Source organism: Notechis scutatus, chromosome 5 (genome assembly GCF_049901735.1).
Source record: "Notechis scutatus isolate UNSWTSFEM ecotype Mainland chromosome 5, rNotScu1.2, whole genome shotgun sequence".
In the NCBI taxonomy this organism is placed as follows: Eukaryota; Metazoa; Chordata; class Lepidosauria; order Squamata; family Elapidae; genus Notechis; species Notechis scutatus.
Window position 1 is genome coordinate 44,707,320 of NC_142013.1, and position 72,089 is coordinate 44,779,408.

General features: G+C 35.8%; 1 pseudogene; it reads left to right on the forward strand.

The window, feature by feature from the left end:
- The first annotated feature begins 50,857 nt into the window (after positions 1–50,857).
- Positions 50,858–52,832, forward strand: LOC148130464 (uncharacterized; annotated as a pseudogene).
- The last annotated feature ends 19,257 nt before the right edge of the window (positions 52,833–72,089 follow it).

Genomic DNA, 72,089 nt, shown 5'->3' on the forward strand with positions numbered 1-72,089 from the left:
CTAATTGCATTAGAGCAGACAGATCAGATGCCTAGGGGTCCTAAACATTAAACCTTAGTCTACCTGCAGGTGCTGAAGCAGGTGTGTTTTGGTGATGATGAACTTCAAGAATAGCCAACGACAGGTGACGCTAATTCAGGAACTCCTGGGAATAGAAAGGTGTTAGCATTTGATTGTCAATGGTGGCGAGTTAGTGAAAAACCAGACTGAGTGCTGGTCTGGATGGCTAAGAATATAACAGATTACAGAAATGAATTTCAACACTGCCACTTATCAGCACAAATTTTAAATTACATTATGCCACATATAATAGGATACTTTTAGTACTAAAATTGAAAATCCTTTTATGAATGTACTTATTACTATTAATTTGTGTTACCAGTTTAGTAGCTCATCTTATTTGTTCAGCTGACAAAAGGGATGGCAAGTTAGCATGAGTCCACCTTCAAGTGCTTTTAAATTTTCTCTTAACAGTTGTATGGAAATTGCTCAGATTCAAATGTCCTCTGCCTTCATTATCTACAATCATATGAAAAATTTATCAGTAACAACATTAAAAGTAATAAAGTTGAATCATAAGTACTTGCACAATTGGCAATTTAGCACATAATGATAAATAATATGCCTAAATTTATAATATTGAATTGTATTTATGCAATAATATTTCTCAATTATTGGCCTCTAAAATTTAAGATGCTGGAAAAATATTGATTAGATTATAGATATTACATCAAGCAACATATTATGGATTTAATGTATCCAGCATACCTCCCTCCCTCCCTCCCTCCCTCCCTCCCTCCGTGTATGTGTGTGTGTGTGTGTGTGTGTGTGTGTGAGAGAGAGAGAGAGAGAGAGAGAGAGAGAGAGATACAGACAGACAGACAGAAAAAGAGAGAGAGAGACAGAGAGAGATTAACCAAAGTTTACTGGATAAATTATCATAGTCTAGAATATGTATGTATGTAGTATGTATGTATGTATGTATGTATGTATGTATGTATGTATGTATGTACCCTGTTTCTCACAAAATAAGGCCGGGCCTTATTTTTTTTTTTTTGAGCCCTGAAAAAATGGCTAGGACGTCTTTTCGGGGGTGAATTAATTTCTTCACCCACGTGCACCAGCGCTGTCTCCAACAACAGCATCTGAGTCGCTCCCGCTTTTACCCCGTCCCCGTAACAACAGGAAAAAAAATATTTTGAGGTACCTGGGAGCTCCGCGCGCTGCATTTTGGTTTAATCCTGAGCAGTTGTGTGGGCGTGAGAAGAGCCAAGCGAGCGTCTCTGTTGCTGCTACCCTTGGTGCTCCAGCCTTGGGCTCTGCAAGTTTCCAAAAGTCCCGGTGCGCAGCCCGTTCCTGCATTCCAAGCGCACCCAGGCCGAGCTTCAGCTGTCCCTCTCTTGCCAGCGCCATCACCAATAACAGTGGCAGCTGTGGTGGGAACCATGGAAGTTATGGAGGAGGCTCCCCCACCCGAGAAGTGGCTGAAATGCTTCCACCGTTCCCACTGCTGCTGCTGTTATTGGAGATGGCGCTGGCGAGAGAGGGACAGCTGCAGCTCGGCCTGGATGCTTGGAATGCAGGAACAGGCTGCGCACCGGGACTTTTGCAAACTTGCAGCGCCCGAGGCTGGAGCACCAAGGGTAGCAGCAACAGAGACGCTCGCTCAGCTTTTCTCGCGCTTTTCTCAGCTTTTCTCTTTCCACCATGATTGGCTGTTAGGAGCAGCTGATGGTGAAGCGTAGCTCCCGCGGGGCACTCCTAATGGCAAGTTCCCCCTGCCTTCCCTCCCCCAATTTAGCATGTTTAAAACTAGGCCTAGATTTGGGGGAGGGGCTTAATTTCATTTTATGCCTAGAAAACGTGCTGGGTCTTCCTATTTGGGGGGGCATATTGTTGGAGAAACACAGTACATATGTATGTATGTATGTATGTACGTGTATCCCTAAACTATGTCACCTGATCTTACTCTAAGATATTTATTCATATTAATATTCCCATAAAGCTTTAATTAAAAAAAACATATATCATTTACTGTTATAGTAGTTTCATAATGTTATTGATACAGATATTGATGGACACACACACACACACACAAACACACATATCACCACCAGATGAATTTGCAGCTGGCTGTCAAACTATACTCAACGAGTAGTCCTTAATGGATTCACATGGAGAGAAGTAAGTAGTGGGGTACCACAAGGCTCCATCTTAGGCTCAGTACTCTTCATTATTTTCATAAATGACTTAGATCAGGGAATAGAAGGGTAACAAATCAAATTTGCAGATGACACTAAACTGGCAGGAATAGCCAACACCCCAGAAGACAAATTCAGGATCCAAAAATCTTGACAAACTTGAACAACAGATCCTATCCAACAAAATGAATTTTAATGTGGAGAAAAGATTTAGATTTAGGTAGGAAAAAATCAAAGGTATAAGTACATATTAGGCAAGACCTGGCTCAAAAAGAGTAACTGAGAGAGGGACCTTGGAGTCCTAGTGAATGATCACTTGAATATGAGCCAGCAGTGTGCAGCCTCCACCAAAAAAAGCTAATACAATCCTGGGTTGTATAAACAGAAGCATAGAATCAAGATCATGTGAAGTATTAGTACCACTTTATAAAACCTAGTAAGACCACACCTGGAATACTGCAACCAATTTTGGTCACCATACTACAAAAAAGATGCTGAGACTTTGTAAAAAGTTCAGAGAAGAGCAACTAAGATGATCATTTGCCTGGAGACTAAAACATACGAAGAACATCTGCAGGATTTGGGTTTGGCTAGACTAAGGAGGAGAATTAGGGATAACATAATATTCCAGTATTTGAGAGGCTGCCACAAAGAAGATAGGGTCAAATTATTCTCCAAAGCACCAGAGGGCAGAACAAGAAACAATAATTGGAAACTAATCAAAGAGAAAATCAACCTGGAATTAAGGAGAAACTTCCTAACAGTGAGGACAATTAACCAGTGGAACAGCTTGCCTTCATAAATTGTGGGTGCTCCATCACTGGATATTTTAAAGAAAAGACTAGACAATCACTTATCTGAAATGGTATAGGTTCTCCTGCTTGAGAAGGTGGCTGGACTAAAAGACTTCCAAGTTCCATTCCATTCTATTCTGACAGAAACAAGCCTATACCATTAACTATGTAGTGACTGAACTTTGATTACAGTAATTTAACTGAAAGTTACTTCATGATAATAAATATGTGAAGCATTGCAAGTACCTATTATCATATATTACTTGTGATCTATCAAAATCATAAAGGATAGCAAACTGCAGACCTGTTTAATGTTCTGAAAACTAGAGATTATCCTATAGTTGCTAATTTCATTTTTTTTAAAGTCAAACATTTACTAGAAAATAATCCAGTGGATTAACTGGGAATGAAATATCCTTGAGTGGGACAATGACAAGAAATATATATTTTTAAGAGTACATTTCCTTCCCCCACTCTTTATTTTTTTCTGGCCTTTCAATAAAAGATTAAACCAGTACCTAATGAAGCACAGACTAATCTATGAAAGGCAAATTGGTTCACTCCCTGGAAAGCAAACTAATGACATAAATTTAGAACAGTGATACTTACACACACACACACACACACACACACACACACGGGGGGGTGGTGGGGGAGAGAAACAAGAGAACGAATAATAGAGGAGAGAATTGGATACTTGACACTTCAGCATCTCTGATTTAATTTATAATTTTAAATAGTCATGACATTTAATGAACTGAAATGCATAACTTTTGTTTATTCTACATCTAGAATATAAATAAAGAACTCTATGAATGTATGGATTTAACGGAGGGTGGGGTACATAAATTTTTCCATGTAATTTTATACTGATTTATACTGACCACTTCTTTGGGAACCCTTTAACTGGAGTTATACTATAGAATACCCTTGAAATCAGAAAGCTTTTGGGAGCACAGTTCTTGGATAGAACATTTAAAATCATAAGATTTCATGAGTTAACAGCTCACTTCTTCAGATGCACAGTGTCAAACTGATTCTTGATTTCCTTTAAATCCTACATTAATTAATCAGAAATAGTGCTACCAGCTTCTGATTTATTTTGCCTAACAGTTCTCCTGCTACAATATGATAGTATGAGAAGAAATTTGTATTCATGTTTTTAGCATCCATAAATTAAATAATTGATTAAATAATTTGTTTAAATATTTTGTTAATTATCCTTTATTTGTGTGTTTGCATATTTGAACAAAGGTTCAGTTTGATTTTCAATTTCCATCATATCAGTACATCATAACTTGCAAATAATAAAAGTGTAGAAAATAGTTTTGTCCAGTATTTGCACCAAGAAATCAAACCTATTGCTAAAATGGTTTGATAACTGCAGTTTTATGCAGTTATTGATCCATTTTGGCAATAGCTTTGGTTTCTTAAGAATTATTGGACAAAACAATTGCTTTAATATATTTATCATGACTGTGTTATATTCTGAGACAAAAATATCCATGGAAGTCAGAAACAATACCACCAACATTTTCTTTTTGTTTCTAATATTGAAACAATTCCTATATTTACTTTATGGTCATTAGTTCCATGTGAGCTGTTCAGAAGCTGGTAAGAGATTTACCAGGAACCAGATTAAGGTTGTAATCAAATCCACTTACTTGGGAATGATCCTGTTGAACACAATGGGACTATCTTCTGAATATGCACCTAAATTTTATTATAAATTCTATTTTCTTAGTATAGGTGAAAATAATCAGAAATTGATGAAAAGAGTTATCATACTATATATACAGGATTAACAATGGCCTCGGGTTAAAAATAGAAGTTCTGTCCAGTTCTGCTTTCCTTTATAATGAAATTATTTATGTTTTTGTAGGCAAAAGCACGTTCTACAGTCACAATTAGAAAACAATTGGACTTTACAAAAGTCCATTTAAAAAGTGATAAGAGAGATTTTGAGGAATGGGGATTATCATTTTGGGGGACAAGAAACTGGTGATGGGCATGGGGTGCTATAGGAATCAGAGGGAAGGCCATTACAGGGGAAGAAGTCCTCAATGTGTAGTATCAGTGGCATGTTCCATCCCCCTGAGCTCATTCCCAGTTCCTAAACCATATATCCTCAGAGACCCTGAGCTTTGGTTGCTGTGGGTGAATGCCAGGTTGATCCCCTTATTTAAGAACTTATTGAGGAGGAGCAAGCTGGCTTGGCATGCATTACTGAGACCAGGCTGATTCTTGAAAAGGAAGATTACCCTCTCAGAGATATGCCCAGCTGTATTTAGGGTTGGCATCAACCGAGACCCCAGGGTAGGGGAAGTGAGGGGGCAGTGCTCATCCAAGAATGTCTTTTAGCACTTTTTGCACCCCTGATTTCTGGTTGTATGACTCTATTTCTGAAGCTGGGATCATGGCATCAGTTGGGAATGTTGCTACTGTACCAGCCTCTCTGCTACATAGCAACCTTTCTACCTGAGCCATCTCAGGACTGGCAGAGTTCCCCAGACTTATGATTTTGAAGGATTTCACCCTGTCATCCCTCTGTGTGGCTTCAGGAGTTGCTCAGAAGTTCATGGGCACAATAGTGGCCTATCCCAGATCATATCACGCCCAACTTGGGATAGTGGTCACATAGCAGGTATGATTTTCTTGTTGGAACAATGGCAATGTGATCTGGCAGGATATCTAATATTATCCCCCCACCCTGTCATGGTCCGATCATGCCCTGGTTCATCCCTACTTAAAAAACATCACTTCATTCCACCTGCTTGGATAATATTTGGCCAGTTACCCACCTTCCCTTTTTAGAGGAGGTGATAGAAAAGATGTTGCTTAGTAGCTTCAGTAGGTCCTAGATAAAATGGATTATTTTATCAGTCACATTTCAGGTCCAGTTATGGAATGGAAACTACACTGGCTGAATTTTTGATGGTCCCTGGTGAAAGTGGAATTAGAAATTGCAATAATCCTTGCTCTCAGCAGCTTTTGATACCATTGACCATGTATCATTTGGGATCAGCTGCAGGATTTGGGGTTGTGAAGCTCACTTGTGCATTGGGTGTGGCTCCTTTCTCCAAGGCCTGTCTCAATTGGTGTTGATAGGGAGTGAGAGTGAGGGCTACTCCTTTGTGGCATGTTACAGGATTCGGTACTCTCCATTCCTTTTTAATATCTACATGAAGCTGCTGGGTGAGATCATTCACCACTAGGGGTTGAGGTATCATCAGTATGCTGATGATAACTTTATATGTATCTCCATCCCTGGTGATCTAAGTGATGCTGTTGCTAACCTCTCATGGTGCCTGAAGGCTGTGAAGGCCTGGATGGGGGACAACAGGCTTTGGCTGAACCTCAGCAAGACCTAAGGGCTTGGGTGCATGAAGTTTCAAGATCTTGGACTTTAACCAACTTAGCTCTGGATGAGGTTGCACTACCTTAGATAGATCCAGTGTGCAACTTGGGGATTCTTCTAGACTCACAATTCCTTCTCAAAGAGCAGGTGGCAGTTGCAGCTAGGAGAGCCTTACCCTAACCCTAACTTCAGCTGATACACCAGTTGTGGCCTTTCCTTGATCAGGTTTCCATGCACTAATTCATTCAAGCCCTTGTTATATCATGCCCATCTGTAGTGCAGCAGAGAGAAGCAGCCAGAGTCAACCCTAGCTCCGCATATGCTAAATCGGCCCCCTGCAAACTGTTGTCTCTATAGCTGAAGGGGCATGGGAAACTTTGGCCGAGCTCTCGACAAGAGTGACTCCAGCTGCTTCTCTCATCTCTCTCAAGGAGCGCCCAATAGCTTGGCTGGAGGGGGAACCTCTCTCATCCCTCCACAGGCTCTGCGAGACAGGTGGCAGGGAAGTGGCACTTGAGAGGAGCAGATCAGCCACTGCCAGGCTCTGGGGTAGGTTTCTCTCCCACTGAGGGTGCAGCCATCAGTGGGCAGGAAACAGCGCCGGCTCCACTCCAGTAAAAGCAGCGGATGGAGGGCTGGTGGAGGAAAGCAACACTCCTCTTGGGGGGGTGAAAGTGTCAACCTCCCCCCCTTTCCTTGCCTGCTTCCAGGTGAGGCTGGAAGAGCCCTGGCATCCCTGTCCTAGAGCCCCTATTTTCTCTCCCTCCACTCCCTCCAATTAATCACTGAGGGAAGCAGTTCTTCTGCAGGCAGCTGCCTGCTGAGAAGCCCCTGAAGGGGGGTGTATACACACACACACACACACACACACACACACACACACACAATTGTTTTAATATTAAATTTATATTTAATAAAAAAATTAAAAAAATTATATTAAATATATTGTCCTTTTTTAAAAATTCATATTAGTGGTCCTTGGGATTTAAAATTATGAGTTTGGTGGTTCCTGAGGTCCAAAAGGTTGGTGACACCTGGACGACATCATTTGCTATAAAAATAAAGCAATATATCTCCTAGTAGACTTGGCAGGTGAGATTCTGGTTTTGTGAAGTTTTTTTCCCTCACAATATCATAGCAAAGGGCTAAAATGTACCTGGTTTAACACCCTTGAAAGTAGAAACCATAGTAGAAAGTTGACCTTAGTCATGAGCCTTATCTGGATATAGATATTATAGGGCAACTTTTTAATTATGCCAGAAAGTTTCTACCAATGAATGAAGGCACCAATTTGTTACACAATAATTTTCTAGAAACAGGGTCAAAAGTTGTTTTGAATGCCCTAAGAGTTATTCCATGGACTGACAAGTATTTGTATAAATATTCATTTATTAATTCAGATTTTTTTTAAAAAAATGTCTTTAATTCAAGGTAGCTACATATCTAATATTCCTTCCTCTTATTTTGCTCACAACAATAGCCTTGTGAGGAGAGATGGGCTGTGAGAGAATGACTGGTCTAAATCCTCCAGTCAACTTTCATATGGAAAGCGGGACTAGAACTACCAGTTTCTAGCCCGGTGCCTTAACCACTAGCTCAAACTAGTTCTGTAGACCAAACTGGCTTTCTGATATTAGAAATTAGATATTAGAGAGGTAATGTATTCTAAAACCAAGCATTGATCTATGGTTGTTTCTTTATATTAAACGAGTTTGACCTTCAGCAGTATATTTTCCTGTGTTTTTTTTCATATCACTAATTTCCAAAATAAATATTTAGCATACAAGTTACTAACAGTCAACAAACGGATTGGGTGATAATCAGTTCTGCCTTCTTCTAAAATAGAGGAACAACATAGAGGTATTTAATCTGAGAGGGTATATCAGGGTGTAGTCCTTAAAAATGAGTCAAAGAGTACTTAAAAGTTTTAATTACTGAAACATGAATTATAATGTTCAACAGTTTGGATCAGGAATGGAGTAAATCCAAGTTTTAATACAAAGTTTCTTACAAATTATTTTTAGAATTGCAAATCTATTAAAAAACAAACCATTTCATTGTTTCAAATATTCAGTATTAGGCAAATTGGTGCCTCATTCCACAAAACAGTGTTTATTTTCTATACAGACAGATTGTGTCCAGATAGATTTTTGCAACACATATTCCCTTGTTCAATACAGAGACCTTTGAACTAAAGTAAAATCATCTTTCTAAATGGAATACTAATTTTTGCTAAGCTGTTTTTTGAAGACTGGGCTCCTTTTAAAAAACCAAAGCTCTCTATACAAAGGATAGCTGAGAAAGAAGAAGGAGACTGTGGCTGATGAAATGTAAATGAGGCTTTGCTCAGACAGCTGGCTGCTTTGGGATGACATGTGTGATGAATGGCTCTTAAAACATGAGCAGGCATCAGGCTTCAATTCAGTGTCAGACTGGCAAAAACAGCAATATTACTTGATGCTTCCTTTAATTAATGCAACATTTCTGCATTAGTCCGGACACTGCGGATAAATGGGAAAGAACTGGTATCAGCGGTAATATCAGAAATCTTTCAACCTTGAAGCTGGGCTGCAATAGTCAAAAGCTGCAGTATCATAAAAGGTTTAATTGTATTTGTAATGTACCATTGCACCATGACAAAAATTGAAGATAATGCACGAAGAGCCAGCAAGCCAATGATAAATGAGTGTGAGTGATTATAAAGCAAGAGGACTGTGGAAACAGACAAAAGACAAGCAAAAGGGAAAAGGTGGGGGACTGAGGATATCAACAGTACTCAGTGTGTGAAGTAGGTGAAGAAAGAAATCTGGTTATGGTTTCCTGTGGGAATGAAGCTGAAAGCAGCTTAACATAAATCTCTCTTCCTAAAGGGATTTCATTGACAAAAATTAGATTTAGCACCAAAACTTCTTGTGCTGAACTCTGTCATAAACAGTCGTGAGCTACAAAGCATTTCAGCTCAGTAAATCAAACACTGTCCTCAAGGTTTTCTACTAATTACAGATCACAGCAACAGGTTCTATGGAAACACACATTATTCATCCATTTAAACTCTGCAAGGTCATTTTTTTCATCCTGTAGCACTAAGTTGTTAGACAAGGTTGCACTGTAACATTTTGAGAGTTCACTGAGTATAATCCAGTTAACTTCTTCTGAAAGTGAAGGTACAGTACATGTGCAGATTCTTTACATGGTGTTTAGTAACTTGGAAAGTCTTTTACCTCTTTTGAAAAAAAGCAAATTGAATGTAATGCATAGACTGGGTGAAATAAGCATATAAATAGTAAAGATCTCTGTTTTCATTCTGGGGCCATCTTTATACATAAATATATAATACAATATGATTTTAAAAAATCTGCCTTGAGGGAAAAATCTAACCAATATTCATAATCATGTGAAAGTTGTTGTTTTACAAATGTAGAGCAGAACTTTCTGTCTCCAAAATAGCCAGTAGTTGACTGTCCATATGTAGAGGTCTAACTAATTTTACTTCCTCTGTCTCCTCTCACAAAATATTCACTCAGAGACATAGAATATGATCAAATGGTAACTTCAACCATTTGTCTCCCACCTAGTCCAGCAATCTAAAAACTATCACACTGGCAATTCAAGTCTGAATATGTTAAAATGGTGATCTATGGTGATCAAGGAAACTTGTGAACATTTACATTCTTATGCTGTTCTGTAAAGATAGAATCCCAATACAAATATTTTTGTTTTAGCTCTCTTTTAAAAGAAATTTTAAAAGTAATTAGTTTATTTGGGGGAAGAATTTGAAATGCAGTTTATATTCCACTATAATTATTTGCTGTTGGCTATTCTTTCAAACCATCTTTGAGCATTCAGCTAAACAGATTGACTGTGAAAAGAGGAATATAATATCTACTTTCTAATATGTTATTTTTAGGACAGGAGATAATTGTCCCCTGTACAATTAGAACTATAGTGCACACAAATCCTAAATCAACCCCAGTGATTTCCCATGAATGTCTGTGTGGAACCAGTATTTATAACTAGTGAAATCTAGATATGAAGAAGAAGCTGTAAATTATGCCGGCTAAACTGACCTAAAGGAATGTGCCAAATGTTGTCAGAGTCTCTAATGAAAATTCCATGGTAAACACAAAATTGTATTTAGTAGGCAACAAACAAACAACTATTAAGGATTAGGTGGAATTCATCCAGCCATAAAGCTACACACAGATGTCTCAATTTTCCCTGTAGGACACTGAACAGACTCCCCTCTGGTCTATCATGGTAGACCATCATATAAACAACATTATAATTATGTGGTTAATATTTTGCAAATGAGAAAAAAAAGTTACTAGAATATAAAAATCAAACAAAAAACAAAACAAAAGGCAGTGCAATGTATCTATTTAAAAAGCAGATTTTTTTTAGAATTAAAAAATAGAATGTTGCATATATTCTCAATTTTACAGTGTGGAAAGAAAAAGAAAAAAACTTTAAAAGTTTTTTTAACCTGATATCCCAAAGTCTCTGAGACATACTGAAGGCTGTGAAATAACCTCTGTAACCCAGAGTTTACTGTAAGATATAAACTTGACAACTTAAAATCCAGTATGGGATATTTCCAGCTATAGTAAAATGAGGTATTTACATTGTGAAAAGGTGAGAAAGGAATCAAAAGGCTACTTGAAAAATATGAAATGTGTTACAGTAAGGTGAAGGAATGCATAATTGCCTGAACTATGGACTTAAATTTAATATCTATATTACAAGATTACAATTGTGATAAATGTTACATGTTCTGCAAGCAGACCTATATATTAGCTTGTTAATACCATAATCTTTTCCTAAGAAATGTACTGCTTTTAAGTATACAGAAAGAGAAAACTATATAAATATATGAAAATGTTATATGAACAATATATGAAGCTTCTTTAGGTTTTCAAGACTCTTGCTATGAATAGTTAGCAACAATATGAACATCAACAAACCATCTATTGGACTCAATATCTTTATTACTTTTATGTTTATAACATGTACAATAAATAAAACTGGTGATAATGATGATTATAATAAACAACATTTTTCATGTGTTGGATTTTGTTTATATTTGTAAAATAGTATCACTAAACACAGTAAAATTTACTCTCTAGGATTATGGTGATAGAGGTTTTTAATATTAAGAGTTTTTATTTAGAAGAATTAGAACAGCTGGAAGCAGGGGTGGGCTTCAAATTTTTAGCAAGGGGCTCTCTGCTAAATGACTGGGTGGCTGGGCGTGGCTGGGTGGTCATGTGGCTGGGTGGGTGTGGCTAGGTGGTCATGTGATTGGGTCAGTGGTGGTATTCAAATTTTTTTACTACCAGTTCCGTGGGTGTGGCTTGGTGGGCGTGGCAAGGGATGGATACTATAAAATCTCCTGTCAGAGGTGGTATTTGCAGATTCTCCGAACTACTCAAAATTTCCTCTACCAGTTCTCCAGAACTGTTCAGAACCTGCTGAATACCACCTCTGGATTGGGTGGATGTGGCTAGATGGTTATGTGACTGGGTGGGTGTGGCCAACTCAACATCACTCCCACTCAGTCACATGACCCCTCTAGCCACACTTACCTAGGTTTCATGGCTCTAGGTGTATTCTGTGGAAATGGGTCTCTCTCTCTCTCTCTCTCTCTCTCTCTCTCTCCCTCTCTCTCTCCCTCCCTCCCTCCCCCCCATTTCTGTTTTTCCTCTTTTTCCTCCCTCTCTCTTTTCTTCCCTCCTTCCTTCCTTTCCTTCCTTCCTTCCTTCCTTTCCTTCCCTTTCCCTCTTTCTTTTTCTTTCTTTCTCATTGAATATGATAGCAAATCCAAAATAAAGTTATTAATTGTGGGAAATTGCTTCTCTGTAATCTTTTCATAGTGAGCTCTAAGTTGATAAAGCTAGCAAGATTGTACTAACAGCAATGGCATATATTTTGATTTCTTTTGAGTTTGACAATATAATACATTATCCAAAATAATAAATAATCTTTTTTTCAGATGCATTTTTTTTTGCCACCTCTGTTATTTCCTTTAAAAAAAATCAGACTTGCTTCCAATTTGTGCCTTCTGGCAAACTGCAGTTTTCTTGGCAAGAGATTTAGTTTGCTATTGCTTTCATCATAGGTGTGATGACCCAGGGCATGGCACAAAGGCAACACAGTCAAATAAGCAAGAAGAACCCCTTTAATACCTCCAACTTTGTCCCCAATGTCCAGGTTACCTTTGGCTGGAGAAAAACTCTCCCAAGAACAATCTTTAAGTGGAGGAAATTCAATCCAAAAATGAAGTACATACAAACTGTAAATAAAAATCCACAAAAAAACAACGCTGAAGCAATCAACTTGATAGGGCAGGATAAGAAATTGCAGACTTGAAAGGCCAACAAAACACACACAGTTGGAAAGATGCCAGGAACCCAGATAAACCTCAACAATAACAGATAACTCACAATTTGCTTCCAACAACTTTGCTGTGCGTAGCTTCCCTTTTTAAACACTGTGTTCCCAGCTGCAGCTAATGAAGGGAATCAGGGCCCTTTCTTCCCCTGTAAGCCATGCAACTCACATTGCTCCCTTCTCCCTTCCTCCCTGCGTGCTCTAGGATGAAGAGGGGGTGGCCTTGAGTCTTCCTCTGAATTCCCTTTGCCTTGCTCTACCTCTCCCCTGTTCTGCCCAGCCAGACTTTGTCCTTCCCCAGTGTCTTCCACAGCCAATGGAGTCACACTCCCAGTCCCTGTCAGCTGCTCAGCCTCCCCCTCAGAATCAGATCCCAACAGGGGCATGACAATAGGTCTGAGAGAATTTTCTTTCTTTCTTTCTTTCTTTCTTTCTTTCTTTCTTTCTTTCTTTCTTTCTTTCTTTCTTTCTTTCTTTCTTTCTTTCTTTCTTTCTTTCTTTCTTTCTTTCTTTCTTCCTTCCTTCCTTCCTTCCTTCCTTCCTTCCTTCCTTCCTTCCTTCCTCTCCGTTTCTTTTTACTTTCTCTTCCTTTCTCTCCTCTTGTCACTCTTATTTGTTTCCCTCTCATTCCCTCTCTCATTCTCTCCCTCCATCATTTTCTCATTTCTTTCTTTTTTTTTCTCCCCTTTTCTTGCTCTCATCTCTTTCTTGTGCACACGGGTGCGCACGCGCATGCACACATGCACACAAGCAAAATAGCCTCCTGTCCTGGGCCAGGATCATGGTGGCAGCAGGGACAGTGACTCCTCCTCCCACTGCCGCCACTGCACAGTGAGATGAGTAGCTGGCTGCGCAGGAGAGCCACGCTGTGCAGGAAACTCCTGTGCAGTGCAAAAGAGCCATGCAATGCAGGAGCTCTTCCCTCCCTTGACCTGGCAATGGCAGCTGTTGCTCCTCCCCATTCTTCTTCCTGAGCCAACACAAAGGCGACTGTGGCTGGCAAAGGCTATCTAAAAGGTGGGGCAGGGCAGGGTTAGGCAGAGTGGGGTGGGGCCAGCCAGGAGTGGGATTTGGGAGCTTGCCGAGCCCTGCAGAGTCTTAACTAGGGTATCTTCTGAGCCCTGTAAGCCCCCAACAGCACACCCCTGGCTGGGAGTATACTTCAGTAACATTGGCAATTTTCAATTTAGAAACTTCTAAGTAGAAAGTTTTATGACTTGTAACAATAAATATGCAATTATGTAAATGTTAATTTATTGATGTTTACACTATCAAATTAATGTTGACTCTTAGTGATCACATAGATAGATTTTCTCCATGACAATCTGACCCTATCCTATTCCTTCAGTCTAAGCCAATTTACTTTTTCTTCTCTTTACTTCCACTTATCCAAGCATTATAGCATTTTCTAAAGTGCTAAGTCCTACCTAATGCATTTGAAGTTGGATAACTTGGTTCTTGTCTCAGTTGATCTGTTGATGCAAATATTAGGTTTATGTAAATGGAAAATTCAGAAATATATTTAAGCAACTGGGTGAAACAGGCCTTGTTTTTATATAAGAATCTCAAGAATTCTCTTGAGCTCTTTGCACTTAGCAGTTATGAAGGTAAAATGCTCCACCTTCAAAATTGTATTGATGTAAGAAAAATAGCAGGAATATACATTTGAAAAATGAATGAACATTAATTTTCCTGAAGGCTAGAACAAGTTACTTGTTTCAAAAGGAAAAAATGAGGTCTGTCCTCCAATATGCAACAGCAATTCAGAAGAATTTTAAATTCTCAGTTGTTAGTTCTAGCTACCATTACCTTCAAATAGATATTTATAAATTTTGGTGAAGGATAGTTACCTGGTGAAACTGTCAGGACATTTTAAAAAGGTAGGTGGCTATAGATTTTACTACACTGTGAATTAATGAAGGTAATATGCAAGTATTATATTCTACATCATACTCTAACAACAATGAATGCAAACTGCATTTTCAGACCATTTATGGGCGAAATATAAAATATATGTTAGAAACCTCTTTGCTGTCTCTGCAATCAGCTGGTTTTATTTGGATCAGTATGATTCAAATCTTAAGACACAACTGTTTCATCTATAAATTATCTTTTGTTAAAGACAAAAAGGAAGATGGATAATATCTAATTTGGCTTGTGGAAGAAACATGGATTTACCTCTGAATTCTGTAAACTTAAATTTTATTCATACTATATTAATTTTTATGGATTCAGTTGTAGGTCTACATGGATATGATGATTGTGGCCATGTCTCTGAGCCTAGAATTTAAGAACAAGAAGCCAGCTCTATCCCTCTGTGCTTTTTGAAAATTAATTTAATTTTCCAAAATCAAAACATGGCTGACATAATTATTTTAAAAAGAGAAAGGAATGAAGTGAAAAATATGTGATGCCATACTGAATCAGAATTCATAAAGCATTTGACCCCTAAGTAGAATTAAACATTCCAGCATTAGCAGCACCCCAAAGGTTGCTGAATAAGAATATTAGGAAGGATATAGGAATTTATAGGAGTTGGCTTGTTCATAATCTAATGGATCCCAAGGAGACTGTATCTCATCTACAAAAGGATGCCATCTGTTGAAGAGGGTGCTGCCAGTGTCTGAATTCACTCTGAGTGAAGCAGTTTTTCACTCTGTCTTTTTTTTTTTTTTTTTTTTTTTTTTTTAATTTTTTTTTTTTTTTTTTTTTTTTTTTTTTTTTTTTTTTTTTTTATTTTTTTAAAATTTTTTTTTTTTAAATATTTTTTTTTAATTTTTTTTTTTTTTTTTTTTTTCTTTTTTTTTTTCTTCTTAATATTTTTTTTTTTTTTTTTTTTTTTTTTTTTCTTTTTTTTTTTTTTTTTTTTTTTTTTTTTTTTCTTTTCCTCTTTTTTTTTTTTTTTTTTTTTTTTTTTTTTTTTTTTTTTTTCTTTTCTTTTTTTTTTTTTTTTTTCCTATAGTGTTCTTCAAAATATCTTCAATCTAGTTTAATATTAAATATCTATCAATTCTCAAGCTAAAAGTTCCTATAAACTGGATCGTGTTGAAGACTGTAAAATGTGTGTGTGTGTGTGTGTGTGTGTGTGTGTGTGTTAGAGCACATTTTTACCATATGGCAATATTTCATTATTTATATAAATCAAAAGAAATATACACATGTTTAAAAAAATAGAATTCTGGGAAATATTCATGTTGACCACAGTGTCATTTATACAGTACATATTTGTTAAGTTTTTAATAAAGGAATATAAGAATTAACAGAGAAGGGAAGGAAGGAAGGAAGGAAGGAAGGAAGGAAGGAAGGAAGGAAGGAAGGAAGGAAGGAAGGAAGGAAGGAAGGAAGGAAGGAAGGAAGGAAGGAAAAGACAAAGCTAGACATGCAGGGAAAAAGCTTTTCATTTTCTTTACAGCAGTTATAAGTATAAATTAGCTTCTTACTCTATAGTTACAGTATAAGTTTCTTTTTTTCTATCATCTACTTTTTTAAATCAACAAAGCCATGTTACATATGTTCATTTTTTTCTGTTTCACACAAAAAGTCTACAAGGGTTGTTTAATTATCAATAAACTTAAATAATTTTTTTGACAACAGAGTCATTTCAATACATCTGGATGACTCTTCTCTTGAATTTAGTGCAACATATTTGTGTATCAAACAGCTACAGGGATACAAAAATATATTTGATCACAATGAGATTAAAAAATAAAACAAAGCAATGCATCTTCCATGAACAACAAAGACTGTCCAGCAATAATCAATTCTAATGATAGCCAATTTTAAACTTTTTCTCCCTTGGTATCTGTCAGCCAGTAAAGAATAGTTTAATATGGTTTACAGTTGAAACATCCATAAGCATATTTGATCTGCAGGTTTAGACCACTGTCCAAACCAATATTAATGTAGAAAGACATTTAAAAGGATCACCTTGAAGTAATTATTATGACAACAATCAGAATACCAGTGTAAGATATTTCTGCAATATTCAGTGATGATTCATGGCTCAGTATGCAGTGCTGGCATGAAAATCACTAAAAGAGCAATCACTGAGGGAGGTAAGAGACCTTGAAAGAATCATTGACATTTTCTTAACTTGTATGTAGTGGAGATGTTTTTGAAAAAGTGAATAGAAAACTTAATATTTGGTTTGACAGTGTCCTATTTTTCACATTCTTCTGTTCAGCTGAACATCATAATTAAGTTTTACATGTTAGGATATAGTCTATTGTTCACAACCATCTAATCTAGTTATTCTATTCCTTTCCCTTTCCCCTCCAAGAGGAGGTTAAATAGCTGCTGCCAGTGATGAAATGTATGGGTGGCTATCACAGTGCAAGCACAGAGGAACTGGATATTTTTTTAAACTTTTTCCCTGTAAGCTTCCTGAACCAAAGACGTAGGTGGCGAAGAACATAGGAGCTTTGACAATGGCATCAGTTCTGTCTGGATTCCCCCTTGATTTCTGCGAGGCTGTCAGGGAACATTGAAAATAATCCCATGAACATTGTTTACTGTGGCAGCATGATGGTGGCACGTATTTGGCAAAAGGACCCCCAAATTTCACTGAGAGTAATGACTCTTGGCAATAGCCTACCTGAGGTACCTTTGTTGACAAAGTTTTGCCCTATTTGAGATAGCTTTATTGGTAAAGTTTTGCCCTATGATGTAGCAGTTCACCTGACTGAAGATTGCAAATTATCAAACAGACACAAGAGTTTTAAAAATACATAGATATGAGTCCTTTTTAAAAAGTATTGTTTTATATACTCAAAGATAAGTTCATCCACCAATGAACCTATTTTTTTCAGTATATTTTGCCACCTAAAATTCTTTGTTTATCCATGAGGGTTAGGGTTGGGGCATTTCCAGAACCTAAGGTTTCAGTAGTAAAAGATCAGTTATTTTTCTGAATTAAAATTACTTAACTGTAAAGAAGATATGTAAAAGTGAAAATATTTACTGTGTTTGGTTATCCACACTTCCTTTAATTATACCATCTTCCCTTCAGCCATAGCTCCAAACATATTCTTCATGATTCCATTCTCTTTTTGTAATCCTCTTCAATTAAAACATTTTAAAAGATTGTATGTGCAAACAAAACCTAATAAATCACTTTTCACATTGTGATTGTCCAATTTTGGTTTTCACAGAAGAATCACACTGTGCTGTTATAATATTATAGCATTTCTAAAATGATTACTCCATCTGCATTGAACATTACCACATTATATGCTTCATTACACTGTAATCATAAAAATAAAAATGAAACTATGATTCAACATCTTAATAATAATGTCAGACGTATGGGTATTAAGAAGTAAACCTCATCTCTAAGAGATATATTTATGTCTAACAAACTGTAGCTTAAAACTGATGTGGCCTAGGTAGCTGCATTTTTTCATCTTCTCTGGGTCAGAATCTGAGTATGGCCTGATTAAGACTTGAATGGGAGAACACCCATACTTCCAAACTATCTATATACTATTGCTCAGGAGGGTCCATAAAACTATCAAGAAAGTCAAGAAAATCTTACTTCTACTTAAAACTGATCAAACCATAGGAATTGTTTTGATTGCTTTTCTTCTGATGGTTCAGATAGAAAATATGGGAAACAAGAATCTAGGGAACTATGCCTTGTAGGAGACATTGCTACAAATTTAATAAACTACTGAACTTCTGAAGAAATGTTGCTCGCAGAACCTTTCATATTTGCATCTAAATGCATCCAAGATCCCATGGTTTTCAGATAACAGAGAAAATGGAGATCATTTATATTTTTCTGCAAATATTTCTCTGCAAACCTATATTAAGGCAAAAACATCTTATGGGATTGTATAAAGAATAGGAAAACTAATCTGTTGTGATTAAATCCCTACTAATCCAAAGTTTATATTTCAAGGAACTTGTTTACAATATTTAAAAATGAGGAGCAAAACATTCTACAGTGTTTTGATTATCTGTTGCCTGACTGCAGGACAATTACTTTCCTGATACTTAGCAACACTTCAAAGCCCTAAGACTAATAAAAGGTGTTTATGGTTTCATGATTAAAATAGTGATATACTAATAATGAAATATGTTTATATTGATTTTGACAATATGTGATTGTAATTACAGTTTTACAGTAGAAGTATGAATTCTGATAAAATTAGAAACCATAAACATTTATGTTGTATCTGCTGTTTCCTTTCAGAAAAGCAGAGAAAGTTTCTATTGGACTGTTATGTATACTATTCTGAAAGTATTAAAGGTGAAAAATTGTTATGTCATTAATAAGAATTTGTGTGACTAGAAATATTCTAATATACATACACAGACCTTAGGAATAGGTTCTTCTGTTGTTTTAGGATAACCTTCATTTATTTGTTCATTCATTTGTTCATTCATTCATTCAATTTCTATAGCTGCCCAATTCAGCTAAGTGACCCTGAGTGGCTATATATATATATTTACTTACATTTTTAGAATATTTAAATATGCAAAACAATGAAAGCACAATTTATATAGTTTTTGTGATCATGTAAGTCTAATGGGCTGGTGTGTGCATGTGTTTGTGTGCGTGAACAAGTGCTCAGGTTACAGTTTATAAATTCTTAGACTGTTCATCTAAATTTGGTAACTGAATTAATGCAATAGATCACAATCAAAATTGTTTATTTTTTTTAATTGCTAAAGACATTGTGTGCATTTATTACATCTTTATGTGCTTAATCATCAGTGTATTATTATAAGGTATGCATAATTAAATAACTCACCAGAAAAATGAGAAAAAACCATAGACACTCTGTTACTTCTTTTATCATTTTTAAAATTAATCTTCTGATATGCTTAGGCAACAAATATATTAAGAGTGGTCAATAAAGGTGAAGCATCTCTGTGGTGCTATTGGTAATAACAGGCATTTTTTGCTTTCTTCGCACACATGTGGCCCACTAAGAACCACCAATGCACAGTTACCTTGATGTTGTGATTTTCAAAAATTATCAAATTATCAAGTAAATATAGTAGAAGTCCAAACAGCAGGTAATGAAACTAAATCTGTAGGAGATTTACTAGAGAAAACTGAATATCTTACAAAAATGCTTCATTCAAAGACAATTAATATTCTATTTCTTTTTTTCTGAGATGAGGTGAAGAACTGAATGACAACAAACAATAAAACATATTATCCTCTTGCTCCATCACCAAATGATTAGCTTGAGCAAAGAGGCTTTCTGAATTCTGAGTTTGCAAGAGGGAGCGGGGCGGGAATGAAGCTTATCCATGTAATTGCATTTCCTATTAAATTTTCAGGCACATTTCATCTTTGCCATGTGGTGTCCCTAAATTAGCAAGATCTACAAACAGAAGCTGAACTTATTACTCTGAACAAAAATGAGTACAAGTTTAGCATCCACGAGCAATTCATTGTCCCATAATTATATCAAATGTGAAAACTGTCCATTGTTTACAAAAGCTGCCTCAGTTGTCACAGATGTAGTCCCGAGAATGAAATTTTTGCAAATTACTTTGAACTGGTAGAGAAACAAAAAGGATAAAGAAAACATTCTTTTGAAACATTTTAATGAAACTGGCCTAAACATTCAAATAAAATAGTTAAATAAAACTTAAGAAGTTGGATGGATTGTCAAATAAATTAAATATGTGTCTATATTTATATTATGCTATCCCTATAGCTAAAATAGGAATCAGTTTTCAGTGATTAAGATATCAGACTAGAAATCAGTAGATTATGAGTTCTAATCCTGCTTTATGTCCAAAGCCAGCTGGATGACCTCAGGTCAGTCACTTTTTCAATCATAGGAAGGAGCCAATCAATGGCAAACCACTTCAGAAATCCTGCCAAGAAAACTGCAGGGAATGGCCCAGGCATTTGCCAAGGATGCTGTCTCAAAAGGCACAAACACATACATATGCACACAGATAACCATCAAAATAAACAATTAGAAACAATAATACAGCATTATTTTTAGTGAAGGCTGAAATTTGTACAAGCTAAATAATCTTGAAGTTTAGGAGATTTTAAAATTTAGAGGTTTTCACACGTGGCAGTTGGTGACAGAATAGACTGAATGTTACATCCTTTAAAGGAGTCATGAACATATTCTGCAACCATTTTTTGTTAATGACCTGCCCTGATGTTGCTTTTCTCACCTTCACTTGACAGCTGAGACAGTCAATTTCAGCTAATCCAATTCTAACATAGTGTTTTCTCCCCTTTCCCATAACTTTTTCTGCTGTGGACACAATTTAATATGCTTCACTAAAGACTGATGACATAGTCAAAAATTGAGATCTGCCTACTCCCAAGTAGCCGCTTTAGTCCTTCCCATCTGGCTAAGAGACTCTGTTCTCCATGACCATTTGGCTTAGACTGAAGTAGAACCCAGATACATGGCTTCTACAGAGTCATCTGCCTACAAAATGCCTGATGTTTTAGAATGCTTATCAAATATTACATGTTTAAGCACATGTTTAGTAATTTTTAAAATTAAATGTTGACTTTTAGTGACCATAAAAATAGACCTTCCTTGGGCAGATGTGCCCTCAAAGTGGCATTTCAGTTCTTTTAGTGGAGTCATGCTTGTAGTAGTTGTGTAAGGACTTGCCTCTCCTCTCTCCTCAAGAAAGCAAAACTCTTGAAACAAGCATTATTTCAAAAGAAAACTTTTATTGAGGGAAAGCGATAGCAAGGATAGCAAGGCAGGATCTGAGTTTCCCACCCAAAGATTGTTAGATTAAACATTGAAAAAGCCCCTCCCATATGTCCAGTCTGAATTGAGCCAATCCACAAGTGCGAAGTTATTTTGAGAACTCGAGCCAAGAAAGGTGTAAGAAGTTGTTCTCAGGCGCCACTCTGGCTGCTTCTTCGGAGCCGAGACAAAAAGATGGCCCCAGGCAGTTTCCTCCCCCTCCCTTTTCCATCCAGGCACATCAAGACAACAGGAAAACCAGAAACAGGAAAGGGGTTGTAAACAGAGCATCACTTTCTCCCCACTGGAATGGCAGTGTTCCAATAGGGATCTATAGCACCTGACAAGTTGAGTTGATCTATATTGCTGATTGGCATTATAAATACCAGCATTATAAAATCCTCAAGATGGCTAGATGTTTGCACAATATATCCAAAATATAATAATTTGAATCTGGTCATTTGTGCCCCAATAGGCAAACTCTGAATTGATTTGTTTTATGATCAAATGTTCTATGATTGTTTGTTTCAACTGATTGTTTGTTTTACTAGCTATCCATCTTATTCTCAAGCATCTTCTCAACTTGAACACCAAATTTAGATTATAACATCAAATCAGAGGAAGACTCTCTGAAACACTTGAGTTTTCAAGAGTTATTTTAAAGATCAACAGAGAGGGGCCAGTCTGATCTCAAGAAAGCAGCAGTGGTGGTGCTAATACAGAGAAGCAATGCCTTCTTGCTTGAGCTCCCTGAACCTCATGGAAAAGTGGGATTTGTATCAATTTTTATATCATGTTGAAGACTTGCCTGGAAAGTCTAATTACTATTTAGTCATTGACTGTATATCCTTCCTGACTAGGAAAGCAACTCCATTCCAATGTTTGTGTCCTTAGAGTAAACTATATGATTTTCCAGCGGAACCTGTTCAATTCCAAGCCATTTCAGTTTGTTTTCACCTAAAATGTCAATGTATAGTTACTGTAGTTTATTTCATTTGTTGAGCTTTCATCTCTATTCATGCTTTTTTCCAATCAATGTAAGGTCTGTATAGTTTCAGATTTTCTTTTTCTTCTTTTAGATCAGAAACTAGACATCACAAAGTCCTTAAACAGCCATATCATTAATACCATTAGTACTATGAAATGCTATGAAGATTCTCAGTTATCCAAGTCATGGTTTTCCCAAAGGTGAAAGATTTTTAGTTCTTCCTCGGTAGCATATTAGCAATACCAACAGACATATACCAATAGACATATACCACATATATTAGCAATACCAATAGACATATACCAATAGACATATACCACCTCATAGTGTTTTACATCATTCTCTAAGCGGTTTACAGAATCAGCATGTTGCCCCCAACAATCTGAGTCCTCATTTTACTGACCTCAAAAGGCTGGAAGGCTGGAGTCAACCTTGAGCTGGTGAAGATTGAACTCCTGGCTAAGGGAAGAGTTAACCTGAATGCTGCATTCTAACCACTGTGCCACCACAGCTCCACTCTGTGTCACCACGCAAAATATTGAATGTTGTCCAACATGTGGGGCCCATCATCTGACACTGTTATAAATCTCTTCATATTGTCTCATCTACATGGTTTTCTTGACAATATACAGGGGTAGTTTACTATATTTTTTTCTTCCATTGTATTAAAAAATGTCTTTGGTATTGCCATTAAATGATCATCCAGTGCTACCATCTTCCTGTATTACTGCTACCTGATAAAGGTACCAACTTGCGTTAGCTGGGCAACTAGAGTGACCTTCATCATTTAGATAACTCTTCTGGGTGTACATGTTTTTGGTGTATTATCTTGGCATTCTTGGGTTATGTATCCCAGAAATACCCCTCTGTCAGAATCAAGCTTCCTGGCAGAACTTGAGGCATCAGAAGAGCATTAACCTTTAATAAGAATCAGGATTCCAGTTTGGGGATACACTGAAAGTTGTTTTAAATTGTATAAGTAAACTGGGTTTTGCCAATGGGGTGCTGCTGATTATGGCAAGAATACATTATATATGTTCACTGCTTTTTATGACAAGGCTCTATTTTTTAACCTTTTTTTCTTTGACAATCTTTATAATGTTCTTCAGAACCTCTCTTGTGTTTGTGGCTTTGATGGTTTTTGCTTCAACCCACATCTCTTTTGTCAAAGCTCCTAGATCAGAAATCGATATTGAGCAACTTGACAGTTGGTAATACTTCCACACCAAAATCTGCCTATTTTTGCCTGACCACTTATAAAAGAGTCTGGTTTTTTTCCTCCTAAAACTGCCTCTTACATAATTATAATTATTGATTATAAATCGATTATTTGTTATTGTTATTGTCATTGTCATTGTCGTCATTATCATCATTATTATACTTTTATTCATGAAACTCATTCAACTGTACATTTAAAAATGTATAACAAATATCATTGACTGGTACTGATGGTTGATATAAGTTGCTGCCAGCATTCTAGGTATCAACCGAATACCTTCTTAAGATGTAAGATGTTCTGAGTAGCACAATGTTTTGCAGTTCTGCTGGTATTATTGCAGAAAGCTGCAATTTTTTGATGTATTTTGTAAAATTCTTGGATATTGTACCAAGCGCTCCAATGACAATGGGTATCACTATTACATGTTTCATCCATAATCACATAGTTTTGATGGCCAGGTCATGATATTTCATGATTTTTTTCCAGTTCTTTTTTTTAGACTCTGGCATCTCCTGGTATAGCGACATCAATAAATTATATGTTTTGGTTTTCGACAACTGTAATATCTGGAGTGTTGTGTTCCAAATGACAATCCGTCTGTATTTGAAAGTCCCACAAGATCTTCACTGTCTCATTTTCGACAACTTTTCCCACATCATCATCGTTCTTCTTCTTCTTGTTGTTGTTCAGACAGAACTGAGGGAAACAAAACTAGCTGTTTCATTTTTGTAAAATAAGAAGGGGAGATTTGTTCATTGGAACACAAAAGATTAGTATGAGATTTGTATGGATCAGACTGGAAGAAAAGTGAACAAATATAATGAGTAATGATTTCCTGAACACAGATCTGCCTTGAGAGAGAAAGACCAGCTACTGATTAGTTTTTGCTCTGCAAGGTCTAAACTTGCAAACTTACATATATAATTGTCTATCATCACTACCTTTTCCAATTTAAACATTTTTATTCATACTATGCCAGTTCATCCCAAAGTTTTGCTATGTGTGGGCATCCTTTTGAGCAAAGACATATTTCCATCAGCATTTTCCATTAGCAATATTACAGTTGGAAAGAAAAGAACTGTTCTTGTGTTATAGTTTAAAAGATAAAAGAAAATAGAGGCAAGAAAATAAGAAAATGAAACTGCATGGTTTCAGCTGTTAATTAGTATAACCCTGGCACACAAGCATAGTTTGCATCTGCTAGTATAATTCTAAGCACTAAAATAATCCACCAATAGGAATTCTGGGAAGTTAGGTGATGAATTGCAAGCAGCTGCATCTTAATTGCATAGTCAGGATTTTATAATAAGCCTGTAGGTAAAACATATCCGCATATATTTTTCTTTGGATACTGCAAATATTCTTTGATTTTTTTCGCCATTTTAAATGATTTATTTTTTCTCCTTTCTCTTGGAAAAGTGTAATGAAGGCCTATATAGGCTGAGATGTGCCAGCATTAAAGTGCAATAATACAATATATGATTTTATAGTATGATAAGAATAGCTCCTTTAAGAACATTTGGAAACTCCACTGATCCATAGTGTGACAGTGCAGGCAGTTTTGGATGTTCCACAATACAGTTGATCATATAACACTATTGTTCCAAGAGATGCATTGGCATGTGGGTATAATTCAAGATGTTGGATCTCACCTATATATCATAGGCCAGATTATTTGCAAAATCATCTGGCTGCAATTGTTTCTGTTCATCAGAACTGACAGACTAAATATGCTTTGATTCCTTCCGTTAAGTAATGCCCTCCTCTATGGTCCAAAATTCATCCCATCAATATTGTGGCACCTACCCTGTGGAACAGCATCTACCTGGAAATATGGGTATTTCTGATGCTGTTGCCCTGCCATAAGGTTGTGAAGATCTGATTGTTTGACTAGGCTATTATGTTTTAGGCTTTATTTATAGTTTTTGTTTATTACTGATTAAAAGATGGAATGACCTTTTTGGACATCTGCACATACTGAATGATCATGTCTGAAAATTTGTTTTAATGAATTAAGCTATTTATCTATTATTTTAACAAGCAACATTTGTTTCTTTTCTAGCCCTTTCTCACATATTACTTGCTTTCATTGCTTGTTTTCTTTCCACTCTTTTTCTTTATAGTCATTGTTGAGTTTGGACTTTCTGGATTTTTTTGTTTTGTTTTTGTTTAATGGCTTACAATATCTGAATTGCCAAAATATGGATTTCTGCTATATGATGTTGTTATGTTATTTTTTCTATTGTTTTTCTATATTTTCTATTCAAAGCAACTAAATGTTGCTACATGATTGTTATGTTATTTAAGAACTTGAAAATAGGTGAGAGGTGGCCTATAAAGTGAATGAATGAATAAATAAACAAACAAATCAAAAAATAAAACAATAATATAAAATATCAAATCAAATCAAATCAAAAAATAAAATAAAATAAAATAAAATAAAATAAAATACAAGGAAGTTCACTGATCTCTATTTTTATTTATTTATTTATTTATTTATTTATTTATTTATTTATTTATTTATTTATTTATTGTTTTGATTTGTCAATTGCTTACAAGATAATAGGTATAAGTATATACATAGTTATGAATACATGAAATAGGTACATATAAGAAAAATAAAAGAAACAATAGGACAGGGATAGTAGGCACGTTGGTGCGCTTATGCACACCCCCTACAGACGTCTTAGGAAAGGGGTGAGGTCAATAGTAGACAGTCTTAGGTTAAGGTTTCTCTCAGACACTTTTCCATCAAAAATAATAGCCATTGATCCCTATGATTTCCATAAATTGGCCCAACCCTTTTTGAAGCCAGCTCAGCAGGAATCAAATACAATATCCCATAGCAAATCTCATAGGTTAATTATACATTGTGCAAATGTTGTTTATATGTATTCTTTGAGAATTCCATTTCATTCAGTGACCTTTTTTCTTATACACTTGTCCACTTTATCTATACCATAGTTTTGTACACCTCAGTAATTAAAAAGCCCTAAATGCTGCAACCTTTCTTCATAGTTGCTTGATCATCTGTTGCCATCCTCTAAACCTTCTCTGGCTCAGCAATATTTTTTTTAGTTGTGATGATATTCCTACTGTGGTTGTACCATGTAAGATAAATGTACTATGATATTGACATCTCTATTTTCAACACCATTTTATTATTATCTCTAACACACTGTTGGTCTTTTTTACAATGGATACACAGTGTGCCAACACATTGTGTCAACATCTGTATTGAATTTTTACCACTAATCCAAGGTTTCTTTCCTTATGAATGATTGCTTAGGTATGAAACCTGATTCAGTGACTTTGGTTCAGTCATTCTCTCTCAGGCCAACTCACCTCACAGTGTTGATGTTGGGGGGAATAGGAGAAGAAAGAAGTATGTTTGTCACCTTGAGTTATTAATAAAAATAATAATGGTGGAATAAAGATAACTTCAGGGTTGCCTCCAATCAATCCTTAGGAAAGAAAACCCTTGACTCCATAGATTCAGAGAAAAGGTACTTTTACTAGGAAAGAACTGAGTGCTGCAAAGGTCAGGCAAGGTCTGCAAAAAGACAAAATGAAAATAACCTCAGAACCCATCCCCCAGTAGTCAGGCAATTAGAATCTAATCATCGGCCGGAAGATATTTTGGGAGCATATCTGGTCCAGGTGCTCTGTGCTGCCTTCATGCATGTCATCCCCAGGATGGTTGGCCTTGAAGATGTTAAACAACCCAAGCTGACCTCTTTGAGTCCAAGCCTCTTCATCGCTTCTCAGCAATTCCACACCACCTGCACACTTTCCCTCCCAAATGCCCATTGCTCCCTCCTTCCATTTCCATGGCAGCTGGCAGCAAGTTTGAAGGAATGTGACAATGGCCAGGCTGATAGATAATCTAAAAATATATAAATCACTAGCTCCTGCTAAGTGAAATCTGCTGTTCTGAAGTTTACTTCCCTAATGTAAATAAATTCCTTTGGAGTTATTCACAATTGCTTATTATATTTATCATTTTGAATAATTTTGTGTCAATAGCAAATGTGGCCTTTCAATTAATTATACCCAATTCTATACCATTTATAAAAATGTTTAAAAAACACCAGCCCTTGGAGAAAATCTTGGGAGATCCACTTAGCTATATACTTCCATTCTAAGAAATGTCACTTTATGCCTATCCTTTGTTTTCTACATTTTAGCCAGATGTTTATCCATAAGAGGACTTGTATCATTATTCCATAGCTGTTAAACTTACTGATATTCTTTGATGGGAGACTTTATCAAAGGCATTATGAAAGTAGCTGATGTCTACTGGCTTGTCCTTATCCACATATTCATTAACAACGTCAAAAAAGTAGATTATAGAGTACTTTCCCTTAGTGAAGCCATCTTGAATATGTCTATGTCTCCAAATGTTTGATACTTTTATATTTAATAGCAGTTTCCACTATCTTCCCACAACAGATGTTAAGCTGACAAGCCTTTAATAAGCCTTTCTTAAAAATTGAGTTACATTGACCATCTTCCAGTCCTCAACTGCAGATGCTGAGTTTGGAGCCAGGTTGCATATTATAGCTAGAAGATTCAAAATCTCAGCTTTCAGCCCTTTAATAACCCTTGGGTGGATGCCCCCATGGTCTGGTGATTTCTTCTGGTATTTTCCAAGATTTAGGAAACATGACCTTAAAAAATGATTTTTTTAGGAAGCAATATATAATATGTATAGATTTTACAAATAAAATATGTAATATAGATATAGAATCTGCTGTATATTCTCAAGCTTCTTATTAATTTGTAAGATGAATCTGCTACTTTGCTTATTTCTAATGTTTATATAAAAAGATCCAGTTAAAGATCCAGTTTGATGTAGCGATTGAGATGGTTGCCTAGAAACTAGGTTGTGAGTTCTAGTCCAGCCTTAGGCAAGAAAGCCGGTTGGAGGACCTTGGCCAATTACTCTCTCTCAGCCCAAACCACCTCACAGGGTTGTTTTGGAAAAAAACTAGGAACAAAGAGATTTTTGTAAATGCCTTCTTTGTAGGTCTGACAAAAAGTGATTGGTCGAGGGTTACTCAGTTGACTTTGTGTCTACGGTGGAACTAATACATTCTCCCAATTTCTAGGCTGATGCCTTAACCACTATACTAAAGTTGTCACTATTTATATATTGAATTGCTGGTGACAATTGTGTACAATTGTTATTCAAGTAGATAATATAACAAAATAAAACATTCTATCTTAGTGTTTATTAAATTGGTGAAATAAAAGCCAAAGAAGAATATCCACATTTCAAAACTGAGCTTTGAACTTCAATGAGTAACTTGTCTAATTCAGCTTTTCTTCACTGGCTTGGTCCTAGGTATGTTGCAGTATTTAATTGGCACAGTAGCTGAGTTCCTTGCAATCACAGGAGGATTCTACTGCTGAATTAGTCTTATTGGTAGCAAATTTTTCCCCTAATATTCTGTTTGAATTTACTTTCCTGTAACTGAAATATATTGTTTCATGTCCTACACATGACATTGAAGAGCTTTTGATCTTCTTCTGACATCCTTTCATAGATATTTGAAGTTCATTTTCATATGTTTCCATATGAAATGTGGAATTCTGTTTTCAGCATTAAACATTTTCCATTCACATTAACTGAGATGATACAAGCCTTAAATTCCACTGAAATGGAGAGAGCAACAAACACATTTTTACTTTCATTTTTGTCCCATCTCTGAACCAGGCCTGGATTTCTCAGATCACATTGTCTGAAATCTTAAGTAATTAATGACTTAAAATTTTATCCTATACAAATGTATATTTTACATTTTATCTTATTGCATTCAAGAGGATTAATAAATTTATCATATTAAAATTTTTAATAATTCAAGCACTTATCTGTACAAAAAGAAGACACTAAAAATAGGCAAGAATTGATTTAAAAGAAAGGATAAAAAGTGCAATTTATTGTTTTCACTTGGTTTACGTGTGGATTAAGAAGTAATAATTAATAATGTTTGTATGTCTTATGCAATGATATCTGCATTTTGTTATACTTTTGTAAAATAAAATATTTTTCTATTTTGGAAGTTATTTGATAAATATATAACATTTTTTAAAATACTATTTTGATTTTTAAAATTTTCTTCAAATTTCTTTTTCTTTATTTGTTAATTTTTTCTATTAATTAAATAATGAGAAAATGCCTCTTTAAAGACTTTGGATTATTCAGTGATGTTTTAAATTATATTTCTCTCAACAGAAATGATAACATTTGAGCAGAAGTAAAAAAACCAAGAATAATAAACAGATGTTTGTTTAGTATTTGATTGCTGTGCATTATAGTTGTAAAGTTTGTTACTGTGTTGTTCATTTTAGAATTGTGGATTTTTACAATACAAACATGTATACACACACACACATTCTTTAAGCTTACCTAAAATATATGATTCAATTTAGCTGGTTTTGAGTCAAGGTAATTTCCATTTTTTTTTAAATATATTTTCATGTGAGATTAACTAATTTTTTTGGAATTAGGATTGATTTAATAAAAGTGCATCAATAAACTTTGGTCATATGTTAACTAATAGAATGACATAAAATTTCAGGTCTGCTTTAAAAAGAGCAGTAATGCATATACTTTTTTTTGTGAACAAAGATATTTAAATAGAGTTAAGCAGATGAAACTCATTCTCTCTTAAATTTTACTTAATGAATTTTAATTATGATTAAGTACTCATTTTAAAGTATGTTACACTATGTTTAATTCACATAATATAAAATTATTTCTACATAAACATGGCAATCATGTGACTGTTGAAAATGAAGTATATCTACTTTCTGCACCAACTTTGGATTTTGGCACCTCCTCAGAGGGCGGAAAAACCTCAAGTAATTTTTAATGACATATCTTGTTCCATGAAAGAAACAGCTATTCACATAAATAATGAGCCTAGGCAAAACTGACATCAAGCTACATAAAAGTGAGGGAAGAGAAAAGGGAACTATAATGAAGATTTATGTATACTTAGTAAATCTTAAGAATGCAGTGTAAAATAATATTTATAAAGTCACAGTTACTGTGTCCATGCAGGGAATGTAACTACTGGCAAGAATGATGGACACCGCACAAGTTTTTGCTGCAGCAACATAATTGTACAAAGACAAGTGACATTGTGCTGAACCTATGTTCTTGTTAATCAAATGAAGCAAAAATATAATTATCTTGGTTTAACATTAAAAAAAGTGGAAATGAAAAATGAAAAACATGGCAACTTCAATCAAGTTTTAATAGAAACAATATTGAAAGGAGATTTTAAATGGTGTCAAGTTTTGTATAAACTAATACTGTATATTCTTGAAAAACATTTGCCATTATGAAGAAGTAACATGTGTATATCCTATTAGAGGAATAATAACTGGCTGTATAATTCTTGACTAGAATAAATACCATCACTCTACAAATATCTACAGTCAATTCCTTGCAAATGATAATTTGATCCATGCAAATAATGTACATATTACAGTATATAATATCATGCACATATATAAAATATATAATAATACTTTTTTCCTCCCAAACTATGAGCACTATTTAAATCAGGTAACATAAACACTATTTCATACTAAACACAAAAACACACCATATTTATTGGTGGGTTATCTTCTCATATTTAAAGGACAAGATTTTAACCTGAATTTTCACATATGTGTTGTAGCCATTTATGTTTTCCTCCTGCAACCTGCATCTGCTTCAGGTTGATAGTTATAGATAGCACAGTGCAGACCTCATTTGAAATGGCATTTAGCAACTCTTTTTATTTAGCAGTCCAGAGCTGTAGTTGTGTACTGCAGCTAAATGTCTATTGTCCGCTTCATTGGAGATATAAAATGAAACAACTGAGAGTATGAAATTGTATTTAAATACTTAAAAAACATACGTAAGCTTGAACCTAAATGAATTTACATGGCCACATATTAGGACATTGTCTTCTGCAATTTCCCCTCAGCTCATTTAAAGTGAGCCAACAGAAAATTAAACTAGAATAGATTTTTCTGCTAATACCTATTAGATGTGTTTTGACTTGGAACTGGAAGATGGTTTGACAATTCCTCATTTTACATGAAAATAGTATCTTCATAACATCACCAACTGACAGGCAAAATATCTGTCAATTACTGCAGAACTTATCCCAGTCCCTTCATCTGCCATTTCTCTCAGCCTTAGGATCAGATTTCTATATTGGAAAAGGTAGCAGGCAAGGAACAGACAAAGCTTTTTATCTATCAGTTCTCCCCATGGATGCGTGACTCAGAGACATGGATCAGTATGAACATTTGGCAATCCAAAAACAGGTGATATCATGCAAACTACCTCTCATACTTTCTTTTCATTTTATAACAAAAACCCTGTATGTCAGTTATAAGTTGCTTCTGAATATAAGTTTATTATTTTGCCAGTAAAGTGTTACATTTTTTTGAACTGAAGCATATGAAATATCTGATAAGTGCAATGGACGGCTCTTTTAGAGGTCTCTTTTTTGCTTTAATATACAGTGCCCTTCTCTGTTCTGTAAGTTAGTAGGCTGTTTTTAAACTCTGCTTAATGCTCAGAGCATTTAAACCCATGTTCAAGAGCAGGTTGATCCAATGGCTGACAGATGCTGTAAGGCTAGGTGGATCATAATATGAAGTGGCAGAGGGAACGCTTCACCTCAGAATCTGCCCACACTATTGCTGAAGGCTGCTGGGCTGATGCAACGACTTCAATCTTCCCACTGCCCAAAGGAGAATGGCTTTGAAGAACAGTGCCAAAAGTGAGAAAGTACATCTGAAAATGTGAGCTGAATCTACTGAACAGTACCAGCAGTATAATGTTCAGCTAGATTGAATTTAAGATGAACATTTGTAAACATGCAGACTAAAACTGCTACCTTACTGCTGCTGTGGGAAAAATGCTACTTCTCTCTCTCTCTCTCTTCCTACAATCTACTTTCAATACCCTCACATAGGGACTTTTCAGAAAAATGATAATGCTTGGTAAACATATGTATTGTCATAAGATGCAAGCATTCAAAGGCCTTTTGTAATTCTTAATAAAACATTCATTTCTTTTAATTGAACCATCTATACTTTTTTCTTGTATTTTAGTTCCTTTGTCTACATTAATTTAGCTCCAACTCTTGCTTATAGCTTTCTGTAAGTTCTTTGATTTTGACTAGATGGGAGAGGGAATGAGTGAGTAAGTTTTCAAATTCCAACTATTAATGAGAAAATACAAAGTATTTTAAAATGAATTGAAATTTGAAGTATAACTTAAACTTTATCATTTTCATCCATTTTCCTTAAATAGCCCAGTAAGTGCTAGAAATAAAATAAGCTAAAGTGATCTCTGCCTTCCAAGGAGGAATTGAATAGCATTGTTATCTGATTCACACTTGGAGGGAATTTTTTCTTCTTCCTATTTTATTTGCTATATACTTTGAAAGGGTTTTGGAAGAAAATCTTTTAATTAATGCAGCTATTCAGGCCATGGATTCCAGCTGTTCTTTGTCTTGCCTTTTGCAGAAATGGAAATATAAACTGTTGAAACAGGCAGCATGTTATTGATGTGACTTTTTTATTTTTTTCAAGATAAAGAGATAGGAGATCACTGTCCCTTTATTTTCATGTAAACTTTTTTTCTGTAAACTTTACTTTTACAGTTCTAAAAAACCACAGGTCATGGCTTCAAGTAACAAAAAACATAAAATGTGTGTGTGTGTGTGTGTGTGTGTGTATAAAAACCACACACACACACACACACACACACAAACTTCTCTAACACAAAGATTTAGACATAAACTATATCTGTATACAACTACTTCATAAATAACAGGTAACTTCAAGCTTCAATCCACTGAGCTCTTTGAGCCACACATTTACATCATCATGTTAATACATACTTGACATCAATAGTAAAGGAATAAACTTTCAAGAAATACATCACAGTCTAACACTTAGTATAGCAGCCTTGAATGCCTTGGAAAAGACCTTCAAATATAAACGTAATGTGTTTACACCTACGAAGACCAGAATTATGCAAACCATAGTATTCCCTGTAATACTTTATGGAAGCAAAAGCTGTGCTTTAAAGAAGCAGGATAAGAAGAATATTGACACATTTGAAATCTCAAGTTTCTGACAATACTAAAGACAATTCAGAAAACAAACCAATGGATCATTGAACAATTTAATCAAGAGTTTCACTCAAGACACAAATGAGCAGTCTTAATTTATCTGATTGTAGACATGTTATGCGAAGACCCAGCTTTGCAAGAGACTCTAATGCTAGGAAATGTAGAAGGAAAGAGAAGAAGAAGGTGTACCTATGGGAAACTTGAAGGAAAGGTTAGAGATAGATTATCATGGAGAAGATCTATGTGGCCATTAGGAGTTCAGAATGATTTAGAAGAACATAATAAATCAATCCAATATTGAAGAACTAGACTCTTAGTAGTAGAAATGGCATGAAGAGGGAGAAGGCGGAGCTACGTTGCAGTGATACAGCTGCAATTTCGGGGTTCCGAGATTGCAGCTGATATCTTCACCCCTGGTCGGTCCTAACGGACCTAAACCGTCCCGTAGAGATGGTGATCGTGAAGGGCATACTCTGTGGATCCCAGGGACATCGCAAAGTCCCTGGTTGATCCGGGAGAAGTCCTTTTGCCGGCGGCGGAGAGGCAGCCCCCATAGCTGCTGAAGTCGGGACAGCTCCGGAAAGGAAGAGGCTGAAAGTGAAAGTGTGTCGGCTGGGTGAGAACTCTCTTTTTTTTTGCTAACTTGCTGAGACTTGAAAGGACACTCCGAATATGAGAAGAAACCTGTGAGATTTTTTGACAAAACTGTATGAGCGGCGCTTTTTAAAGGGACGTCAAATTGAGGCTTGGGTTTTTTTTTCTTTCTCTTACTTTTTTCTTTTTACTGGACTTTAGCGTGATTTTGCAGTTAACCGGACTGAATTTTCTCTCATATATATATTTATTTCTTATGCTTCTTTTTGATTTTTTAATTTTCTTTTAGGCTAGAGGCTCCCTTTGGTTATTTTTCTTTTCTTTTCTTTATATATATATATATATATGTAAATTTTATTTTTTTTTGCTCAACTTAAACTATGTTTTTCTGGCGGGGGGAGGGGAGAAAGTGTATTAAGAAATTTTGTAACTGCCAACTAGAGGCTTGAAAATATTTTATCTGAATTGGAGAGAACTGTGAAAGACTCCTTCTCAAGGACATTTTAATTTGATAAGATAGAGGGAAGAGCGCAGCAGAATATTATTACAGGTGCTCTTCTGGACTTTTATCAACATCTTAACACTTGAGGCTTGGCTTTGAAGCTTGTGGAGAAGAGAGTCATAACAAGAGCCTTGGATAACTAAACAAAGTGCAGTGTGTTTTCTTATCTCTTTTCAGTTGTGTTACCCCTCCTTACCAGCTTCTCTGTAAATTTTAATTTTAGTAATATTCTTATTTTTGCTTTTTATTTTAAAGGGAAAGCCTCAGAATTTTTTCTTTACTTTTCTTTTCTTTTTCTTCTTTCTACTGGGATTTTTTGCGTTTTCCATCCATGTTTTTGGACCATTCTGCTTTTTCTTTTTTATTATTGAGATTTCCCAACTGGATTAAGGTGTGAAGAACCTGAAGGAGTTTTTTTCCTTTCTTTTGTTCTTTTTTCTTTTTTTATTATTATCTTTGGGTCTTTTTCTTCTTTCTATTTTTCATTTTTTATTGTGGATTACTTCATAATTGGATTAGGGTCTAGAAGAACCTGAAGATTTTTCTTCTTCTCTTTTTCCTTTTTACCACTGGGCTTTTTACTATTGGATTTTTCCATTTTGGATTATAATTGGCTATTCTACCAGTTGGATTAAAATTTAAAAAGAATTTGACGGTCTTGAATCGTCTAAAATGAGCAGGAAACCCTTACCTTCTGGTGTTTCTACCTCTACTTCTGCCTCCCCACCAGCTGGAGGACAACGTTTAATTCAGACAATGTTGAAGCAAGATAAAGAACAAGAAAAAGTGACCTTACAGATGATTATGCAAGGAATCCAAGATCTCAAGATAAAATCAGATACTATTGAACAAAGAACAGAGAAGACTGATGAAAAAGTGGAAAATATTCAACAAATGATGGTGAAGTATGATGAGAGATTCCAAAAAATTGAAGAAGAAGGTAAACAAAGAGAGGAGAAGATTGGAAATATTGACAGCAGATTAACAGTGGTTGAACAAGATAAAAGTGGGATGCTGAGGTGGGAGATAGAGAGGTCAGAATTCTATCTCAGATTTCAAAATATAGAAGAAGAAAAAGGACAAAACTTGGCTGCGATAATGATAAAAATTTTGACGGATGCATTGGAAATTACAGAGGAAAAGATGATGGATGGAGTAGATGAGGTATACCGAGTTTTTACAAGATATGCGATGAGAAATAAATTACCAAGGGAAGTCCATATCAGATTTACCAAAAAATCCATCAAAACACAAATATTACAAGCGGTAAGAGAGAAGACGTTGAAATACAAAGGCAAAGAGATCTTGGTTTTAAAACAAATACCCAGAAGAGTGAGAGAGATGAGAAGAGAATATTGATTCCTGACCAAAATGCTATTGAAAAAGGAGGTGAATTATAGATGGCTGATTCCAGAAGGATTAATGTTTACATGGCAAGAACAGAGACATAGAATTGATTCAATTGAGAAAGCAGAACTTTTCTACGCAGAATTTTTTGGAAGGAGAGAAGAAGAGGCAGAGAAAGAGGTCTCATTAATTGAGTTTCAAGAGGAACAACTGGAGACTGAAAAAGAGGAATGCGCAGTAGGTGGACAGGTGGATATCAAGGAACAGCGTGAAGTAAGATCCACGAGAGCTGTTAGACCTAAATACAAAGCATAATTATGGAAGAAAATTTTTTGATTACAATGAATATAAATGGACTCAATTCAGCTGTTAAAAGAAGGAAAACCTTTCATAACTTAGGGAAATTAAAATTTGATATAATTTGTTTACAAGAAGTACATATTAAAAAACAACATGAACAATTGTTAGTACAGCCAAAATTAGGGAAAATATTTACTTCTTTGACTCAATGTAAGAAAAGAGGAGTGGTTCTATAAATTGATTTATACTGATGAAGATGGAAGAGTATTAATGGTGGAAATAATGGACAACAATATAAAAATACTCTTGATTGCAATTTATGCTCCGAATGATAAACAAGAAGAATTCTATAAAAAATTACATATGAAAATAACTGGACTGGACTATGTTAATATAATTATGATGGGAGACTTTAATGGAATTGTGGACAATAAACTGGACTATATAGCAACAACAACAAAGCATAATAGAAAGATTCTCCCTAAATCCTTTTTTAAAATGACAGACGAATTAACCTTAAAAGACATTTGGAGAGAAAGAAATGTTAAAACTAAACAATACACTTTCTATTCAAATAGACATTTATCATGGTCCAGATTGGATATGATTTGGATCTCAACAGAATTAATATCTAATATTCAAAAAACAAATATTGAAACAAGTACTTGGGCAGATCATAGCCCAATGACAATTAAATGGAAGGGACAAAAAAAAACATCGAGATTGACATTAAACAATACTATCTTAAAGGAAAAAGATTTTACACAATGGATGGAGAAAGAACTGGCTTTTTTCTTTAGAGAAAATAAAAAAGAAGATACCTCAATACAGAATGTTTGGGATACAATGAAGGCATATGCTAGAGGTTTGATAATAGATTATATAAGAAAAAAGAATATTAGGAAAAGGCAAGCCACTAAAGCCTTGGAAGATGAGTATAAAAGACTTGAAAAAGAACTACAGAAAATGCCACAGAAAAAGGATATTAAATTGAAATTGGATATAACTAAACATAAAATGGAATTAATAGAGAAAGAAGAATTGGCACAGAAAATCAGAAATGCTAAACAGAATTATTTTGAAGATGCAAATAAACCAGGTAGATGGCTAGCATATAAATTGAGAAAGGAGAAAGAATCAAGAAAAATATTGCAGTTAATAGATGACCAAGGCCAAGTTTGTTATGGTAATAAGGAGAAAAAGGAAATTATTCGAGACTTCTATGGGCAACTATATAAACAAGAGAATATTGATGAGGAAAAAGTCAAACAGTATCTACAGAATGCTAACCTACCTAAGATATCTAAAGAGACTGAAGAAATGCTAGAAAGCAATATAACAATGATGGAATTAACTGAAGCACTTAAGAAACAAAATAATGGGAAAGCACCAGGTCCAGATGGGCTTCTGGCAGAATTCTATAAAACATTACAAGAATCATTGAGCATTCCATTGTTAGAAGTTATGAATGAAGCTATGTCAAAGAAGATGATACCCAAAACATGGTCAGAGGCTTATATTACACTTATTCCAAAAGAAGAGGCTGATCCACTGCAAATTAAGAACTATAGACCTATTTCTTTATTAAATGCAGACTATAAAAATTTTGCTTCAATTTTAGCAGAAAGGCTTAAAAAATACTTAAATAATTTCATTCACCCAGATCAAAATGGATTTCTGCCAAAGAGACAAATTAGAGACAATATGAGAGTAATCTTGGATACTTTGGAATACTATGAGGCACATCCTGAAAAGCAAATGGCTTTGATATTCCTAGATGCTCAAAAGGCATTTGATAATGTGAACTGGAGATTTATGTTATTACTATTGGAACAGATGGGTTTTGCTAGAAAATTTATTCAAGCAATAGAAGCCATATACAATAAGCAGACAGCAAAGGTAATGATGGAGGGAGAACTTACAGACTTTATCAATATAAGAAAAGGCACAAGACAAGGATGTCCCCTATCTCCTTTGCTATTTATATTGACTTTGGAAGTGTTGAATAGAAATATTAGAGATGATAAAAGCATAAAAGGAATGAAAATTAAAAAGGAAGAATTTAAACTGCAAGCCTTTGCTGATGACTTAGCCTTTATTTTGGAAGATCCTTTAGAAACAGCTCCAAAGTTATTGGAAAAGATAGAGATATATGGTGAGGTGGCTGGTTTGAAAATAAATAAAGACAAAACAAAGATTTTGACAAAGAACATGCTACTAAGACAAAGAGAAGAACTGGCAGACTTGTTGAAAATTCAAGTTACGAATAAGGTCAAGTATTTGGGGATATACTTGACATCAAGATGTAGCACATTAAAAGAGAATAATTGTATTAAACTTAAACAACAGATAGCTTTAGATTTGAAGAAATGGGAAAATTTACATTTGTCATTAATAGGGAGAATTTCAACAATCAAGATGAATATTTTACCCAGAATCTTATTTTTGTTTCAAACAATACCAATTAGGCTCGGAAAAGACTATTTTGAAGACTTAAATAAAATTATGCTGAAGTATATATGGCAAGGTAAGAAAGCGAGAATAAAGCTAAAGCTTTTGCAAGATGCTAGAATTAGAGGAGGTTTTGGCCTGCCTAATTGGGAACTGTACTACCAAGCTGCAAATTTGATGTGGGTCAAGGAATGGATAACATTAAGAAAGACTAGATTGTTGACACTAGAAGGTCATGATTTGCTGTTGGGTTGGCACGCTTTTTTATGGTATAAGGGAACTAAAACACAGGGTTATTTTAGAAGACATTATATACAGGAGTCTTTGTGGTTAAACTGGGAGAAGATAAAAAGACAATGTTATTTGAAAATTCCAGTTTGGCTATCGACTATTGAAGCATTTTCCTATCCTATAATTTATAAGAAGGAACAAACAGTTAGATATGGGGAACTATTGGATGAAAAGGGTGAACTTAAATCGATACAAAATTTAGAGGAACAAGGTATAAAGATGAATTGGTTTTCATATGCGCAAATACATTCAAGGTATGATGAAGATTTTAAAACAGAGGGATTTTATGATAAACAGACTGATCTAGATAAGATCTTGACAGGTACTGATGACAGGTACTATTGGATGAAAAGGGTGAACTTAAATCGATACAAAATTTAGAGGAACAAGGTGATTAAAAAATTATATGGTTATTTACTGGGAATTAAGCTAGAGGAAGAACAAGTTAAAGAAACTATGATTGTTTGGGGGAAGAATTTTGGATATGGGATTGATTTAGAGAAATGGCAAAAATTATGGTCACAAAATTATAAAATGACAATGTCAACAGCTTATAAAGAAAATTTGTATAAGATGTTTTACAGGTGGCACTTTCCCCCGACGAGGATAGCAAGAATGTTCAAGAATAAATCTGAAAAAATGCTGGAAATGTCATCAGATACCTGGCTCATATTACCATATGTGGTGGACTTGTGAGGATGCTAGAAAATATTGGACTAAAATTCGCATGTGGTTGGAAAAAATGACAAAAAAACGTATAGATTTGAAACCGGAGTTTTTTTTATTGGGAATCTTACCAGATACATACAGTAAAGACTTGAAATATCTGATTGTAAATGTATTAACAGTGGCTAGGATTGTATTTGCTAAAAATTGGAAGAATGAGAAAATACCATCGCAGGAAGAAATTATTAAGAAAATATTGGAATGTGCTGAGATGTGGAAAATATTGGAATGTGCAGGATTGACATTTGAAATTAGAGAGCAAGAGGATAAACAATTTTATGAAATTTGGGATCTTTTCTATCAATGGTTGGATGACAAAATACAATAATAGAATATTTAGAATGTTAGATAGCAAGGAATATCTTTGCTTTTTCTTTCTTTTTTGTTATTTGACATCATATTTATAAAGTGTTTTTAGGATAGATCTGGTATGATTATATGATTTGTTATAGAATAAACCATTTAAAGTATTGTTATCTCATAGAGTATGAATGAATAAAATTATAGTCAAATGTTTTTGTAATAGCGATATTAGGATATATAAGTTTGGATTCACAATACGAGTTATTATGTAATATAACTGTAATTGAGACTACGAAATGAATGCACAAAACTGATGAACCAACCGACACACTGTATGTATATATGGAAGAGAGTTGATGTTTTTATGTTCTGTTTGTTTTGTTTGTTTTTAAAAAATCAGAAATGGCATGAAGAATTATTTCCATAATTTATCCAGCAATATTGACACAATATTTCAGCATCTAGAACAGCAGTTGCCAACCGGTGGGCCGCAGAGAAATCTCACCCCCAGAGCACCTCCACAAAGCAATTAATCCAGGCTGTGGAGAAACACAAGGCTGCGCCACCCACATGGCCCACGGGAACCCTCCTCACCCGTTCACTCCTTACCCAGTAAACTTGCCTGCTAAATTGCTATTTTTTCTTTTTCCAACCATCATCTATTTTGCTGTACAGGGAGATTTAGATTAGCTAGGAATCAGGAAATGGTTGGATTTTTTGCTTTCTAGCTAGTCTTTAGATCTTTGGCTCAGCACAGCCGAACCTCCCTTAGGACTGAAGGTTTGCTTGCAAACAAATTTGAGAGACTGAGCTAGCCGATGGCAGATAGATAGATCACTGAATGATTCTGTGAGCAACTCAATCTGCCTGTTTTGCCTGATTTTGGGTAAAAGTTGCTCTTTTTTAAAAATAAAAAAATTCAATATTTACATGCATGGTGTGTTGTGAGTTAATTTTGTGAGTTTGCTTGCTAGCAAATTTTATGAGTTTGCTTGCAAGCAAATTTTATGTGACAGACTGAGCTAGCCAATGGCAGATAGATAGATCTCGGAATGAATCTGTGATTCTGTGAGCAACTCAATCTGCCTGCTTTGCCTGATTTTGGGTAAGAGTTGCTCTTTTTTATAAAAAAATAATAATATTTATATAAATATTTATAATATTTACATACAAGCCATGCCCAGCCAGTCACATGATTACCAAGCCACACCCACAAATTAGGCCATGCCCACAGAACCGGTTAGTGGTCCCTGGGATCTAAAATTATGAGTTTGGTGGTCCCTGAGGTCCAAAAGGTTGGCGACCCCGATCTAGAATACAGTCATCTGAAAATATTAAATATTGTCTCAGAGTTGAAATAATACACACAATTCCTTCTTTCATGAACACTGTAACTTTAGGCGAGTTAAAGAAAACTCTTATATTTCTCTCTACCAATCCAAACTTTTCTATATAAATGCAATGGTGTGCAAAATATGTAAAATATTTTTGTCAAATAACAGTACTCTGAGATCTAATGAAATTTTTGATATTGGTATTAAACAGTTTCCCATTGTTTAAACAAAATGGAGATCTCCATTTCCTTATTCCAGTCATTCTTTAAAAATTTTCATACTAATTTGCTTTACCAAAAACATTAAGATAGGAATGATAAGATACATAATTCTCCTGAAGATAGACATTTATAATTTTTAAGAGTTAACTTTCTTATGTAGTAAACATGAAAACTTATCTGAACTAACTAAGATGAAGATACCAAGGACTGAAGTTACCTAAAATTGACCTTATGCAATTAGATTCTTTTAATTGTAAGTAGCTTGTTTCATTATAGAAGAGATTTTTTTAAAAAATGATTTTGAATATGAGAAATTTTAAAATACTGGATGGCTTTCCTGAAAATGATATTACACACAAACAAACACACACACAAACACACACACAACATTTTATGTTCCTCACCTTATAAATCTTATATTAATTATACTGAAATCTGGTAAAGATCACAATCATCCTATTGCATTGATTGATGTAATTTTAAAAATTGTAACTGTTGCTTTAGCTAATAGATTTTAACAAATGATTTCTTCAGTGGTCATAATGAATTGTCAAGAGGTTTTCTAAAGATAGACAAAGATCATATACTGATGGAAGCAAATTTCACTGATTTGAACAACCACACTAGCAAACAAACCAAAACCATAGGGACCACTCTATCACCTGATGAAGGAAAAAAATCCTTTGATACCATTGAGAGATTTTTCACACACACACACACACACACAGAGAGAGAGAGAGAGAGTTTGTCCAAATTCTCTAGGAGACCTCCAAATCTTAGGAAAGGTAATTGTCTTTTTTCATCTACTTTTTCATTTTAAGATGCTCACTTTCTTTTTCGATTTTCAATATTGCTTTAATATTGTCCTCAAGAAACAATAGCCCAGCTACTTGAATGGGCCCTTGATGAGCATTCAAAGTTTTGACCGACATTCCAAAATTACAAAGGACCCTGTTTCAAAGTTACAAGAGATCCAGTGCCCTCATGGTCATTCACCCTTACTGCAGACCACAGAGACAGTCCCCACCTTTCTTCTCCCCTTCTCCCCTAGTGGAACCTTGCAGCAGTTGGGTCTGCTCTAGAGGTGGTATTCAGCAGGTTCTGACCAGTTCTGGAGAACCGGTAGCGGAAATACTGAGTAGTTCGGAGAACAGGCAAATACCACCTCTGACTGGAGATTTTACAGTATCCTTCCCCTGCCACGCCCACCAAGCCACGCCCACAGAACCAGTATTAAAAAAAATTGAATCCCACCACTGGTCTGCTCCCCATGCCTGGAGGTAGCTACCATTTTCAGCACCTTGACAATTCCTTATGGAAATGGTGGGTGCTTTTTGAGCTTTCTGTCTCATTAACTGGCCATCAAGTAGCTGGCCAGGGGAGGCTCCAAGCCTATCCTGGTTCTTGCAAGGTTTTAGGAAACCAGCCCCTCTCTGCCTGTAAAGATAACAGCTTCAGGACGAGCTTCCCAAAACCTTTCCCTTGCTTTAATTTCCACCCTGCCCCAGAAAGCGGCAATTCTTCAATTAAAAACAAAAAAGCTGGGAGGGTCTGGCTTGTTGATCTCTCTCCCCTCCTCCAATTAGTTGCAAAAATTAAACTTCCCACCTCTTTTCTCCAATCTCTTATCTCTTTTAAAAACCTTATCTTGATTCCAGGCTGAAGAGTAGAGGAACAGAAGCAAGCAAAGAAATAACATCTTGTATAAAATAGTCATATTTTAGATGAAGTTTACGAATACGCAACTGTTATTTTGCAGCGACAGTATACATATTAAGCACTTGGCATATTTCCCTTGATACTATTCTATTTTATTGAGTTGTAAAGGATAAATTGATTTAATAGCTTTTTCCCCATTTACAGAACAAAAGCAATAATTGTTATTTAGATGCAGTATTATGTATTGTCAATTTCATTTAAAAATGCATTGATATTTTCAAAAATACTTGGGACATAATTCTTTGGAGTCATCCACAGTTTAGAAATGAATGTGTACATAATGTGCCAGAAATTAATATACCATAATTTAAATAAATTTTAAAAGAAAAGCAACAGCTTAAAAATAAGATTTATTTTTTCCTTTGGGGAGGGGATGTTGACAATTGTTTTGAAGTCCTGGTTTGACTTCTGAAATGGGGAACTAGCCTGTGAAATTTATGTGCTTGCTTTTATACATGTGCATATTTATTAATTCTATATTGGTAGTCTCAGGAACAAACATCAAAAAAGCAAGGAAAATGGTTGTCATGATTTTAGAAAAAAGTACAGGTTAAACATGACTGAGCACAAGTCAGAAATCAAATTAAATTATATGGAGAGGGTATGAAATTAATTTTCTTTTTTACCTTCTTTGACTTTGCTGCCTGAAATTGGGCAGCAAAGATGAGCAAGTGTCAAGACATTTTTTTTCCTGCTTCATTGATGGGAAATGGGCTTGCAAGACATTTTGCAGACAAAATTGTTTATACATGTTCTAACTTAAATGTCTGGAATTTTTAGTCTAGTGCCCCATTTCTACTATAATTAAGGTTAACTAAATAATTTATTTCCCATAAAGGTGCTGTTTATTTATATAATTATCTCCAAAATCCTCACTGCAAAAATCTAAATTCCAAATTTGTCTGGGTCCTTAATCTATATACTGTATATAAAAGCGAAATACCACTCACACATCATCACAAAATCTCCAGAACTACAAATTTGAAATTTGGCATGTATGTTCCTCTTGGCTTCTAGGTGCTCACTAAGAAATGAGTTTTTGAAATGACCATCAGAGCATTAGTATTTTGTATATTATTATTAACACGCTCTGATGCTAAGGAGTTCTACTCCCTCTCCCCACCTTCCAAATGCAAAACGCAAGCAGAAGAGAGGAGTTTCAGCTTTGGTACAGAACAGTTCAGCTAAGCCACACCCAGGCTCCTTGCTGTTTCCTTGCATGCACAGCTGCTGCTTCAGTTTCCAAACAGCCCTCAACTCTCTCACACACACTGACAGGATGCCAGCCAAATGATGGGTGCTGGCAGAGGCCCAATTTCCCCGCTTATTTTCCTCCCCAAAAACTAAGCCCGATCACATAATTTCATAGTGAAGCACTGGTATAGCACTAGTTCATTTATAACTTTCTTGGATTAAAGTCTTACTTAGCCATTTGCTTTATATTCTTTAAATTCTTCAGCTTAGTTGTTTTTTCTTTTAATCTGAAGCAAAGATAAACTGATCAGGAGGCTTTGAAAACTTGTTTTGAAGATATCTATTGATCTTAAGACAGCTCAATAGGTAATTTCCAGAAGTGATTATAAAGTAAGGTTAGCCAGTTTCCTTCAAAATGGCTGAGAGTGTGATGGCTTTTCTTTGTGACTTTTCTGTGTCCCAGCATTTAAACCCATGGAAATCCATTACCTTGTGATGCCCTCATGAGGAACAGTTGTCTGAAGTAAGTGAGGAGTGGAAGTCTATCCTCTCCTTACCTGAAGAGGTTCCAGTCTTCTCACTATTCATTCAGTTGTGACTACAATATCATCTCACCTAAAGTCCCACTTACACAAGATTATAAGGAAAGGAACAATCATACCAAAGTAAATAAAGCATCTTGATATGATCATGCACAGTAGGAAGTATAGCCAAAGGAATGCCTGTCATTTATTTGGGTAATACAAAGAGGTAAATTTCAAAGGCTATATTTCAAAACTGTGATTCCACTGCAAAATGGAATATAGCAGCCACCATCACCACCTCATTTGCAGCATCACTTGTTTAACTAGTTGCTTTATAGTATGTGACCATCTGATACATACTATAAATATATGCTTCCCTAATGTATTGTGAAGAAGCTTCTATATGATCTCCTAGTATCTTTTCCCCTCTAAGTTTTAACAATAAATCCACCACCTATATTTATTACTATGCATAATCAAGCTCACTTTCCTGGTTCCTTGGAAAAGATGCTATGCTTCTTAGTCTTTTCCAAAGCAGTTGGACAGTTTGCCAGTATTTCATGAAGTTCCATTGTTCCCTTTGGTATATACAAAAGCTTTGTCTTATTTATTACTAATCATCACCTAAATATGACCATTTAATCCGTTTAGTCTGCTTAACAAATTAATCAGACAATAATACCAAAAGCAGAATGTCTTAAATACTTTGTTATTTATTAATTTTGAAATTCAAATATTCCAACTTGGCTTTATTGCTTCATGAAGCCTGGCATTATGAGCTGTCTATGAAAAATATAAATCTAAATCACCTTTGGAGAGTTTTTTCCAATGTGGTTTCATTAGTTACTATCTTTATAATGTAGCAATTGAATGATTAGCCAGCTTTATTTCTATCTTTAATCCTCATGAATGTGAATCTTTGTCACATACTGAGTATAGACTCATTTAATATTCATATATGTTACAGGTTTGAAAGAAAATTGTTTTACTAAATTACTCTCACTGTTTTATTGAGCTACTTGAAAGACTAGGAAAATCTGTAGTGCAAAAAGATAATGATACCAGTTTAGATTCATGCTGTGGTATTAAATAAAATAGGTTTTACTATTTAATTCTTAAAAGTCAATCTCACAGGTATTTTTCAGCTACCATACTTAAAATTGTCTTACTTAGAGATCTACAAAAGATGGCTACTAATATGCCTTTGTTATAGCCCTGAAAGAACAATGAATGTTTAAATTTGCAATTTTCAACTGAGCATTTCTTTTCTATAAAAATAAATAATAATAAATATTAAAGATTATGAAATGCTAGTACCGTCACTTCCATGGATTTCATGACAACACACTACCATATCTGACTATTATATTCAAATTAGAGAAACTAGTCATAGGAAGCATGATCTTTAAAAAATAAATTTTACAAAAAGCAGAGGAACTCTGGAAAAGATGAGATAGTGGTATGTTAAGTCAGTAATTCTGTGAACTGTGTCAGATCAATGTTTGGCTTTGCAATCTTAACACCAACTGTGACATGGCATTTCCCCTCTCAGTTCAGATTCAAGAGGACTCAGAAATCTTGTCCCATTGGATGTGTCTGACCATTCTGCTTTTTAGTATTCAACTCTCTTATTAGCATTCAAAGCCATAACAGGCATTTACTTGTTATTAAGAGGAAAGTGTCTTGTTTTTTAAACAGATTATTTACTTCAAAGCATAGGAAAGCCTTATATATTTCCCAGGCAAGCCACAAATTTTAATTTACCTTCTGCTATTGTGCTTTGGAATTCAGATTCCAGAGAACAAAATGCAAACATCCACCAAAGAAAAACACTTGCAGAGGAAATCGGGGTGATTTCACACCCCACTAAATTTTAAATAAAATTTGTCCTGATCAATACTTCAGCTTATATGTGCAATAAATTCATATTTGAAGCAATAGTGTACTGGCAGTGGTAGTTAAGTTATTGTTGCAGTCTCATATTTTTGATCAGCTCACATGTCTAGGTAATGCATTGGTCATTGCCCATGTAGTGGCAAACCTAATATTCTGCTTCATCTTAGCTAATGGAATAATTACCTACATTGATGCCAACTATCCTAGAGTCACTGATGATTAGTTTTTGTCTTAATAATAGCTACTAGAATAAAGTAGCTTGTGTTCAATATGATTTGATATACAGACTGTATATCAAATACAGTATTATTTATGTTTAACCATTAAGCTATGTAATTGATATGGGATATTATGGCTGTTTAATGCCAGCTTTTCTAATGAAGCTTGCTCAGCGTCTACCTTTCTGTGATCAAACTGCAATCTAAAATCACTCACCTACTTGAAGATGTCAATGGAACATGTATGGTGGAAAATTATAATAAATACAACTCATCAGAACTTGGCAGATGACATAATATTACTATTTATATTTTAATTATAAGGTAATAGATATATGATAGATATGATGGTAGATAGATAGATAGATAGATAGATAGATAGATAGATAGATAGATAGATAGATAGATAGACAGACAGACAGACATAGATTTCTCTGTTGGCAAATTTCAATCTTACTGTATGTAGAGCTATCAATATATTACTTAAATAAACTACCCATATTTCTTCAAAATATGCCAGTAGCTTTTTTCAAATTGGATGGTTATATTAATATTTGGGAAAATATATGATATATCTCTGGTCTTACATGCTATTATTACTATTAATTATATTTATATCAAAAGTTCTTAATTTTTCAATATTCCAATACTTCTGTAGCGATATTCTCTCATAATAAGTCACCAAGTTAGGGAATAAGACATGAGTTAACATAAGAATAGTCTTGAGACTGCTACATTGCATTTGTGCCTTTATTAATTAATTAATTAATTTGTGTCTCTATTAATACAGAAATTCTATTCCCTCAAATATTTTTGCAGCATTCTTTCAAAATGAAAGAAAATGAAAAAAGCATTATACTTACTTATCTAGGAAAAATTCCACAACTGTAGGGGAAAATATACATACCTTGTACCATTGTAAATAGTCAAAGGACAAAGAACTTTATTTTGGTCATTGATTAAAGTACATTGTAACTGAACTAAATTTATTTCCTATCCTTTGCAAAATCTCCTAAATTCTATGCACTAACCACAATCATCATTAAGAAGTACAGATTTAACTGATGAAAATATGCTTCTTTTAAAAGTAGAGGCAATAAATTCTGGAAGCAGTTTTATTACTTTTCCCAGCTGATTAGCTGCAGCAATTTAGTTTTTTGAAAGAGTGTAATAAAATAAAATAGATGGGTTATCAAGAGGTGAAGTCTATGGAGTAGGGGGAGAGATACACATTCAATATATGAAGATTTTAAAAAATGCAGTTGGCAAGAAAAAAAAGACATGTTATTTCCCTTTTTTATTATGTTTTCTGCCTATTAAAAAAATGAGCAATTGAAGCTCTTCAAAGAAAAAAAACTTAAAGGTGATTACCTGATAATTGCTGCCAAGAGGAAATATATCAGAATCTTTTCAGAAGTTGTAGTTATGCAAAGCAAAATAAAGCTTGATTTATTTAGCTTATAGAATTTTCATTTTTAACACTCCTATAAATATTTCTTAGTAATGCTTTGATTAAAAATAACTACTATTATTAGGGAACTGTGCTCATCTAAAGACCTTGAGAAGTTTTAACTAAGCCTTATGCAAACTAATATTTTGCAAATTCTTGCCAATACACAATGGCAGTAGTGGCTGGCATTACTGGAAGTTTAGATCAATAGATCAGAGGCTGATTTTACTGTACAAAATCACAAAAGAATCTGCTAAAGAAATTAAAGATATGTTTTTCTTTCTCCTATTTAGAAGTTGTTGCCTTTTCTGGTACAAACTTCCCTTAATTGTCAACAACTGTTTCAAATTAAAGGCATTCATTCATTCATTCATTCATTCATTTATTTATTTATTTATGGCTTCCAATCAATAATTAAAACAATATTAGAAATAAAGCAACATAAAAATTATATTAAAACCAAACATTAAAACCAAAAACCTTGCCCTATATTAAGCCACTGACATGAAGACACCTTACCCTATGCCACCCAATTCCAGACTATAACTAGTCTGCTGCATGATTCTTTGTAATTTTTTACATCTAAATACTAGTTATAATTTACCTTAAATACTGTATATTTGTCTCTAAAATCCTCCTTGTTCTTCTTAAATTAAGGGTCCTTCCCCAATATATTTATTTTCTTTGAAAACTGCTTTTTATTTATATTTATTTATTAAATTTTATGCCACTCATCTCCCCTACAAGCAATCAGTTGCTGCAAGGAATTTATGGGATATAATGAAAAATAGGTTGCCAATGCATCAAAGACCACATTTTATAATGTGCAAAATTGCTAATATTTTTGGTAGCACATTTATCTCATTTTTAATTTACATTATTTATATTGTTTATTAGAGCACATTAGTTGCTATTGTGGGATGTAAAATGCAAAATCCAATCAATCATGTCATATAGGGTAGATAGAAACAAAGGAAGAGAGGTAGTCCTGCATACAACCAGACCTATGTAAGAAAGGGTTTTATAAGTGACAAGTAGCACTTTGAATTGCACCTAGAACCTCATTTGCACCCAGAACCAATGCCATCCATTGAGCAGACATGTGTATATCTGTGTAATGTAGTATAGTCATAATTTGTCATGTTATTGCATCATGGACTATTTGTAGCTTTGATGTGGTATTCAAGGGCAGTTCCAGATTTATTTATTTATTTATTTAGTCAAGCGATTATAAGTTAACAGGTATAAGTATAAACATAGTTATTAATATATGAAATGGATACATATAAGAAAAATAAAAAGAAACAATAGGACAGGGACGGTAGGCATGTTGGTGCGTTTATGCACGTCCCCTACAGACCTCTTAGGAAAGGGGTGAGGTCAATAGTAGACAGTCTAAGGTTAAAGTTTTTGGGGTTTGGGGAATAAACCACAGAGTCAGGTAGAGTATTACAGACATTGACCACTCTGTTGCTGAAATCGTATTTCCTGAAATCAAGTTTGGTGCGATTAACATTGAGTTTTATCTATTGTTTGCTCTTGTGTTGTTATGGTTGAAGCTGAAGTATTCATTGACAGGTAGGACATTGCGATGTATGATTTTATATACTATGCTTAGATCGGAATGAAGGTGGCGTAGTTCTAGGTTTTCTAGGTCTAGAATTTCAAGTCTGGTGGCATAAGGTATTCTGCAATGAGTAGAGGAGTGGAGAACTCTTGTGAAAAATTTCTGGACTGCCTTGCAAAATCCTCTTGCATAGTGATTAAGGCAGCAGTGAATATGAAAATGGATATGCAGTTCAGGTAATGGAACAAGTTCTGTACCAGATGGTATGGTTATGACTCTATCCATAGTTAGATAAACTGAAGATAGATAAACTAGTGGTATCTATAAATTATTTATTTGATAAACTAGGGGTTCTGCAGGGCTCGGTATTCTCTTTGATCCTGTTCAACATTTATATGAAGCCGCTGGGTGAGATCATCCGTCACCATGGTCCATGGACTGAGGTATCACCAATATGCTGATGACACTCAGCTGTATGTCTCAGTCCATGGTGAGTTAAGTGTTGCTGTGTCCTCTCTTGCAGTGCCTGGAGGCTGTTAGGGACTAGATGGGGAGCAACGGGATGAAACTAAACCATTAAAAAACTGAGTGGCTTTGGGCTTGGGGTTTGTTGGCTCAAGGAGAATTACCACCTTTAGTCTTGAATGGGGTGGCACTATCCCAAACAGACCCTGTGCATAATCGAGGGGTTTTCCTGGACTCACAACTCCTGTTCAAAGAACAGGTGGCGGTCGTTGCCAGGAGGGCCTTTGCGTAACTGGGGGTTGTGCACCAGTTATGCCCTTTCCTGGATCAGCAGTCCCAACTCACAGTCATTCATGCCCTGGTCACTTCCCGTCTTGATTATTGCAGTGCACTTTACATGGGGTTACCCTGGAAGAGCATACAGAAGCTCCAATTGGTGCAAAATGCAGCAGTCCGAATGGTTTTGTGCACATGTGTCACCTCTCCTGCAGGAGCTGCATTGGTTATCAATTTGCTTCCAGGTGCAATTCAAGGTGCTGGTTGTCACCTTTAAAGCCTTTCATGGCTTGGGTCCAGGTTATCTGAGGAAACATCTCTTGCCAGTCACATCTACCCAACCTATTAGAGCGAAGAGGCAGTTCGCTTGAGATTGTGATTTTATTTCAAAACGACTGGCTTAGTTCAGTGTAATACTTGTTTTACAGCTGTCTTTCGCAGTACTCTTTTCAAACTTGGATACTGTCCTCTTTGTAAAAAAAATTACCACTTTACATGGACAGATTACCTATCTAGAATCTCTAATCTGTGCTCTCCAAGCAGAAATTATGTGCCCAATCCAGCCATCTATTGAGCTGCCGTGCTACCAGCCCCCACTACCACAAAGATCCTACAGGAAAAGGGCAGTATGGACAACCGTGGGATCTGGCAGCTGTGGACCATAAACACAAAACTTTTGCTGTGTCCCAGCATAACAGATACAATGCCCTTGCTGGTCTTAATAGGGACACTAAAGTGACAGGTCAAGGTAGTTGTGATAATGATAACTTAAGTAAGCCAGGGATCATGGTCCTAGAAGAAGAACTTACTTTGGAAAGGAGAAAATGTGAATCAGCTATTACGCATCAGTCACACAAGAAGAGCAAGGCATCCAAAAAGAGAAGCCACCTTCTGGTTGGGGACTCAATTGTAAGGGATGTAAATTTAGGAAAGGATATGGACGTTTTGAAAGAGGTCAGGTGTCTGCCAAGTGCTACTGCCAGCAGAAACAAGAAGCGTATTCTTAAGATACTCAAGAATGCCAGCAAGGACTGTGATGTTGATGCTATTATCTTGGTACAAATGATCTGTCCCAGAAGGATGTACTTTCTGTTCAGAAAGATTTCCAAAGCTTGGGGTATGAACTTAGTAATATGGACTATAGGCTTATGATTTTAAAGGTTCTACCAGTATACAAGGAACAAAAAGGGAAAGGGCAGCGTGTAGCAGAGTTTAATGTGTGGCTAAAGGAGTGGTGTAAAAGGGAAGGATTTGCTTTTATTAGTCATGATGTCTGCAGCTGGTCCAATGAAGAACTGTACAAAAGAGATGGTTTGCATCCATCAAAGAAAGGAACTGAGTTACTTGGCATTAAATTCACAGATTTCCTGGATAAACATTTAAACTGAACAGCGGGGACAGAGAATTAATGAATTCAGAACATCTCTGTCCCCAGCAACCTAAAACTAATAAGGATACCAGTGCATGCAAAATAGATGTTTGTGCAGGTAAGACTATCAACCTTGATGCCAACCAAAACCAACCATTTAATAGTGAGTGCCATACCATGTGCACTAATCAAACAGGTGGCAAAAAAGTAGGGACAGCAGGCCACAAGGGACAGAGAGCCAAAGCCACAAAGCCAAGTCTGGGGCAACGGGGACTGAAAGAGGAAGGTTGAGAATGGGGGACCCATGGAACCTGGTCAGACCAGCACAATACCACTGAGAAAGAAAAACAAGAAATCCAAGAAGAAACCAGCATGGCTACACAAAGATCTCTCTGGCAAATTGAAAGAAAAAAAAGGACAAGTACAAAAAAATGGAAAGAAGGACATACAACTAAGGCAGAATATCAGCAGATAGTCAGAATCTGCAAAGACGAAGTCAGGATAGCAAAGGTTCAGAAGAGAACAAAGACTTGCAACAAAAGTCAAAGATAATAAAAAAAAAGTTTCTTCCAACATATAAATAACAAGAAAAAAATCAAGGAAACAGTTGGTCCACTAAAGAGAGAAGATGGCAAGGAAGTAACAGGCAACAGAGAGAAAGCAGAACTGCTTAACTCATTCTTTGCCTCTGTCTTCACGCAAAAAGAAACTATAACTCAACCCACCAAAAACATAACTGTAAAAGACAAACCAGAAATAAAAGTTAAAATAAGCAAAAAAAAAATAGTAAGAGAACACCTGTCTGATCTTGATGAACACAAATCACCGGGGCCTGATGGATTACATCCCAGAGTTTTAAAGGAGCTGGCAGATGTAATCTCAGAACCACTGCACCATATATTTCAAAAATCCTGGAGCACTGGGGAACTACCAGAGGACTGGAAAAGAGCTGATGTGGTTCCCATCTTCAAAAAAGGGGGAAAAAACGGACCCAGGAAACTATAGACCAATCAGCCTAACATCAATACCCGGGAAGATACTGGAAAAGATAATAAAAAAACAGATCTGCCAACATCTAGAAACAAGTAAAGTGATAACTAGCAGTCAGCACGGGTTTGTTAAAAACAGATCATGCCAAACTAATCTTATTTCATTCTTCAACACGGGTGACTAAATTAGTAGACCAGCAAAATACTGTGGACATAATATATTTAGATTTCAGCAAGGCATTCGATAAAGTGGACCACAACCTACTTCTTAGTAAGCTAGAAAAAAGTGGAATAGATAGCACCACCACTAGATGGACTCGCAACTGGCTGGCAAACCGTACTCAACGAGTAGTCCTTAATGGGTCTAAGTCTACATGGAGTGAAATAAGCAGTGGGGTGCCACAAGGTTCCGTCTTAGGCCCGGTACTCTTCAATATCTTCATTAACGACTTAGATGAGGGAATAGAAGGGGAACTTACCAAATTTGCAGATGATACTAAGCTGGCAGGAATAGCTAACACCCAAGAAGATAGGCTCAAGAGCCAGATGGAACTTGACAGACTAGAACACTGGGTCATATCTAATTAAATGAAATTCAATATAGAGAAAAGTAAAGTCCTACACTTAGGCAGGAAAAACCAAAAGTACACATATAGACTGGGTGAAACCAGGCTTAATAGCAGTAACTGTGAGAGGGATCTTGGAGTCTTAGTGGACAACCAGCTAAATATGAGCCAGCAGTGTGCCACAGCTGCCAAAAAAGTTAATGCAATCCTAAATTGTATTAACAGACGGATACAGTCAAGATCAAGGGAAGTACTAATGCCACTCTTTAAAGGCTTAGTAAGACCACACCTAGAGTACTGCATCCAGTTTTGGTCACCACATTATAAAAAAGATGTTGAGGCTCTAGAAAAAGTACAGAGAAGAGCAACCAGGATGATTAGGGGACTGGAGGCTAAAACATACAACGAACGGTTCCAGGAACTGGGCTTGGCTAGTCTAGTAAAGAGAAGGACCAGGGGAGACATGATAGCAGCCTTCCAATATTTGAGGGGCTGCCACAGAGAGGAAGGGGTCAAGCTATTTTCTAAAGCTCCTGTAGGCCAGACAAGGAATAATGGATGGAAACTGAACAAGGAGAGATTTAACCTGGAAACAAGGAGAAACTTTCTGAAAGTGAGAACAATCAACCAATGGAACAGCTTGCCCTCAGAAGTTGTAGGAGCTCCATCAGTTGAGACTTTCAAGAAGAGATTGGACTGCCATTTGTCAGAAATGGTGTAGGGTCTCCCGCTTGGGAGAGGGGTTGGACTAGATGACCTACAAGGTCCCTTCCAACTCTATCTGTATCTGTATCTGTCTCTGTATCTGTATCTGTATCTGTATCTGTGTCTCTATCTATCTATCTATCTATCTATCTATCTATCTATCTATCTATCTATCTATCTATCTATCTATCATCTATCTATCCTTTATCTATTTTTCAACTATGAAACCAAAGCATTTTGTAACTTTCTGCCTAGATTAATGGCTTTATGTGGTTGATGAGTTGTAACAGAATTCCCTTCTACCCACTGGAGGATTATGTTCACATGTTCCCATCTGCTTTTTTGACCCTTATGCTTAAAACATTTTTCTACCATGCTAGCTAAATCTCCAGTCCCATCTGGACATTAGTTAGACATAGTAGTTTATGAATGAATGTTTTATATATATATATATATATATATATATATATATAGATGAGATTCTGCCGAAACATCGCTATAATAAAAGCACAAATATAAAGATGTGGGAAAATACCCAAAGAAACCTGTACCATACATATAAATACCAGCGAAAACATAAGAAAATACACACACACACACACACACACACACACACACACACAGAGTATGTGCATTTGTTCAATATACTGTATATATTAAAGAGTTTTAAAGAGTTTACAAAATAAGTTAATATACCTTGGGTAAATTACATAAATTAACTGTCTCTCAGGGATCAGTAACAGTTTCAAAACACATAACAAACTGTGAAATTTTCTTTCTGTATTGTTACATTTGCAGAAAAGGAAAATTCCAATCATAGCTTTGATCAGATATTTGTGAAAAAGAACCAATGAAAATTTTTCATCAAGAGATTGCTTAATCACCAATTTCTCCAGCAATCTCTGAATGCATGTCTGAGAGCTTGCAACTGTAGTAATTCTTTAGCCAGGTGCCTTACAAGCTTCCTAGATGGTTTAGGGCAATCCAGAACCAATTAATCAATGCCAAGCTACATAGTGATTTATTACTTGGTACCTTGCTCTGCATCTTATTATTTTGATTGAAATGATGACATAGGAATCATTAGAAAAAAAATGAATGAGATTGTGAAAATATTTTAGAAATCCTGTCTTGAGACTGAAACTAAATATGAATAATCATCAATATGAATTATGTTCTTACAATTTGACTAAAATAGATTTTTATCTGATGCAAGATCCTTTAAATTAGTGGTTTGTAATTTGACTTCGGTTGTCACAGTAATGAAAAACTGAAGAGGTCTACAACCAATAACACTATATCCACCAACTTGGCAAACTGAAAACAAGCAGATGATATGTTACATTAAAAAAACCAAATATGTTGGCAATAATAAGAATTTCCTAATATTAGGTTAGTAAAATAAATTATATTTATAATAAGTTCTATAATAATATATAACTTTCAGAAATAATTAATAAACTAGAGTTTACAATTTACATATTTAAAGGAAAATTGTGTAAATTGGTTTCCATATACTGCATATATAATTGAAGAGTTCATAGAATAATATAGCATATTGATATTTATTGAATCATTCTTTATCAAACACATACCTCTCTCCCTCTCTTCCTCTATCATCTGTCTGTCTATCTAGCTCTCTCTCTCGCTCTCTCTCCCTCTCTCTCCCTCTCTCTAGCTATCTATCTTCTATCTATCATCTATTATTTATCATCTGTTATCTATCTATCATCTCAGGATATGTAGGTGGCTTCAATTAGTTCATTCTAGTGGTGTACAACTCCCTAATACTTAATTGGCATTTAAACAATATGTATCAGATTTAAAAACAAAATTGTGCATGCTAACATAATATTGGTACAGTTATTTAGAAGATTAAAACCAATCACATCTCTATCCACAGATGGGATAGTTGTAGCAAATCAAACCCAATGATTTTATATAAAAGCTAGGTATTCAGTAATTTCCTGAAGAGGAGGATTTTCAAATATCAGAGCAGATATTTTTCCAAAGGGGCAGAAGAAGGAGAATTATGAAGCTAAATGTGCAGTGCCCCTGAAGATGGCACTCTCTGATCAAGGACAATATAAAAAGCCTATTCATGGGGAAATGTTGCTATGAGAAAACTAATAAACAATACTAAATAAAAATAAAGTAACCCAGTAAATAACCAGAATCATGAAGGTATTAAAGTGACAACCAGCAGCATGAATAACATCTAGAAAATAACTGGCAACTAGTGTAGTTTTTGGACTAGAGCAGGGATGGACTGCTGGGGTTTCGCAGGGGTTCAGGATAGCCCCTAGCTAAGATTCTGTGCAGTTCAGAAAAACCCCAAATCCCACTCCTGGCTGGCCCTGCCCACCCTGCCCTGCCCCTCCCAGGAATCCCCAGATGGCCCATTTTGGATGCACGGAGGCTCGGGAAGGGCAAAAAATGGGCCTCCCAAAAGTTTGGGAAGTTCGGGACCATTTCCAGCTTCCAGAGACACTCCAGAGCCCGGGGAGGGAAGAATGCCCCCCCCCCATGGTGCAAGAAGCTGACTAGGCTATGCCCACCCAGTAACTGGGCAGAGAACCCTTTTCTAAATTTTTTGAAGCCCACTCCTGGAATAGAGGCATTAAATGAGTGCATAGAAGTGCACAAATGTGAAAAAGATTGTTGTTCCTTAATTGAGAAAGCTTTATGTGTTTTGAGGCAAGATTAATGTCTCATGCTCATCATAAAATTCATGAGAAATACTTAACTGTAGCATAATCATTGTAAATAAACTTAGAAATAGACTTATGATAAAATAAACACAAATGCATCCTAGGCATAAAGATGTACCTTATCAATTAGCAGATATACAATTTTACCCTTTTTGATTTTATATACAAACCTGATATGTGATGGGCAAGAAATGGCAGCTTCATGATATCACTATAGTAAGCAGATCTGAAACTTTTCAATAATGTATTGTTGTTGCTGTTTTGAATTGGTGGGTATTTAAATAAATTCCATTAACCTCAAACTGAATAGTGGGTAGTATCAGTTGTCCATCCCTACTTTAGATATTCAATAAATCTCCAGATTTTATGACAGCATTTGCTGAGATCTTTTGAGATAGCATAAAACTTTTTGAAGCATGTGAGTTCAATGGTATTGCTGAAGTCTTAGAATGTCTCTGAGCCTGAAATTTGTCATATTATTTGTCCTTGTTTTGAGCCCTGAATTCAAACTTGTATCTTTTATTCTTTTTAAAAATTTGTTCTGATTGCACTGACACTTAATGTAATGAATCACATTAGAGGAAAAGCATGTGAATGTATCTTGTACGAGTAGTTGTTGAGCCCTGTGATAATACTATTGGTAAAGCTGTGGGGGCAAAGTAGACCTCTGAATTTGTTGCAGGGCTTGGTTCCACATAAGCATCTTTTTACTGCTGTTTTAGAAGAACGTACCACACTAACAGAGTTAGGAGTTGGGCTTATTAGCAACTTTTTAACCTATAATCCAGAAATGATATCTAGTATAAATATATAATCTCTTAATTATTGGGTATTGTTTGGAACCTTTAAGGTCCTTCTGTAACTCAGAACTTTTCCCTTGAATTTTTCTGAATTTATTTTTATTCTTACCTTTCTCTTTGTCTTAGTCTATTAAAGCCTTTTCCAAACTATTTGTGTTAACATTAGCCATGTTATCACTCAGATATTTTGTCTCTTCCAGGCAGTTATTACCCATTGAGAGGAAATTAGTTGTTATTAATGAAACAAAACTAATGACAAAAATTAAAATAAACAAAAGGGCATGTTCTAAAACAGGGCTGTCAAACTCCCGGCCCACAGGTCAGATGCCAGCCACTCCCACGCCCAGTTTAGCAAGGAGGGGAAGTCCTGATATATCACGTGATGCTGCCATGATGACATGAGTTTGACACCCCTGCTCTAAAAAGTTCTAACTCGCTTTACTTTCTGGCCCTATCTACATTTTAGAATGTCGTCCCTAGCACATTATTCAAAGGTGTAGATGCAATAATTATTTTTTTTTAAATTTACAAACTTTTGTTACAATCAATGAAAGTTTGTCTTTACATACTATTGCTACTCAATCTCCTTGCTCTAAGTGTTGAATTGTTAGCACTGTGCAATTCCTATATAGTTGTACAGGACTGTTTAAAGTCCCAATATTTTCTTATCCAGTTTATCAGATAAAAAATTAATATACTCTTGGGAAAATGTACATTAGTCATGCTACCTTATTTGTACCAATCAACCAACTATAATTATTTGTAGGACAGTAAAATCCATAATGAGAATATTTTCCAGAAATGTTCCATAAGCTTTGATGCATTAAAAATACTACCCATTTCTGTCAGAGGAAAAACTTTTTTTTTCTCTTGAAACTTCATGGTTCTCCAGCATAGACTTTAAAGAAGAAGAAGGAAGGAAAACAATGAAGTGTCTTATGATGCCACAAGAGAAACTCAGGAATATACATATATACCTAATGTCAGGACACAAGTATGACAATGTGACAATACCAAACTGTGTACTTTTTGACATCAAATTTGATCACCACAGTTAGATCTATATGCCTCTATTCTATAAAAGGTGGATTTAATTCCCAATTTTCAGTAGGGGAAATGTTAAAAATTCTACATTTTGGAGGATTAATATCTTGGGAACAGGAATTTGTGGAGAGAAAAATCTGCTACTCTGGAATAAACAATGTTTATAAGGACAGTTCATAACTGTCAGGCACTTTGAGGAAAAGATTAGGACTAAAACAATTCCAGGATTGTAAAAACATTGAAGTGCTGGTGATTTTACCAGAAGATTGTTGAAAAGGAATTGGATAGTTATGTCTACACCTTACCTTCAAGTGCATGGTATATAGAACTTTATATTCCTACGTAATAGTTTCAATTTATCCCTTATTCAGCTCATTAATAATTTCAAATAGGCATTCAAGGTTGCCAGTGTACATGGAAATTTTACAGTGAAATAGACTTGGGTACTGTCAACATCTTGGCAACACCCACCTCCAAATTTCCTGATTATATTTCTCAGTGGTTTTGTGTAGATAATAAAAAGCTTCAGAAACTGAATGGAGCTGTGACAGAAATTAGATAAGAACACCCTGGGCTATTCCTTTGATGTTTAAAAAAACAAAACTGTAACAAATATTTAAAGAAATATTTCCCAATTGCCCTTTGCTTAAAGTTTTAAAAATTGCCTTTGTGGGGATTTTACTCAGAACTCGTTGTAGGCATGGGGGAAATAACAAGATTATGGTGAAAAATTATTCTTCCATTCAGAAAAAAAGTAAGTTGTTATTTTAATTTGATACAATTTTTTGACTAGATATGCACTCTTAAGTATCCATATATCAAATGGTTCTAAGACCGTTCATACTAAATTATAGATGCATTTTTTCTTTTTATTTCAGTTTATATGGCTGCCATCTGAAATTCATGACTCTGGATGGTTAATAACAATTGAAAACTGTGTAAAAATACAGAACAATATAAAAACCTGCACTAATACAATCAACAGCCAAGGTTAAAAAAAACCAAATACCATCGGATTAACACTGCCTGCACTTGGCCACCTGTCTGTATCCTCAAGGCAGTGACAAACCATATGTTTAAAGCCTTGCAAAAAGCCAGCACATTTGGGCCTAATGCGATTTCTTGCAGAATGGGGATGGGAGTGGATGATGTTCTAAAGGCAGGCACCATGACAGAAAAATCTCTTTCTGAGCCCTGCCAGATGATGTTCCCTAATGATTGTAGGGCTGGAAAGACATAACTTGATGTGATGGGGAGACATGATCTGAGAGAGATAGTCCCTCAAATTTACTTGGAATCCATATAGTCATGTGACTAACTCATTAAGGATATGTTTGGACATAAGTAGTAATTCCTTATTTTGGAGGAAAAGTGCAGTTAATATAAGGTTCAGTTTTGCAATAGCATAACATGTAAAATATTGGTGTTACTCAGGGGTGGGATTCAAATTTCTTAACAACTGGTTCTGTGGGTGTGGCCTAATTTGTGGGTGTGGCTTGGTGGTCATGTGACTGGCTGGGCATGGCTTGCTGTTTGGGTGTGGCTTGGTGGTCACATGCCTGGCTGGGCATGGCTTGTGTGTAAATATTATAAATATTTATGTAAATATTGATTTTTTTAATACAAAAGAGCAACTTTTAAACAATGATTGCAATGGCTAGGAATTTCAGGAAGCTGCATATTCATTTATTATAACATGTATGCCACATATTCATTGGACAGGCAATTTCACTTCACTTTTTTCTTAATTATTGCAAAAAACATATTCCAGGCTCTTTATTCTGTAAAGCCATGTAATGCAAACTTTATCTTTTGTGTATGCCTTCAAGTCAATCCTGACATTTTCCTAGAAACATCCCTGCAGTTTTCTCGGCAAGATTTCAGAAATGATTTGCCACTACCTTCTTCCTAGGGCTAGTGAAACAGTGAGTGACCCACGGTCACCCAGCTGGCTTTGGGGCTAAGGTGGGACCAGGCACTAGGATAAGGTGGGACTACAATTCAGCCTCCTTGTTTCAAGCCTGATGCCTTAACCACTACATCAAAATGGCTCCTAAGGAATGTATCTGGAGCTTAAACACACAGAAAAATTTCTTAATATGAAACAACCTTTATTTATTTATTTTACTTATTTATTTTTGTCAATTGCTTACAAGATAATAGGTATAAGTAAAAACATAGTTATGAATACATGGATACATATAAGAAAAATAAAAAATAAAAGAAACAATAGGACAGGGATGGTAGGCACGTTGGTGCGCTTATGCACGTCCCCTACAGACCTCTTAGGAAAGGGGTGAAGTCAATAGTAGACAGTCTAAGGTTAAAGTTTTTGGGGTTTGGGGAAGAAACCACAGAGTCAGGTAGAGTATTCCAGACATTGACCACTCTGTTGCTGAAGTCATATTTCCTGCAATCAAGTTTGGTGCAATTAACATTGAGTTTGTATCTATCGTTTGCTCTTGTGTTGTTATGGTTGAAGCTGAAGTATTCATTGACAGGTAGGACATTGCAATGTATGATTTTATACACTATACTTAGATCGGAATGAAGGCAGCATAGTTCTAGGTTTTCTAGGTCTAGAATTTCAAGTCTGGTGGCATAAGGTATTCTGCAACGAGTAGGAGTGGAGAACTCTTGTGAAATATTTCTGGACTTTCTCAACTGTGTTAATATCAGATACGTAATGTGGGTTCCAGACTGTTGAGCTATATTCGAGTATTGGTCTAGCAAACGTTTTGTATGTTCTAGTTGGTAGTGTAATATTTCCAGAGAAAAAGCTATGTAAGATTAGGTTAACAACTCTTAAAGCCTTTTTGGCTATGTAGTTACAGTGGGCTCTAGCACTTAGATCATTAGAGATGAGTACTCCAAGATCCTTGACAGAGCTTGGATCTTCAACAAGGTCTTGACTATTCAGCCTGTATTTTATTTTCTGATTATTATTTTTTTGCCAATATGTAGGACAGAGCATTTATTTGTTGAGATTTGAAGTTGCCATTTGTTTGACCATTCTGATACATAGTCAAGGTCTTTTTGAAGGGTAGCAGTATTGTCTGTGGTATATCTCTTGATATGATCACAGAGGTCATTTATGTAGAGTAAGAAAAGAGTTGGTCCTAGAACACTGCCTTGGGGGACACCACTGTTGACAGGTACAGAATTTGCTAGCATGCTCCCAATTTTAACCATTTGTTGTCTGTTTGACAGGAATGCTTCTATCCAGTTATGCAGTTGTCTAGAGAAACTGTAAGATTTTAGTTTTAGTAGTAGTTTGTCGTGTACCACTGAATCAAAGGCTTTACAGAAGTCTATGTAGATTGCGTCTATTGCTGGTTTCTAAAATCTACTTTACATTGGATTCCACTATCTGAAAGCCTCTCAACATCCATGGCAATGGTGAGGGGGGAAGGAAAAATAGAAAAAAAGAAACAAGATTTATATGACTCTCATATAGATATAAGATTACGTTAATGATTAACAGAAATAGTTTGTAATTTTTCAATTTATAAAACAAAGTTTAATCCCAAATTCTATATTTTTGTGCCTGTCATACAAGTCACAAGATGAACAGGTGTCTAAGCACCAGCTTATAACAAACATGACCAGACACTATAAGAGAGAGAAAGCATTAAAGAAATAATGAACCTTGGAATTCATGTATGAAGATAACACTTACATATGCTATCCTCTTTTATATCAATAATGCATGATAGATGTTCTAAGAACAGACAATATAACTCAATTTAAAAAGAATACGAAATAAGAATAAAAAATGAAACATAAACCTTGAGCAATATAACAAGCAAGCCATGCTACTGCTTCTAAGATGAATATTCAACCTATATATTTTATATAATAACCATTAATGCCTGTCGGAAACAGAAGGTCATCAGCATGCTAACCACGATGATGCTGTTCACAATGTTCATGATCAGGTCCCAGTTGGAACCTGGAGGCACCGAAGAAGCCATCGCTGGGGGCCGGTGGAGGGAAGAAAGGATGCTAGGGAGAGTGGGCAGGTGAAACAGGGAAGGGAGCCTGGGAAAAGGGAGGGGAAGGACAGCTCTTTATGCCTGCTCGGAGCACCAGACTACAGCGGAGGAAAGGGGTCAGCAGGACGCTTCGAGCACCAGCATCCCACCAAAACAAACTCTTCTCCTGCAAGCCGGTGCCAACTGCACACGTCCTCATTCCCCATGCACACGTCCTCATTCCCCAGTGCTCTGTTGTCTGCCCAGGAGTGAAAGGCAGGAAGCAATGGTTGGCCTGGCAGGCAAAAGCAGGCTGCAGGCATGTCCGCATGTGCACGATGTTGCGCATGTGCAATAGGGACTGACTGGGCAGGAAATGGAGAAGTGGGTGGAGAGGGGTGTGGCCAACCAGGGGACCATTTTACCTGTTCTCCAAACTACGGGGAGCCCTAACATCTGGTTGTATAGAACTAGACCGAACTGGTAGAATCCCACCCCTGGTGTTATTGTTATCTGTTTACATCAGATATTGAAGCTCTCTTGACTGTTTCTACCAGATCTCTGTTTCATTGCAGAGAATTGGGTGTGTGTGTGAAGCAGGAAGCTTTCTCATGCAGTGGTTTTGTTTTCATAAAAACCTAGGGTCATGTATGAACCTATCCTTTGGAATTGGTGAACCAGGATTTCTGGCTTAGTAATCAGGCATATATCTTTTCCACTAAAGATTGCATCTTTTTTTTAAAACAAGCATCTTCAAACTTGGCAAGCTTAAGACTTGTGGACTTCAACTCCAGAATTCCTGAGCTAACATGATTGGAGGAGGAATTCTGGGAGTTGAAGTTCACAAGTCTTAAAGCTGTTAAGTTTGAAGACCCCTGTTTTTAAAAAAATCTAATGGTACCCACAAAGGGATGATGCTTTATTTTCTACTGTGTAATACAAGTCGTCATACTCTGCTCTCTTTTCAGATCATATAAATATTTTATCCATTTATTGCAAGTTGCTTAGCCCTTATCTTTAAATGAAATGGGAAAATCAGCGGTGATGGTTTCTGGAGACTAATTTTGGCTTCTATGCTATAGTTGACTCCACTAACTAAGTAAAACGTTTTTTCACAGCTGTTTTATTCAGTAGGCAATTATTAGATAAAACATACCCTAGAATCATGTAGGAATCCAGTAATAATCTCTTCCAAACCTAGGGAGTGAAATAAGAGAGTTGATTCCAGACTACTTTCAGGAAATTGACTTTGGATTCCATAACATTAATCATTCAAATAAAGAGTTCTTATATCCTCCAGCATCACCTCATGACACTGACTTCCTCTCATACCTGAGATGGCTTAAAGTTTCCTTTTGCTGGGCCTGTTTTAAAGAAATATTTCTTCTGATTCCTTTTTTTTTTTTTTTTTGCCAATGATGCAATTTACTGTGTTATTGGCCACTTTGCTGCTGATATGGCCAGGAATGGTAGCATCCCAGTTCTTACTAGGCACCAGAGGCTGCCGGAAATTCACTTAAATATCTTCATTTGCTGGGTACCACTTAGTTGGCCATTTTTCTTTAGGCTGCAAGAAAGGTAACTTAATTTTTGTAAATGCACCACTCTGAATAGTTGTAATTGAGAGAAAGAGAGAACTTGGAGTCCTAGTGGATGATCATTTAAAGCCGATAGACTGCCAAAAAAGCTAATACAGTCCTAGGCTGCATTAAAGAGGAACAAAATCAAGATCACTGAAGGGTTAGTACTACTTTATAACATCTTGATAAGACCACACTTGGCATATTGCATTTAGTTTTGGTTACCACGATATAAAAAAGATGTTGAAACACTAGGAAGAGTGCAGAGAAGAGCAACAAAAGTTATTAGGTGACTGGAGTGCAAAACATTTATTTATTTTATTTATTTTTTATTTGTCAATTGCTTGCAAGATAATAGGTATAAGTAAAAACATAGTTATGAATACATGGATACATATAAGAAAAATAAAAATATATAAAAGAAGCAATAGGACGGTAGGCACATTGGTGCGCTTATGCATGCCCCCTACCTCTTAGGAAAGGGGTGAGGTCAATAGTAGACAGTCTAAGGTTAAAGTTTTTGGGGTTTGGGGAAGAAATCACAGAGTCAGGTAGAGTATTCCAGACATTGACCACTCTGTTGCTGAAGTCGTATTTCCTGAAATCAAGTTTGGTGCGATTAACATTGAGTTTGTATCTATTGTTTGCTCTTGTGTTGTTATGGTTGAAGCTGAAGTATTCATTGACAGGTAGGACATTGCAATGTATGATTTTATATACTATGCTTAGATCGGAACGAAGGCGGCGTAGTTCTAGGTTTTCTAGGTCTAGAATTTCAAGCCTGGTGGCATAAGGTATTCTGCAACAAGTAGAGGAGTGGAGAACTCTTCTTGTGAAATATTTTTGGACTTTCTCAACTGTGTTAATATCAGATACGTAGTGTGGGTTCCAGACTGATGAGCTGTATTCGAATATTGGTCTAGCAAATGTTTTGTATGCTCTAGTTAGTAGTGTAATATTACCAGCTACGTAAGATTAGGTTAACAACTCTTAATGCCTTTTTGGCTATGCAGTTAGAGTGGGCTCTCACACTTAGGTCATTTGAGATGAGTACTCCAAGATCCTTGACAGAGTTTGGATCATCAACAAGATCTTGACTATTCAGCCTGTATTTTATTTTCTGATTTTTTTTGCCAATATGTCAGACAGAGCATTTATTTGTTGAGATTTGAAGTTGCCATTTGTTTGACCATTCTGATACATAGTCAAGGTCTTTTTGAAGGGTAGCAGTATTGTCTGTGGTGTTGAATAGCTTTACATTGTCAGCAAAGAGAATGCAGTTGCTCTTAATATGATCACAGAGGTCATTTATGTAGAGTATGAAGAGAGTTGGTCCTAGAACACTGCCTTGGGGGACACCACTGTTGACAGGTACAGAATTTGATAAGACGCTCCCAATTTTGACCATTTGTTGTCTGTTTGACAGGAATGCTTCTATCCAGTTACGTAGGTGTCCAGAGATACTGTAAGATTTTAGTTTTAGGAGTAGTTTGTCGTGTACCACTGAATCAAAGGCTTTACAGAAGTCTATGTAGATTGCATCTGTTGCTTTGCCCTGATCGAGTTGTGTAGTTCATATGTTTTTGCAGTGTAAGAGTTGCAGATTACATGATAGTTTTTTCCTAAAACCAAATTGTTTATTAGAGAGTAGGCTGTTTGTTTCTAAGTGGAGGATGATGGATTGGCTAATAAATGATTCCATGACTTTACAGGTGATGCAGCATAAAGAGATTGGTCTGTAATTTTCAACTAGGCTGGGGTCTCCCTTTTTGAAGATGGGGATGACCGTGGCTTGTGACCATAGTTTTGGCAAGGAGCTGGTCCTGAAAGATTTTTCAAAAATTATGCTTAGAGGTTTGGCTATGGCAGTGGGTAGCCTTTTTAAGAAGTAGGCACATATTCCGTCTGGTCCAATAGATAGAGATGGTTTTAGATTGCATAGTGCTTTTTCAACGTTGTCTTTTGTAAAATCGATATGTATTAGATCATTGTAGTTGTCTGTGGTTCAGCTAGGAAATACTAGGCATGATCCACTGCTGTTTACAAATACTGAGCCAAAGAATGTGTTAAAGATGTTGGCTTTAATAGTGTCATCGTTGCAGTCTTTACCATTAGGTCCTTTCAGGGGTGGGATGAACCTTGAGTCTTTTAGTTAGTTGTTTACAAAATTGTACAAAGTGCAGATAGAATTGGTGTGTAGAAGGTTTTCCTCTTGTTTAATGTGATAATTGGTGCATTCAGTTTTTATCTGGTGGCATAAATTTTTGTATCGGCTTTTGAAGTTGGCAACATGACCAGATTTGTTTTTCCGCCAAAGTGATTTCTTTTTGGATTGAACCTTCCTTATTGTTTTGGGTAATTTGTTTTTCCTGGTTTTTGGAGTTGTTCATGGTACATATAGTTTGATGACTCTTTTGACTTCAAGTAAAAATATGTTGTAATGGTCTTCTATAGTATTGCATCCAGAGAATAGAAATTGCCAATCAAGGGATGAGAGATCGTTGTCTTTTTTGAAGTTATAATTGCGGATTCCATTGTTGTGATGATTTTTGTGGGGATGTAGATTTTTGAGACAAAAGTCAATCATGTTGTGGTCACTGTTGGAAAAGGGTTGTTTAATTTGTATTTCGTAAATTAAATTCAAACTATTGCAGAAGATGATATCAAGGCAGTTGTTAAGTCTAGTGTTGTTGGTTACTAGTTGTTCTAGTCCCAGATTTATTACTGCATTGTAGAAGGTTGCATGTGTGGGTTCAGTTGTACATTCATTAAAGATCCAGTTAATATGAGGTAGATTGAAGTCACCAAGAAAGATAAAAGTGTGTGGGCAGGATGCTGCCCATGTTAGTAGTGTATGTTGTTTGCATGTTCGATGTCATAATCAGGGACTCTGTAACATAGTAAGAACCAAAATGTGATATTTAAGGACAGTTCACAGATGATGGTCTCAGGAATAGCAAGCTCCTGGGTAACTTGGATGTTTTTTAGATGTAGGGACTTTTTATAGAAGATAGCAACAGCACCTCCTCTACGGATTTCACGATCTGATCGGTAAACATGATAGTCTCTTACTGTGGTAATGGAGTCAGGGAGAGATGCGTTGAGCCATGTTTCATAGACAAATATAATGATGAATTTAGCCATATTTAGTAAGAGGAGAAATTCAGGTATTTTATTTACAAGGCTTCTTGCATTGAATAGCTTGCATTTAAGGCCAGTTGTGGTTGGAATAGAGGTAGTTAGGGGCGTGCATGCCTAGTTTTGAGTGATGTTGGATTGGATTGGGTGGGGTTGGATGTGGAGTTGTGGGTTGTGTGACGTTCTTTTGATGCAATCAGCTCTGTAGTCAATGGATAGGTCCTTTTCTCAATTGTCTAGACAGTTTTTGAGTTCTGCACGGAGTTCACAGGAGCAGATTCTTTGCAGTATGGATAAGTCTGGTCTTGAGCAAAGTTTTTTGTGGTTGGGATTGGTTTTTGCAATGGCATTTATTGTATGAATGAAAATGCATTTGCTGGACTCATTTTTGCATACAACTCTACAAAATCTTGGCGCCACAGAGCAGTCATTGTATTTGTACCCATGGCGACCTCTGGTTATTTCAATGATATCTTCAGGAAACATGTTTGTTGTATTTGAGTTGCTTATGATATCACAAACTTTGGTGATGTCATCTGATTCATTGGTGTCTTCAAGACTAAATAAGATTGCATTTGGACGTTCCATGGTGTCTCTGATGAGTAAGGAGATATTATTTGTGGAATTATTTGAAGGGATAGTAATTGTTTGTGGCTGTGGTTTGGTGGTTATTTTTGGTTGTAGTTGTGATTGTAGTTGAGGTAGTGGTTGTGGTTGTTGTGGGATTTGATTTTGAGCTGATAGGTACTCACTTATCTGTGCTGTATTATTTTTTTCCAAGAGAAATTAGGCTTGCTTGTATAGTTGTTTCAAAACGTGTTGCTAAGCGTTCTTCTGTTGAGTGAATGAATGATTCTATGCTTTCAACTCTGTCAGGTAGGGTACTGTTTGTTTAGCTTAGGAGAAATGATGGACATAGATAAAAAAAATGTATCTGAATTTTTAACCATATCAGCTAGGCTTTTGTTTGCGTTTAAGCAGACAGGGTAGGCTAGATTATCGCATATGCGGCATTTGATGTAAATTTCACTTTCATTGATGGTTTCAATACATTTGAAACATGTGCAGGAGTTTGGGAGGTCATTGGTAGAGATATTTTTCTTTTGTTTTGGTTTGGAGTTTATACATACAAAGAATTCATACAAATTTTTACAAATTCATATTACAAATTCATACAAATTCTTCATACAAAGAATGGTTGCAGGAAGTGGGTATGTATAGTTTAATAAAAAGAACTAGAGGTGATATGATAATAGTACTCCAATATCTAAGAGGCTGCCAAAAAAGAAGACAGGGTCAACCTATTTTGCATCTGAAGACAGGACAAGAAGCAATATATGGAAACTAATCAAGGAGAGAACCAACTTAGAACTATGGAGAAATTTTCTGACAGAACAATTACTCATTGGAATAACTTGCCTCCAGAAACTGGGTGCTCCAACACTGGAGGTTTTTAAAAAGAGTTTGGACCACCATTTGTCTGAAATGGTACAGGGTTTCCTGCTTGAAACCTCCATGGTCCCTTCCAATTCTGTTATTCTGTTCTGTGTAAAGACTAAATCAGTCATTATTGATGTACTTGTCAAATCTCATAAAGATACAATTAGTTGTGTCTCAAAAGTGGGCTAGTCCTGCGCTTTACAGAAGTTCAATTTAAAGTGGAAAAATTAGTCAAGCTGACCAATTATGAGTTTCTAGCTCACCACTGGATTACAGATTTTTCACTGGATTTACTGATAGCAGTATTACATCACTTTTTTAAAAAAACAACAACCTGTTTTTATTATATTATTTCCTGTAAGAATTTGCACATGAACTAGGAATGCAGGGCTGCCAGAGCCACCTTATACAAATGAAGTTTTTATTTACAGGTGAAACTCAAAAAATTAGAATATAGTGCAAAAGATCATTTATTTCAGTAATGCAATTTAAAAGGTGAACCTAATATATGAGATAGGCTCATTACATGCAAAGCAAGATAGTTCAAGTCGTGATTTGTCATAATTGAGATGATTATGGCTTACAGCTCATGAAAACCCCAAATCCACAATCTCAGAAAATTATAATATTGTGCAAAGGTTCAATATTCTAGGCTCAAAGTATCCCACTCTAATCAGCTAATTAAGCCAGAACACCTGCAAAGGGTTCCTGAGCCTTTAAATGGTCTCTCAGTCTAGTTCAGTAGGAATCACAATGATGGAAAAGACTGCTGACCTGACAGTTGTGCAGAAAACCATCATCGACACCCTCCATAAGGAGGGAAAGCCTCAAAAGGTAATTGCACATGAAGTTGGATTTTCCCAAAGTGTTGTACCAAAGTACATTAATAGATAGTTATGTGGAAGGGAAAAGTGTGGAAGAAAAAGGTGCACAAGCTGCAGGGATGATCGCAGCCTGGAGAGGATTGTCAGGAAAAGGCCATTCAAAAGTGTTGGGGACTTTCACAAGGAGTGGACTGGGGCTGGAGTCAGTGCATCATGAGACACCACACACAGATGGATCCTGGACATGGGCTTCAAATGTCGTATTCCTCTTGTCAAGCTGCTCCTGAACAACAAACATCAGAGGTGTCTTACCTGGGCTAAAGAAAAACAGAACTGATCTGTTGCTCAGTGGTCCAAAGTCCTCTTTTCTGATGAGAGCAACTTTTGCATCTCATTTGGAAACCAAGCACCCAGAGTCTGGAGGAAGAATGGAGAGGCACACACTGCAAGGTGCTTGAAGTCCAGTGTGAAGTTTCCACAGTCTGTGTTGATTTGGGTAGCCATGTCATCTGCTGGTGTTGGTCCACTGTGCTTCATTAAGTCCAAGGTCAACACAGCCGTCTACCAGGAGATTTTGGAGCACTTCATGCTTCCTTCCACAGACGAGCTTTATGGGGATGCTGACTTCATTTTCCAGCAGGACTTGGCATCTGCCCACACTGCCAACAGCACCAAAACCTGGTTCAATGATTGTGGGATTACTGTGCTTGATTGGCCAGCAAACTCGCCTGACCTGAACCCCATAGAGAATCTATGGGGCATTGCCAAGAGAAAGATGAGAGACATGAGACCGAACAATGCAGAAGAGCTGAAGGCCGCTATTGAAGCATCCTGGTCTTTCATAACACCTCAGCAGTGCCACAGGATGATAGCTTCCATGCCATGCCCCATTGAGGCAGTAATTGCTGCAAAAGGGGCCCAAACCAAGTACTGAGTACATATGCATGCTTATACTTTTCAGAGGTCCGATATTGTTCTATGTACAATCGTTGTTTTATTGATTGCATGTAATATTCTAATTTTCGGAGATTGTGGATTTGGGGTTTTCATGAGCTGTAAGCCATAATCATCACAATTATGACAAATCACGGCTTGACCTATGTTGCTTTGCATGTAATGAGTCTATCTTTTAAGTTTCACCTTTTAAGTTGCATTACTGAAATAAATGAACTTTTGCACCATATTCTAATTTTTTGAGTTTCACCTGAATTTGGTAGATTTATTTATCAAGTTTAGATACAGCCCACCTGACTTTCAAAATGACTCAAAAAGCCTTTATTCTAAAAGTATAAAAACCATATAAAAATACATCGATAAAAAGACAAAAGTAAAAACAAGAGTAAGTTAAAGGAAAGGGAAGGGGCTTCAAAGCACTAATCATCACAAAGGTTGCATGCTATTCTATAAGACTCATGATAATTGGGAGAGGTCTTCAAAGTCTTTCAAAAGGTCAGGACAGTGGATTCCTGCCTCACATCTGGAAGAAGGATATTCCAGAGGAGAGGGACAGTGACAGGGTCTCTTCCTGGACCCCAACAGTCAAATTCATTAGCTGATGGGATCCATAGTCAATTTTCATGGTAGTCTTCATAGTCTGTATATCTCTCACCATCACTTAGTAACCATGTCACTTACCAATTTTGCCAGAAACTGCAGTTACTATGTTATTAGAACCTGTTATTTTTGATGGATATATTTAATATATGTTAAAGAATAGCGTTATTCCTTTCCTTCTGCTCCCAAACTTACCATTCTCAACTGCATTGATAAAGTTGTT